This window comes from Conger conger, chromosome 2 (genome assembly GCF_963514075.1).
Source record: "Conger conger chromosome 2, fConCon1.1, whole genome shotgun sequence".
Taxonomy (NCBI): Eukaryota; Metazoa; Chordata; class Actinopteri; order Anguilliformes; family Congridae; genus Conger; species Conger conger.
Window position 1 is genome coordinate 26,950,171 of NC_083761.1, and position 68,007 is coordinate 27,018,177.

The 68,007-nt window shown below is 40.4% G+C and overlaps 1 protein-coding gene across 5 annotated transcripts; it reads right to left on the minus strand.

The window, feature by feature from the left end:
• Nucleotides 1–27,128: 27,128 nt before the first annotated feature.
• On the minus strand, nucleotides 27,129–60,035 carry LOC133122716 (uncharacterized). 5 transcript variants are annotated; one of them, XM_061232840.1, is made up of 13 exons: nucleotides 60,010–60,035; nucleotides 56,275–56,310; nucleotides 54,306–54,341; nucleotides 50,935–51,042; nucleotides 46,908–46,943; nucleotides 45,512–45,619; nucleotides 41,501–41,536; nucleotides 40,400–40,435; nucleotides 39,066–39,107; nucleotides 34,548–34,687; nucleotides 28,454–28,622; nucleotides 28,256–28,326; nucleotides 27,129–28,115 (listed from the first exon to the last, which is right to left on the minus strand). In XM_061232840.1, the coding sequence occupies exons 1-13, from the start codon at nucleotides 60,014–60,016 to the stop codon at nucleotides 27,888–27,890; spliced, it is 1,053 nt and encodes a 350-aa protein (XP_061088824.1). In that variant the 5' UTR covers nucleotides 60,017–60,035; the 3' UTR covers nucleotides 27,129–27,887. The 5 variants fall into 5 exon arrangements, with proteins under 5 accessions (XP_061088824.1, XP_061088823.1, XP_061088822.1 ...); XM_061232839.1 differs by lacking the exons at nucleotides 54,306–54,341; nucleotides 60,010–60,035 and adding exons at nucleotides 52,337–52,372; nucleotides 56,773–56,797; XM_061232838.1 differs by lacking the exons at nucleotides 56,275–56,310; nucleotides 60,010–60,035 and adding exons at nucleotides 52,337–52,372; nucleotides 54,804–54,939.
• Nucleotides 60,036–68,007: the final 7,972 nt, after the last annotated feature.

The following is a 68,007-nucleotide window of genomic DNA, read 5'->3' on the forward strand; positions in this document are numbered from 1 at the left end:
ATGTCAAAGGCCTACATAGCCTTATAAAGAGGAGGAAAATCTTTAGTCAGTTAAAAAGGGCCAATTGCCAGATAGCGTTTTTGCAGGAGACCCACTTGTCGGATATAGAACATGAGAAACTGAAAAACTCTTGGGCAGACAAAGCATTTTACTCATCACATCGGTCAGGCAGGAAGAGAGGAGTGTATTTTGATTCATAGACAGATAAATTTCGTCCCGACCACAGTTCATAAAGACTCTGAGGGGAGGTTTATTGTAGAGAGTGGGTCTATCGATGGAATATCAGTTTCCCTTATGAACGTATATGCCCCCAATGAAGATGAACCTGGATTCATTAATACAGTCATTAACACAGCGCTACTGCACAGCTCGGGCATCCTACTGCTAGGTGGGGACCTAAACTGTGTCATGTCCCAGTTTTTAGATAGACAGCCTACCTCAAAGTATCCTGCCTCTAGAATGAGTAAAGCACTCAGGCATCTAACAATAGAATCAGGCTTGGTGGACATCTGGAGATCTAGATTCCCTAAAGGTAGAGATTTTACTTTTTATTCACATAGGCATTCATCTTACTCTAGAATAGATTACTTTTTTACCCCCAAAGCAGAGCTGCATAGGATTGAAGACATAGAGATAATGCCAATTACCATATCTGATCATGCACCCCTCGCACTGTCATGGGACATAGGCCTCAGACCAACAACCAGACAGTGGAGGTTAAATGCGTCACTTTTAAATGACAAGGACTTCACTACGTTTATAACGACAGAGCTTCGTAATTACTTAGACACTAATGTATCGCCTGAAGTGTCACCGCTCATCCTTTGGGACTGTGCTAAGGCATACATTAGAGGTCACATTATTTAATTTGCGAGCAGGAAAAAGAAGACAAGGGAAGCAAAACAGCGTGAATTAGAAGACAAAACAAGGTTACTTGAACAACAACACAAGAGAACACCAACCCCCAACCTACTTAATGCTCTCAAACAAGCTTGCAGAGATTTAAATAGCATAGTTACCGAAAAGGTTGAGGGCAACTTAAGGTTTACTAACCAAAAATACTATGAAAATGGTAACAGGGCGAGCAGATTGTTAGCATTAAGACTTAAGAAACAGCAAGCGGCAAATATAGTACAGAAATTACAACTAGATCATTCAACACTCACTAAACCAGAAGAAATCTCAACGTCCTTTGCGGAATTTTATAAATCCCTTTACAAAAACACGGACGGATGCTAAAGAATTAGCCCAATATCAATGAATTCTATAAAAAGTTCAAAGAGGTAGTTTCACCTTTGCTTCTAGAAGCGTACCACCATGCATTGAAGTCTGGAACCATGGCCCCCTCTTGGAGGGATGCAACTATAGTAGTGATACATAAGGAAGGAAAGGACCCCACCAAATGCCAATCATATAGACCCATATCGCTGCTGAATACAGACATGCGTATATTAACAGCCATCCTTGCGAGACGCGTCAATAAGATCATCACAGAGGTTATTCATCCTGACCAGACCGGGTTCATAACAGGGAGATATTACGGGGACAATATTAGAAGATTACTAAATTTAATGACTCATCCAAAAGTCAAGGAGAAGGATGCAATGATACTATCCCTTGATGCCCAGAAGGCATTTGATCGAGTATCTTGGCAGTACTTGATCCAGACGCTGAAACGATTCCAATTCGGTCCCAATTTCATAAAGTGGATACAAACACTATATTCTAACCCACAAGCTGCTGTCAAAGTAAATGGATTCCTATCAGGCCGATTCGCTCTAGAACGCGGCTGCAGACAGGGATGTCCCTTATCGCCTCTTTTGTTCGATATCAGCATTGAACCACTAGCACAACTTATTAGAGATGATGATAAAATAAAGGGACTGACAATAAATGAGGAACAACATAAGTTGTCTATGTACGCTGATGATGTTCTTTTATATCTTGTAGAGCCCGCAACAACGATCCCATACTTAAAGGACGTCATCTCCAGTTATGGATACTTCTCGGGCTATAAGGTGAATGTGGATAAGACCATGGCTATGGATATTGGAGGCAGAATCCCACAATCGGTCAAACTCCAGAGTGGGTTTCAGTGGCCTGTAGATGGTATCACATATCTCGGTATCCAAATTCCCGCTTTACTAAAAGATTTATATGATGCAAATTACAAAACTATAATACAAAATATTAGTAAAGATTTAGACCGCTGGTCTGCGCTTCCCTTGTCTCTACTAGGCCGTATAGAGAGTGTGCGCATGAATGTCTTACCTAGACTCCTCTATCCATTTCAGATGTTGCCGATTGATATCCCCAAATCCACGTTTGATAAATTGGACAGGCTCATTTCACAATTCATATGGCAAGCTAAACGGCCAAGAATCAGACTAAAGACACTGCAACTACCCAAACCACGCGGGGGACTTGGACTCCCAAATTTAAAATATTATTTCTGGGCTGCACAGTTAAGGCCCGTAATAACTTGGATCCAGGATCCTCCTCATACACGCTGGCTTGACATTGAGAAAAGCTTATGTTAGAGGCCTCTACATACCTTACCTTTCTCGGGTGTCCCCATAAGAGATACTCAGTTGGGCGAATGGACTAGAATCACACTAAACATTTGGAGGAAAATAAAACTATCATTTGGGTTGCCAAAAGCGATTTCATACTACCATTGGATTCATACAGGATTTTATGCCCACCTGTATAGATGTAGGATTTAGAAAATGGTCGGATCGAGGACTCACTTTTCTCCATCAACTAAATAAGGGAGGCAGTCTCAAATCATTCGAACAATTAAGAGAGGAATTTATGCTTCAGAGCATTGACTTTTATAGATACCTTCAATTAAGGTCCTTTCTAACAAAGCATAAGGAATGGGATAAAGTCTTGCTGCCCACCCCCCTTGAAGAGTTTTTGATAAAGTTACAAGTAGGAAATGGGGATAGGAAACTCATATGTAAATTCTATCAAATGTTTTTAGGCATGACTTTGCATGACACATTACAGACGAAAGGGAGATGGGAGCCTGAGATGAACACAGACATACCAGAGGACACGTGGGAAGAAATATGTACTGGGGTACATTCAGTAACTAATTCCAACACGTGGAGAGAGTTCAGCTGGAAGGTGGTTATGAGGTTCTTCCGGACTCCACAGATAGTTGCCAAAATGGGCCCAGCACACTCAAGTGAATGCTGGAGAAAGTGTAGCTCACAACTCGGCAACCATACCCACATATTTTGGGCATGCCCCAAATTACGGATGTTTTGGGATGACATATTTGAGGCTCTTGGTGAGGTATTCCACCAAACCTGACCAAAGATCCAAAGGTGGCATTGCTGGGGGTGGTGCCGGAAGGCATAGAGGGAAGGCCCAAAAAATACCTGAGGCAAGTATTACTAGCAGCAGCACTCAAATGTATTACAATCAAGTGGCTAAAAACTGATCTCCCAACATATAATATGTGGGTTGAGAAAGTTTGGGAAATCTGTCTGATGGAACAAATAACGTACTCCTTGAGACTCCAGAAAGATATATGCACTAAAAGGTGGAGTCCTGTCATGGCTATATTAATACAGTAAATGCCTCTACACACTGTCTCCTGCATCTCTCCCCAAACCAGTTTCATTTGTGTGTACGCAGCACCCATATCACTCTGCAAGACTTTTTTTTTTCCTTTTTTTTTTGATTTAATTTAATTTAATTTTAGTTATTATTATTATTATTCTTTTTTTTTCCTCTCTCTTCTAAAGTCTTATTCATAAATCTGGTACAGCTGGTAATATAAGAAAAACAGTAGACATTGTGAATTGTGTACATGATTGTAAATTGTTGAAACTGAAATAAAATCTAAATTCAAAAAAACAAAAAAACATTGTAAATCCCTTCCTATCATTGAAAAAGCCTCACTGACATGTTGACTCACCCTCTGCCTGTGTTTATAGTCGTTAAATTTGGGTTTCAAAATATGCAGTTGACGGGCTGGCACTCTGTACCAAAACATTGTATAGCTGTATAATAATTTAAGCTCATTGGTTGAAAATTGGTTTTACTTGCCACAGCCAATGGCGTTTCGAACGTCAGCATGTTCACAAAGAAGGGGTTGGATAAACAGCCTGCAATTCCTCTCTTGAGCGTTAGAAGTCCAAAATGACCTATTGTACCTTTAATGTAATGATACCTACAGATTTGCAGCCATCAACATCTTCTCTGTCCATTCTCTTTCACTGCTCAACACTACATCAATTGCATGAATTGCTAGTCATAGCTAGTGTTAACAGTAAAGTTAGCCAAACTTTGGTTGGTCATGTGGTATATTTAGTTAACATGTGTAGTCAGTGGTATATTTAGTTAATAGCTTGTCATGTTTTTTTCTGTTGCTGCACTCCAGGGTGAATTTGCCCCATAGGATCAAGGATTAGACTTCCCTCCCTAAATCCTAACCTTAACCATTAATAGATAAATAAAACAATGGACCCTCAATCACAATGAAAAAAGTCTGAGTTTCTTGTGTTTATCCTCGTTTTTTTAACACCAGGTAATGTTGCTACGGCAAGCTGGAAAGAAAAAAACTTATTATGCTCATGCAACTCAACAGAACCACAGCATGTTGCCTACGTCATCAAGTATCTATGCAGATTCTGCGCATACTTGTTTATCTTTATGGTATTTTTTCCCCTATAACAAAACCTTTCAGGTGTTATTTCCTATGTGTTGCAGCTAACGTTATGACATTGAAGGTTTGAATACAGCTGATGACTACACCATGGCCGCAATAGGCTACATTGTCAGGGCACAGAGAGCGGGTTGGGGTGAGAGGATAGGCCAGGAGTGCACAGCAAGGGCCAATCCATTTCAGGATTTTGTACGAACATCAGCTCTTAATTATTTTCATTTTTACATTTTAGTCATTTGGCAGACGCTTTTAATCCGAAGCGATTTACAAGTGCATAGGTTCTTCCACAAGTTAAAGCATCACATCCATAACTAGTAAAATACACAAAGTGTTCTTCTAAACACTTAGTCATCATAAGTGCAATTCAATTTCTTCTTTTTTTGAATAAGCTAAATCATATGTTGTTCAGACATAAGAACCAGCTACTGCTGCACCTTTGAAGTGTATCCTAAAGATTATACTGTGCTCAAGTGCAGGAGTGGAATAGTCCAATATATAATGTCAGTATCTAGAGCACCGTGTAAAAGTGTTGCTTGCCTTATACTGTGTGTCTCACTCGAGCGGTCTGGGTGCTTCATCTGTGCACTGACAGGCGTAGCTCTGGCCCCGGAGCATACACACAGGGTGCAATTTAGCAGATGCTACGACAGACAGTGAACAGCACTGTGTAAATGTGGCGGGGACTTCTATCAGAACTATTCTCTTGCCGAGGATTCACTTGGCAAGAGAACAATGCAAGGAACTATGCATTTTTAAAGTTAATTACAACATATTACAAATGCAGCTGGCAATAAAATAGAATTGCGACAGAAGCAGCTACTGCATTTACTCAGTAATATTAAAAAATTTATGTAAAAAAGTAGGGGGGAGAAAAGAAACAAAAGATAGTAGGAAAGAGAAAATGGATAGAAAAAATAGGAAACAAGAAGTATTACTATTAAACCCTCTCTTTATTCTGCAACACTAAGATTGAACATTGCAACACAATACAGATTAAAAAAAAAAGATAAATAAAGAACCTTTTATATCAAAGTTAACATTCTGAATTTAAATCAAGGTTACTGTCAGTGTCACACCTTGGAAAAGGCAGCCCAATGATCTCTTACCAGTGGCAATTGCGGAAAGTGAATGCCACTTCATAAGATTGTCTGGAATAGGAGTTTGCTGCCCCCTGCTGGCTACAAATGGCTTGATGAGAATATGAGTCTTGTTCTGCAGTCTCAACCCCACAATCTCATAGCAGTGTAGGCCATCAGGCTGAAAGGTCAAGCTGGTTTCTCGGTCACATATTCACTTTTATGCTAAACATTTGACTTTGAAAGATGCTGAAGAGCTCATTGTGCAAATCTGTTTTGCTTCACTGAAACTACTTTCTCTAACCAATATACAGTGGGGTCCAAAGGTCCAAGACCACTAGTGAAAATGGTTCTATTTTGCATTCTTTTCTAATTAAAGATAAAATGTTTCATTACTAATTATATTATCAGCATAACAATTTTAATGAAAATGAGAAGTTAATTTCAGAATTTCTTAATATTTGGTATGTTCACCTTTTGGTTTAACCCTCCGTCGGCACGACACGATCAGATCAACTTTCCTTTCTATTTGGATGATTAACTTTGTGAGATTTTACCAAACAGATGCAACGGACATACTGACAGAAACCTTAGAATCTTGACTTTGCAATGGATCAATTGACATAGAGTACTGTGCAAAAGTTTTAGGCAGGTGTGAAAAAATTCTGTAAAATAAGAATTCTTTCGAAAATAGAAATGTTAATAGTTTTTTAGTAATTAGTAATTTTTTTATCAATTAACAAAATGCAAAGTGAGGGAACAGAAGAAAAATCTAAATAAAAAATTAAATTAATGAAAAATCTTCAGCGTAAAGAAGAACAAGGAGTCCTGGAAGTGATCGTATGGCCCCCCAGACCCCTGATCTCAACATCATTGAGTCTGTCTGGGATTACATGAAGAGACAAGCATTTGAGGCTGCCCAAATCCACAGAAGAACTGTGGCTAGTTCTCCAAGATGTTTGGAACAACCTACCTGCTGAGTTCCTTCAAAAACTGTGTGTAAGTATACCGAGAAGAATTGAAACATTAGATTAGATGAATAAGACCTCTGCAATTTATTAATCTTTACTCGTTAATATGCAAGTTTGCTCCATGCGAATTCCAGCCCATTTCATTCAAATTGAAATGAGGTGATAATTATTCTCTGGCAGGAGTGGGGCGATGCCATGTGTGAGAATGCCAACTGTAAAGCATGATACAATATGTTAAGGAGTAAAAACAGAACTTATTAGAATTACCATATATCAAATCGCCCCCATTAAGAAATATATCCCCTATAAACAGTTTAAGCGGCATAACGTCCTTTTGTTTAACTTTACAATTCAAAACATAGCAGTCCTTTTTGCAGGAAAACGTCCCCAAAACCTTTATGACCCACCTCCATATTTGGCAGTAGGTATGAAGTGCTTCTTCTTGTAGCCTTCCTATTTTTCTACCAAACATGTTGTTGATGTCTTTGACCAAAATTTTACATTTCTGTCTCACCTGACAATAGCACTCTCCCAGTCATAATTCCGATGAGGTTTGGCAAACTTCAGATGTTTGGTTTTCTTTATTGTACTCAGTAATAGATGTCTTTGTGCCACCCTTCCAAAGGTCTTACTGACCACAAGATGCCACCAATCTCTGCAATTCTTAAACTGTGATCATTGGGTTTTTTGTGGCTTCTCTCGCCATCTTCCTCTCCCTCCGCAGAGACAATGTGCACTTGTGTCCTCCTCCTGATAAGTTCCATTCCATATGTTTGCCTTTTTTTATTAATTCCCTTCCAGTGCTGTGTTTTATTTATTTTTTACCCATTACCAGACATGTGACAGGTGATAGTATAGACAGCGATGTATATGTTTATTGAAGGTGCAGACTGTAACTTTACTTAATAATTATTTGTCTCACCACATAAGTATCACCTCTATTGTTCGAAGCAGAAAGAAACTTTTTCTTTAGAGGTATTCAATAACTGAGTTTCTGTGCCTCCTACAGTATTCTTGTTTGGTCTCATTAAAAATAGACTCAAATCATTCATCTTTTGTGAACTATATCATAGTACTCAGTCCTGGTTCTAATATGTTAATTCCAAGTAATATAGTATGACAATAATATATTAAATTTGTTAACTTCATGTAGGGAGGGCATACATAAATTCCCAGTTGCAGGCAAGAGACAGTTTCTGTCTCTTTCACACCCTTCTGCAGCTTTCCCAATCAGCAGCTGTGCCCCTTTGAGGGCAATATTCACATCTTTTTGCCAGCAGATAAAATGCAGGCCTTCCTTTTACTAGGTACAGTGGTTTCATGTTCATTTGCTTTTGCAGTAAGAATTTTGCCAGCCCGGAAAAATATACTGAGGTTCCGACAGTAGGGGCAGTCACATTGCATTTCGGCCTGCAACACGTGGAGAAGTTATTTGTAGCAAAATTGCCCATAATCCATAGTCATTTAGTCACTTTTCTCACAACCACCACCAGGTGACAAGTGTGAGCAATCTATTCCACAGCTGTTGTGAGCACACCCTTGCCAGCATGATGGACTTAATTTGCCTCTGGTAAAACAACCTGTCCTTTAAAGTTTAAAAAAAGTGTGGATTTTATGATTTTGTATAATAATGTGATGCTATTGAACCTGGGCCATCTAAGGGAAATGCTATAGAGACATGGATGATGTTAACATTACCTCATCAGTACAAACCAGTGGCGGCTGCTGGCCAGAATTTTTGATGAAGCAAACCCACCATCACCCCTTGAGAAAATAAAACCCAATGCCATGCTTTACCTGTTGACCTAGGCCATTTTGAAGTGATAAACACTGACCACATCACACAGCCAGATATAGGCAGCCTGTTAAACGGGTTTAAATTCACAACCAATCGAGAGATAACGAGAGACTATGAACCAGGCAGGCTCATCAGGCTAAGCCAAAAGTGTTCCTTGTAAAATTGTTCACACACGTAACTTACACACATCGTAACCAGATAATAGAGGTGTTCCTGCATAACAGAGTGCAAAACTGTAGTAGTTGTGCTTTAGGTGCTGTGTTGTAACATCAGAAATAGGTGTTAAAATTCAAACAATTGCTATATTAAATCACTATTACTCACTATCTCTCTCTATCTCAATTCTCAATACAATACATGCAAGCCCTTTATAACCCAAAGAAAAATGGTGGAGCAAGTGCCGACTGTTGAACTGAGTTGAACTGTGATGTTCTGATTGGTTAGAATTTGTCCATCATCATGTCAAGAATGAGCACAAGAGCATGCATGATTAGAAGATATTAGTGAAGCATATTTCACGGGTGGGCTAATATAATACAATCATAAATCCACAAATATCGGGATGACTTCCGGCGGCATTCAGTGCTAGTGAGGAGTAGCACACACCGAACCTCCTGAATATCAAAACCACAACTTGCTTTAAAGGCAAAGGCGCACCAACTCACAAAACCGGTCTACCTCCAGCCACACGCAAACAAACAAAGCTGAAACAATCTAAACCTACAATGACTCAACCCGTGGACAAGGAAGAATACAGCTCAAGTGAGTTAATGAAAGCTATCATGTAGCCGACTTGGACAATAAAATCGCGGCCTTGACAACTCGAGTTGAACGTGGAACGAGTCAGTGACGGAGAGGATAAAACCAATACTCACGAACGTCAGCTAAAATCCATGGAGAAAGAAATCAAAAACCTCCGTGAGAAAAACACAGAGATGGAAACAAGAAGTCGGAAATTCAACTTAAAGATTGTAGGATTAAAAGAAGGAAGTTTATTTTTCACACTTTTTGGATCAAGCGTCCCAGGACGCATCGAACTTCAAATCGCTCACCGCTCCCCAGGACTCCAGCAAGCAGCAGCCCATTCACCCACAGGCAAACCAGCCGCACGAACGGTGTGGGTCAGATTCCTTCGACTGCAGGACAAAATCAAGGTGCAAAGGCTGGCACAGGAAAAGGGATCCCTTACTTTTGAAAACACACGCATCAGAATCTATTCGGATTATGCGCAAGAAATACAGAAGAAGAGGAATTAATACAATGATGTTAAAGCCGCCCTGAGGGAACACAACATCAGATATGGAATTATCCACCCCTCGAAATTACAGATAGGCTACAAGGGGGAGCGCATGAAATTCCAATCCAATGAAGAGACCGAAAAGTTTCTGGTGCAGAATAATATCACACGTCGATGAAACGCTGGCCTGCTCCATCCCTTTTGAACCGAGACCCCTATCAGCGGGGAAGTGTAATGCGAATGGAGAAGACCAGCACACTTGGACGGTAGTAAACTCTCAGTAGATTATGGATTTTAGCCCAACTTTTCGACTTAAATAACCTATTGAAGTGAAAGCGGTTAGTATCAGTAGGCTACTATTATTAATACCATTATAACTGCCACTGCTATTGTCATCATTATTAGGCCTACTACTATGATTATCTTTATTATTAGCCACGTCTATCGTGAGCATGGTGGCTATCATTATTGTTTTGGAACATACTTAAAATAATTGAAATAAGCAGTATAAAGAAATCTTTGATACCCCGTTTAGTAATAGCCTAATATGTAAAGAAAACGAAAGCCTATTGTGAAGATTAATCAAAATTGAACTAGGCCTAACTCAGTGATCCTGACCCAGAATGGCCAGTTTCTGTTTATATAATGTACCCGTGCTATCTTTATGCTTACAAAGGAAAGGCAGACAAGATGGTGGTAAAGATCTGTAGCCTGGACTACTATCACAAGGCCTACTGCTGTCCACATTATTTTATTATTATTACTTTATTAAAGCAAATGTTATAATTATCACTGGTGCTAATCTCAATTCTGGTTGTGTCTAATTATATGAATTGGGTTTTGGAGGTTCGGAGGCGCTAAACACTCTATCGGTGTCCCAAGAAGCACCGTTATGCTCCATCCTGCCAGTACCCTTACAGGGGCTCCTTTGGTTTGTCCCCTGGCATGCTGGCTTTTATGTTACATCCTTTCAAAACTATATGGTTCTATAACTGTACTTAGTTTATCCCTTTTTTCCTTTTGTGTCTTTTTGTCTGTATTTCTGTTTTGTGGTGTATGTATGTCTTTTTGTGGTGTTCATTTCCAGTCTTGGCTCTATGTAATGCTTTTTGAATATGGCCTCATGTGTATGCAGCATCAATAATAGTTCACTCTCTCTTACCTCATGATTAATCTCAATATCATGACTTTGAATGTACGAGGCTTGAATTCACCAGTGAAAAGGGTAAAGTGTCTAGAATTTTTAAAACTCAAGAATGTAGATCTTGGCTTCATACAAGAAACTAATTTTAAAGATTTAGACATTTGCAGATTTAATAATAGGTTCTATAAGGTTATAGGTTTCTCATGTGCTTCTAATAAATCTAAGGGTGTATTAATTGTAATTAAAAGGAAACTCAATGCAAAAATTATAAAAACCGGTGGAGATGCTGAGGGTAGGTTCTGTTATGCAACCATTATCCTCAATGGTACACAATTCTGTATGTCTTCAATTTATGTCCCCAATGTATTCAACTCTCTCTTTTTTGACAATGTGAAGCTGAAGTTGTTGGATTTCGCAGACTCTAAGCTGATTCTTGGAGGCGATTTTAATTTGTTGGTGGACCCTTCCATGGATTCAACCAACCCTAATATATCTGTCCGTAGAACTTCATCCATCTATTTTAAATTATTTCTACAGGACTTAAATATTGTAGATGTCTGGCGCCTGCGGAATCCGACCACTAAAGATTTTACCTTTTATTCTTCCCGCCATTATTCTTTTTCAAGAATAGATTATTTCTTTATCTCCCCAGCTCTCTTAAAAGATGTACAGTACGCATTTTTTCTCCCAATGCTTCTTTCAGATCACTCCCCTGTTCTAATCTCTATAAATTTCATACCTGGACCCATTGGGTTTAAAAGGTGGCGTTTTAACACATCTCTATTGCAGAACGACAAGTTTTTGACTAGAATCAACAGGGAAGTTAGAGAAGTTAGAGAACTTTAATGTACAACCATGGATTGACCCACATACCCTTCGGGAAACAACAAAAAGCTGTATAAGAGGTATTTGTCTCTCCTCCTCCCATTTGAATAGAGTGCGCAACCTTGAACTAAAAACCTTGGAGAGGGAAATCTTGGGTCTTGAATCCCTTCAGAAATCCTTCTTCTCTGAAGGAAGACAAAATGAATTGTCTGCTGTCAAAGCAAAATATAAAATGTTATCTACCTCCAGAGCTGAATTTCTACATCTAAGAACCCGACAACATATTTATGAAAATGCTGAAAAGCCCAGTAAACTTTTGGCGTGGAAACTTAAGCAATCAGAACACCTAGCATCCATAGATGTAATAAAAAATGCTGTTGGTGATACATGCACACTTCCTTCTGAAATTAATGAAGCATTCACTTCCTTCTATTCCAAACTATACTCTTCGGAATCACAGAAGGACAACACTAAACTACAGCTCTTCCGAAATTCTCTGAACCTCCCTACACTTTCAGTGGACAAGCTTCGATCCTGGACGCACCCATCAGTCTGTCTGAACTGAAAGATGCCTTAGATTCTATGCCAAAAGCAAAATCCCCAGGTTTGGATGCCATTCCTCCTGAGCTCATAACCGTTCTATGGGATGCAGTTGGCCCAGCTATTTTAAATTCATTAAACCATTCACTGACGACCGGAACCTTTCATCGTGACCAAAAAACTGCTCTTATCACTCTTCTCTTAAAGAAAGGGAAAGATCCTCTGGAATGTGCCAGCTATAGACCTCTTTCAATTCTAAACTGCGATCTAAAACTATATGCCAAAGTTTTATCAGGACGACTGGACAGTGTTATTTCACATCTAGTACATCTAGACCAGGCCGGATTTATTAAGGGTCGTTTAGCTTCGGATAACATTCGCAGACTATTACATATTTATTGAATTCTCCTCAACTCAAAAGCAGCCTTGTGCAGTCCTTTCACTGGATGCCGAGAAGGCCTTTGACCGCGTGGAGTGGGATTATTTATGGGCAATCTTGGCTTCAGACCCTCATTTATTAAAATGATTTGTATCCTCTACACTGACCCCACTGCACGCGTCCAAACTGGACACCCTGGTGCACCTGAGTTCATGCTACATAGATCTACTAGGCAAGGCAGTCCTCTATCACCTGGTCTATTTGCTTGGTCTATCTTTAGAGCCTCTAGCACAGGCTGTCAGACAACATCAAAATATATCAAACATCTCTATCAAAGGAACCACTTACTCCATCTCTCTTTATGCAGATGACATTCTGATGTATTTGTCTGATTTAGATAACTCTATCCCACATGTCCTCAACCTCTTTGAGGAATTTGGGTCCTTTTCTGGTTTTAAAATCAACCGGTCAAAATCCCTTCTAATGCCGTTAAATCTTGCTGCAAAAAAGCTCACTTTCTCTTCACTCCCAATTACCGTGGAGCACAATGGCTTCACTTATTTGGGGATTCAAATTAGACCTAGCCTCTCTTCCATGGTTAAAGACAACTTTAATTCAGCACTGGTTAAAGTCAAAACTGATTTAGCCAAATGGTCTCCTCTCCATGTGTCTGTTCGTGGACGCATTTCTGTTATTAAAATGAACATCTTACCTCGTCTTAACTTCCTTTTCTCAATGCTCCCTCTTTCACCCCCTCCCAATATGTTTGCAGAGCTGGACGCCGGAACTTTCTTTGGAAAGGGAAACGCCCCTCTATTAGTCTCTCTACCTTATCACGTCCCTAAATGTTAGGCGGCATTGCCCTCCCTAACTTTAAATGCTATTACTGGGCCTTCCAGCTTAGATCCCTGAAGGTCTGGCTGGATGCCTCCTCTGGGGTACCATGGCGTCAGCTAGAAAATGCCTTATGCTACCCTACTAGAATCCAAGACCTACCCTTTTGTGGCACTAAAATTCGGTCCACACGGTTGGGTATGGGATCTATCATTTCAAATACCTTGTCCATTTGGTACCAAATTGAAAAAAAAACGACATTCCGTCTGTAAATTTCATGACAGGACCCCTATTTCCAAGAATCTCGCTCATCAACTGTTTAATTTTAAATTTGCACACAGAGTGTATTTCACACCAGCGCACAGATATAAAATAAAACTTATTAGCAGCGATCTTTGTGACCGATGTTCAAACTCGGAGGTGGGAAACTTTCTACATATGTTCTGGCATTGTCCCTCTGTTAAATATCTCTGGGAACACATAGTTGATACACTTGCCAACATCCTTATTAAACATGTGCCACCATGCCCTGCCCTTCTACTCTTTGGTTACAACCTGATTGTCAATCCATCATACATTGAGAAGCGAATCATTCTCGCGGCCTCAACAGCTGCTAAAAAAACAATTTTAAAGAGCTGGTTTGAACCCATTGTTTTGAACAGAATCTGGGCCGCGATTTTCTATGACATTTGTATTCTGGAAAAATCTACAGCTAAGGTCAATGGAGCGAAAGCAGAAACTTTAGGTATTTGGTCACAAGCTATTTCTTATATACATAGGCTGTTCTGAAACATTACTTTTGCCATCTCTCTTCATCTTTTGATATCTTACTCATACAATTTGAACATTTTTAATTTCTTTATTTTTATTTTTCTCTCTTGTCCTTGTCTGCTCTCTTACATGTAAAGTTTTTGTTTTTTGTATTGTTTGTTTTCTCTTATGTGTACTGTTTCTGTTCTCCTATGTGTATTGTGTTCTTTCTTATGCGTACTATTTGGGTTCACCTACTGTATGTGTATTCTCTTATGTGTACTGTTGTGAGATCCCTTTTTGTTGTTGGTTTTGTATGTTAAAACCAAACAAACAAAAAAAAAGAAATATTGATAACAAAAAAAATAATATTTTAATCCACAAATATCCAATCAATGCCTTTTATGCCTTATTAGGTATCTCATTGAAATATATAGGCTTAGTGAAGCAAAAATGTGTTTGCCTCATGAGTGGGGGCGCTGTTTTTTTGAGGTAAAATCAAAAAGGGAACAGTCCTTGTTGTGATAATTTAACATTGTTAATATTAGTGTTGATATACACATCCCGCAACGATTATTGACTTTTTTCTGATCACTAGTGTTGTACGAGTAATTGGATCATTATCCGTGATCAGAGAATTGGCCTGCTTTATTTATTTATTTATTTATTTTACATTGGCTGCAGTAGCTGTACATCAGTGACAAATAGGGCTGCAACTAACAACTATTTTAATAGTTGAATAATCTATCGATTATTGAAATGAATAATCGACTATTCGGATTATGAATCGCAAAATTACTCAGTGGCTCGTATTTAACCATCAGCTTTGAAATTTAGCTTGAGGTTGTTTTAAGCATGTGCTAACTAGTAATAAAGACAATAAAGATGAATAGTTCATTCAAAAAAATGTTTTCCTGCTGATGCAAAATATAAATAAAAATAAATACAAAATCATTGTGAATAATAGGTTATTATAGGGGTGTGCATTGTTTCTCAGTAAATGCAGGTTAATAATGAATGGCTAGGAAATTGAGGATTCCACAATTGAGGATTCCATTCGCAACTGAACATAACAGCATCAATTCGAGCAACAAGAACATTATGGGTTACCTGTCGACAAAAACGATATTGCCATCTAAAAAGAAAGGATTCTGTAAAAACTTTTGTCTTTTTAGCATGTATGGATACTATAATTATTATGACAGATAACCTGCCGGACAATCCAGTAAAATGTGATCTGTCTCCACGAGACCAAGCGCTATGACTGGATAATATTTTACCTTTAAAGAAATTCTCACCTACCACAACAAGAACAAACATTGAAACGGCCGGTCTCCCATATCCCTGGTTTAAGATGCCGTTTTCAATCATTTCTTTCCATACAGCTATAGAAACGGTTTGCTTTCAACAAATGAATATAATGTGGCCTAGTCATAGTGCAGCTAACATTGATGTTAACATTTGGTAAATTAACATTAACTAAGATGGACACTGCATGGTTAAGATCAGCTAAACTCTATTTAGTGAGAGGGACTTAAGTTGAAGCAGTGTAAGTGGATTTTTATTGTTAGTAAATCCTCAAATTGTGTCCGGGATTCTATTTGAAGCCGGGCCTCGGATAATAGCCGGGGGCGAGGTCAATTCAGATAATTAAAGGCCGCCCCCCAAATACAAGCTGGGGTAATATTGCCTACCAGTAGGGCTATCAGTCCATGAGCACTAGAAGACATTGTTTAAAAATTTACTCAATTTAGGCTACTTGGCTACGCAATATGGTATTTACAGCACAGTTCAATGAATGAATGAAAGCGGCTGCCTTGGCTCGCAATAAACAGATGGGTGGAAATCCCGACACTCTTTCAACGACATAAAACTTAACAGTGAACCATCAAATACCCCCCAGATTTCAGTGCCCATCAGTCCCAACATTAACAATAGAATCAAACAGTCCAAAAGTAAATTAAATCCCAAACCAAAGCGAAAATCTTTTGATAGCCTACCGGTATGCTGCTCCAAACGAAACGTATGTCTCACAATAAAACGCTCTTTAGGAAAAAAAGATCCTTAACTTGCTGTTATCTATGCTAATTTGTTATTGTTCATGAAGACGTGTCTGGCAAGTTGTTATTTTATGGATTCTGGACTTGCATGTGATTTATTGTGTTTGAGAATATTTGCAATAAACTAAGTCTGTTAACACTATGACTTACCAAACAGTGTTCCTGATTAGCCGACACTAATTGATTAACTGAACGGTTACAGGAAGTGTTGGCCCACTTTAAGTCTGGACTTTTACTTTATTTCTAAGAATAAAATTCTACAACAGAAGCCTAATAAGATATAAAGGCCTGCCCCGAATACAAGCCTGCCCCAAATAAAGGCCTGTGCTTTGTGCAGCCTAAGTAAATAAAAGACCCCAGCCACAATTTGAGGATTTATGGTAGCTACGTTTCTTTAATAATGGGCAATATTTTAAAAATGCGTTATTTTAAGGATTTATGATGCGCAAATAGTGATCGCTAAACACATTGCTAATTGCTATTAACTAAATTACATTTAGTTAGAAAGGGTCTAGCTATATTCTGTGGATGTGTACATACTCTAAAACTCTTTCCTCAAAATAATAAAATAGGGATTTAAAATAAGCACATTTATTCATTTGGTGAATAGCCATGTTATAAGTGGAATAAACCACTACAAGGTGGTTAACGGACCCTCTTTGCCGCATCACACCACTCAAGTCATTGCTCAAGAGAAAATGTATTTCAAAATAGAAAATATTACAGCTTATAACGTGAAGTAACATGGCTTTTAAGATAAACGTTAGCTAGCTAACTAGCTAATTTACAGAGCCGAGTCTGCATCATCCAGAGAGCCAATGTCCCTCCTCTTCAGATGCTCCAGCATAGGCTAACTGATGTGCTATCATGTCCGGCAAGGTCAGCTTTGCAAATGTTGCAGTTCACAACCTTTTTGGCCGAGTTTAGAGTGAAATACACACTTCAGAGGTGAATGTGTTGCCATCGCGCTATACACTTCACTCCAGTAAGCGGTAATGCCTACATGTCAGAGCATTCCAAGTCAGCGCAAAAAACATTTGATGACGTCACCAACCAATTGACAATTACATTTGTCAATTAAGTTGATTATTTGTTGCACCCCAAGTGACGAATGCGTAACATAAATGTAACACTGTTTTGTGATTGGCCAGTTCCTCCCTGGTTCCTCCCCCTTAGATTACACTGTTGTAAGAACGTGTCCCGATCATAGATTAAGGATATAACTTCTTAACTAGTATCTTGTCATAGTGTGACCAGATGTGCGTTCAAGATCGCAAACGTGAGTGAACATTCTTTTTTATGTTCGCATGGACTTTAGCTAATAATTTGAAATGGTTGTGCGCCACGAACAGAAATGGCTGCCGATGGGGAAGATGCGGAGAGAACAAACAGTATTTACCTGTTATAATACACTTTAATCAATGTAATATTTGTTTTTATCTTAATAAATTAATAAAATAAATCACTGATGAGCAACAAATCAGCTTGCTAAATGGAATGTTCATTTCAAATCATTCAACAGTAACTATTTGCTGCAAACATCCGTTTGGAACGCACCTCCTGTAGGCACTGTAGTTACTGGGTGTTCCTGACCAAACCATATCAGGTGTATGTTCTGGTTCGCTACCGAGACGTGTATGATATGGACACACCCCAAACATTTCAAAGTATGAATGGTGGCATTTTGTATGGAGTGAGCTTTCTGCCTGGGTCAGATGTACTGCATTCTCTGGTTGAGGTTGGAAATCAATCGTACTTGTAACTACAGTGTTTTAATGATCATGTCTATGAATACATTTTTAGCTCCAAAAATGGTGAAGTAGCTGAATAGAAATAAGCCATTTTATTGTAAAATTTATTGTAACCCAATAGCAAGGTATGGGGCAGTTTTGTTGTAACGTTACTTATTTTGACACGTACCGATAATTCACGTGAGCCCAGTGTATTGAATTAGGTGTATTGCCTCTGTCAGTATGGTCGCTGGTGTTTGTGTGTGATTTACAGTATGTTATCTGCATTATTTTATTCATGTAACAAAATGTGACAGATGTGTTGCTTAAGAGTTTACTGTTTTAGGATAACGTAGGTGTCTGTTTAAAGGGCAAGTGTGACGGCAACGTGGAAAGCGGTGCTGATATGAACAGGCAGGCAGCTCAGCCTAAAGTGTTCCCTGTTCACGCACATACACACATCGTTTCATATGACAGTTTCGGTTTTTCATTTATGTTAATGTAGCGCTCCTTTGCTGTCCGGCAAATTAATAGGGGTAGCTAACCCCTTTAAGTTCTTTAACTAAAGTGTTATCTCTAACAATAAGTGTGTGTATATTTTGTCTTTTCACTGTGTATTAATTACTGTATAGCAAGACTGTTATGACCAAAAGTGAATAAATACCTTGTAAATTATTAGCTTTCAACTTCATTTGTATTTTAACTTATAGTGTAGGCTACTAAAAGGCTCACTCTAAAGAAACTATAGCTCTATGTTCCCAAGCTTAACTGCAAATAACCATTCACAGGCACTGACATGTTTGTAAAGTAATGAACTATTTACTTATGTACACAATATAATTCCTTTAGTACAGTATTCATTCAATTCAGTTTTCAATCACGCTTAAACTAGTTTGCAAGTGCACATTCAAGTATCAAAAACAAACCGATATCGGGCGCTAAGCCTCAATGAAATGAAATACCTCAATGACATGAAATACCCTATAGCCGGCAGTATCACTAAAATACCCCAATTCAAAGTGGTTGTTGCAGGCCTGGCGCATAGCTTGTGTGCGGTGTAGCACACCAAATGGCGGCTCCTTCACTCTAAATGAGCTAGCGGACAACGACAACTCACAGTTCCTGGAACAGGCAGCGTGCGCTAAGCTCCTCTCCGGAAAGTATGTTTATTTGGTTGGAATCACAGAAATCGCTGTGTTACTATCGCCACTGACTTGTCGAGCTCTCCGGGTTGGCGAACACACAGTCCGTGAGCAATCCAGAACAGCTAGCTATCTCACCGTAGAGTTAAGCTAGGCAAAATGGCGGACCGCCCGAATGTTGAACTTCTCTTCCGAATAAATTGTTCAAAACAGTTCGTCCGTCGAATATAACAACTCGTAAAGTTCACGAGTTGTCTACTCACGTTATTACACTCAAACGCTAATGGACTACGTATTTCCACTGTTAACTTTTCAAAACAACAGCTTAGCAACACATTCCTCGCGATCTTTTTTAATCTTCCCTCCTCTACTCCCACGTCTCTCTCCCGTTTTTTCCACTTCCCCCTCAACCCTGACCTTCAACTCACTTTTCATTGGCTAATGACAATAAACAAAAAGCAAAACTTTACAGTTGAATCTTTTCAAAATAAAACATATTTACGATATGTCCAGCTTTGTGAACATAGTATTTTGGAAAACAAAATACATTTGTAATACATCATGTAATTAACACAATACATGAACTTAACCATGAAATCCTATGACAATTGCAGGTTAAAGGTCAGGTTAAAGTCTTGGTTTCAATGTACTACAAATCGCAATGTAGTACGGGGGACTGTTTAAACGACACCACTTCAGGTTAATGTTATGCCCACTTCCGAGAATGAGTAACCTGGATAGTAATGCAGTACTTTTTCACGCCTAGTCCAGACACATGAATGATCAGAAAAGCATATGATCAGCAACAATACTTAAATAGGCTGTAGCATTCATGCGATGATCGATTTCTATTAACGGGCAATGTTGCCGCCAAATTCTGACCCTACCTAATTGAGATTCATCAGACCAGGCTACATTTTTCCAGTCTTCAACTGTCCAGTTTGGACAAGCGTGTGCCCACTGCAGCCTCAGCTTTCTGTTCTTGGCTGACAGAAGTGGAACCCAACATTGTCTTCTGCTGTTATAGTCCATCCACCTCAATGTTCGACATGTTGTGCATTCTGATATGCTTTTCTTCTCACCACAATTGTACAGAGTGGTTATTTGAATTACCGTAGCCTTTCTGTCAGCTCAAACCAATCTGGCCATTCTTCATTGACCTCTCTCATAAAGAGGTGTTTCCATCTGCAGAACTGCTGCTCACTGGATGTTTTTTGTTTTCCAAACCATTAAAGTCTAGAGACTGTTGTGCATGAAAATCTCAGGTGATCAGCAATTATAGAAATACTCAAACCAGCCCATCTGGCACCAGCAATCATGCTAAGGTCAAAATCACTGAGATCACATTTTTCCCCCCATTCTGATGGTTGATGTGAACATTAACTGAAGCTCCTGACCCGTATCTGCATGATCTTAAGCATTTCACTGCTGCTACACAATTGGCTGATTAGATAATGACAAATCAGGTGTACAGGTGTTCTGAATAAAGTGCTCAGTATATGTGAGTACGTTTTCATAAAGCATGCCCAAATTGTCCAAAAAGCTCTCCAAACAGGAACTGCTGGGACTTTCACACGCAACAGAGTTTGGCTCTTCTCCTCTGACCTCTCCCATTAACAAAACTTGTTTTGCATGCAGAATGTCTGCTCACTGGATGTTTTTTGTTTTTCGCACCATTCTCTGCAAACTCTAGTGACTGTTGCGCCAGAAAGATCAGCAGTTTCTGAGATACTCAAACCACCCGGTTTGGCACCAACAATCATTCCACAGTCAAACTCCCTTAGATCATATTTCTTCCCAATTCGGACATTTGGTCTGAAAAACAGCTGAACCTCTTGACCATGCATGCTTGTATGCATTTAGTTGTTGCTACATGATTCATTTGAATATTTCACACCAATAGTGTGAGTTGACACAACCCTGATGAGTAGATAGCTGGTTGCTCCACAATAAACTTACACTGTAAAAACAAATTCTGTAAAATGTATTACAGTACTCTACAGTTGTTCTAGTGTACTTACTGTAATTTAACAATTGAGTACTGTAAAATATATGTTCTGTGTATAAGCTTTGCAATACAGTGTACCTACTGTAAACTAACAGGTTATTGCTGTAAATATACAGTAATGTGCTGTATATACGATTTGCATTACAGTGTACCTACTGTAAACTAACAGTAATATTGTTTAAGCTTTACAGTAGGATACGGTCAGCTATTTGGTTTCCATTATACTGTGTGTTACTGTAAAATTAAAGTACAGCAGGATAATATGATTTTCTTCAAGAAGTCAATGATTTTAAAAAGAGACATTTCAAATGAAAAACTCCTGAAAATTGCTAGCATAGAAATGGATCAGACAAGAGATGGCCTTACAACATTTATTAAAGCCAATGCATATTACTCACCAACATTTTTTTAGTAATGAAATGTAGTTCAACAGTTTAAACACAAAGAGAAAGATTGTTTCCTGAAGGAAAAAAAAGTATTTAAATGACAATACATGGTTGACAAACAGTTCAGTAGTCTGCAGTTACATTTTAAGCCTTTACATTCGAACATATGGCCTTAGTGTGGTACATAAAAAAAAAAAAAGTTGTATCACACTTGATACCATGTTTTTAAAGATGAAAATCGAATCGTGACCCTAAAATTTGAAGTCAAATCAAATTGTGAATAAGGAGAATCGTAACACCCCTAACCGGAGTAACAAGATATTTTGCGACCAGCTATAAGGCTGCGACTTTCTGCATATACAGGTGCATCCCATATAATTAGAATATCATGAAAAAGTTCAATATTCTTTGTCAGTGACTTAAGAAAGTGAATATGTAATATAATCTAGACTCATTGCACGTAAAGTAAAATGTTTCAAGCAATTTTTCAGTAATTACAGCCTACAGCTAAAAAAAAAAACATAAAAAGGGCAGATCAAAATATTAGAATGTTTCATATAATGTATAATAAAGTAATATTTTTTAATACTTGGTCACACAACCTTTATATGCCATGACTTCCTGATGTCTGTGGCCTATCAACATCTTCAGAGTCTAGATATCTTATTTTCAGGTTGTCCTACAAGCGATACAAAAACTCTTTGCTTTTGAATGGATCTCTATGGGAATTGGGGGGTGGGACTAGATTCAGCTGTAAATTATGCTGATACAGTATAGAACACATTTGGTAAATTAATGGGTTTAAGCCATCAAGGGTCCAAGGTATCAAACCAGCCTCAAACCAACATGCTTCTGCCTGATATGCAGTAGATACTACAAGAATTGTTTCTCCTAAAAACCTTTCCTATTTAACTCAATGGACAAAATATTCAGGAGAAATATTCTACTGCATATCTACATTACATTACATTATTGGCATTTGGCAGACGCTCTTATCCAGAGCGACGTACAGTTCATTAGACTAAGCAGGAGACAATCCTCCCCTGGAGCAATGCAGGGTTAAGGGCCTTGCTCAAGGGCCCAACGGCTGTGCGGATCTTATTGTGGCTACACCGGGATTAGAACCACCGACCTTGTGTGTCCCAGTCATTTACCTTAATCACTATGCTACAGGCCACCGCTGTACAGTGCTTACAGACACACAACCATTCTATGGCCACTTGCCGTACAGTAATCTACAAATTGTTGTTAAAACCTACAAGTCCATGAATAGATATCAATTGCCCACTAAGTGCCTAAACTTTAATTTAACTTAATTTACTGTCATAAAATTTACATGATGTCTTTCAACCATGATCAAATCATGTTATGTGCCACGACAATTTAAGCAAAATTTGGACGAAGAACCTGGCGTTCTGGTCTTACTATACTTACTATATCTAGAGGCATCTACTGCATATCAGGCAGAAGCATGTTGGTTTCAGGCAGGGTTGAAACCTTGGACCCTTGCTGGCTAAAACCCATTCAATCAACAAATGTGTTCTATACTGTATCAGCATAATTTACTGCTGGATCTAGTAATTACACAGGAATTGACAGGAATTCATGGGAATTAACCAGAATAAATTGGAAATTTTCAAAATGGCAAGTTAGCAGGCAGCTTAAATGAAGTTAGATGATATTGATTATAACAACCAGATTTTAATGCAAATTCAGTTGAATTTCAACCCTGCATTGTGCATTCCTCAATCACATGCACAGCACACTACTTACTGCAGGGCCATTGAGGCCATACCCCCTGCAATCAGTGTGCATTCCTCCATCACATACACAAAATACTGCACACTACAGCAGTACTATTGATGCCACTGTACAGTATTTGTGCCCAAGGACTACACCCATTCAGGATTATTTTCATATTACTGAGGTAAATATAGGCTATTTGATCTATGGTATTAAAGTTTACCAAGCAAATACTAAATCAAAATGTGAATACAATAGCTAGCTAGCCAGTAAATCAGATACCTGTATGCTAGATAAGCTAGCTTTTCAATGAAAAAATGAAAAAAATCAATGAAGTTCTAATCCAAAAATGTCCAAAATGTCCTTTACATGTGTATTAGAAATGTTTGCATGCGTGTCTGCTTATGACAAAAGAAAATGTTTATGTTTGTGTACGATAGTATAAATTACCCCAAATTTCCAGTTTATTCCTGTTAAATCCCACTGGAAAGTTTCCATCTTGGAATATTACAAATTGATCAAAAAACATTTTTTTTTAATCCTGAGCTTAACTTAGTCCATTGCAACCCTAAATGGAAATAGAGAAACATTAAAAACAAATTACAAAAAAATAAATAAATAAACACATCCTGCTTGGGGAGATTTAAGAAAAATTACTATATGATCCATGGAAGACTGGACTGTAACAAAAACAAAATGGCAGTGCTAACTTTGCACTTGACTGGCACATCCCCAACAGGGGCACTCCTCCCATTTTAACATGGCGAGAGTCCAAAGTACCTACATGAACCCCCACTTGAAGTCCATCAATTTTGTTTATTAGGGTGGCCAAATGGGGATTCACCGTTGCTGCTTTCTTTTGCACCATCTTCCCCATCTTTTTGGCGATCACCTTGCCCTGATTCGCCTTTGTTCCCCTCTCGGGGTTGATTCCAATAAAACATCTATAAAAGTAATAAGAGAAAGCAAACAAAACATTAGGTGTGGTAAGTAAAGACTATTTACAGAACCCCACATTCATCAAATAAACATTTTAAAATGTTTTTGACAGTACAGTTGTACATGTTCTCCGTGTCTCAATTATGAGAGAATGTTCTTATTTTGAGAAGCAATTTTATCATTATCAGAAACAAAACCAGCTCCCAACAGACCACAATTGTGACGGTAATGGAGTTGTCCATTTCAATTTCGAGGAATTAGGAGAAATAGTTATCTTTGAGTAATGCAGACAGCATGACTGTAAATGTTTTGGCAAGTAACTTCAGTAATATGACTTCTCATATGTAAGAGAAGACCCCGGATATTCTCACACTTCCTGCTACAGAAGTCAATAGGACATGATAAATCCCCTGTACAATGAAGTTTAGTCCTATAGTTTCCATATTTATGCCGATACATATGAGATGGCAAAGCTGAAAACTTAGAAAAGGCTCTGCTGCATTCAGGGAAACCACACTTGAAAGATGCATTTGGCATAAAACTATGAGTGCGCATGTGCCTGATATATGCAAATATATTGCTGCAGGTCTTAGCACATATGCTGCAAGTTATCATGTTTATACAACTTACCTTATTTACAACAGAATGTTTCCGCAGGTTGATCAAAGCTCCAAAGAAGGTCACGGTGCTGCACGAGAAAAACAAAGGCGATAAAGATTTTTACAGTTCTGGAGTGATCATATATTTGTGATGTACTCTCACAGGATAATAACATAAAACTGAGGGAACAGATTACCAGTCAAATATTTAGATTTTGCTCTATTATGCTAGCTAACAATAGCACTGTGCTTCAACAGATGACCGGAAAAGCTAACGCTGGTAAACCAGACTGGAAGTCAGAAATTGCGGGTAACGTTAGTTAGCTGAAGTAACGGTACTTGGCTATCCAGCAGTTTTATTGTAGCCTAGATCTGCAATATACAATATTTGCCAAACATTCTAACTGAACCTGAATCGTATTCCAAAGGTAAAAGCAAGCAGCATATGCATGTGATTTTCCTCCAGAAGATGAACGGAAATATACAGTTAACGTTACTGCTAACTGCATACAATAAACAGTGTGAGCTAGCCAGCTGCGTTACCTGTTGGGTTTTTCGTTCGGTCTAACGTTACTCAGTGAAGTGCAGTCTCCAGAAATAATATTTTAGTTACTCACCGAACTAAAGAGGGGTTTCCAACGATGAAAGCCTTTTCTCCATCGTGGCTGCAGTTTCTACTCTTCACATTTTGTATAAATAGCAAAACAAATCACTGAACTTCACCGAAGTTGGTGAAAAAAACTCTATGGGAAAAATACAGGTGTGAGTCCACAGTTATGGGCGCATTTGGGCGGGCTCAAAATCAACCGTCTTCTGGTTAAAAAAAAACAAAAAAAAACTATTGTACTGTATAGTTGTAAAATTTCACAGTAGCATGCTGTTCACGGCAAGTCATGCTTTTGGTGCCAAAAAAAAGCGCTGCATTTTGCAGTATTGTACTGTACTTAAGAAAAACTGTACATTACTGTTAGAATTTGGCCATATTTTTACAGTAATTTTTTACAGTGTAGGCTGAGATAAGGTTAAACACAACTTTTTTGTTTCTTTTGATATTGTTGAGTTGAGGAATTTCTCTCTGTACGGTACTGAGGACCCAGACGCAGACCAGGGGGTAATCCAAAAACGTAGTTATTTATTCCGAATTCATAGCCAGGAGATCCAAGACAAAGACAAAAACAGCAAGCCAAAGAATGGTAGAGAAAACAAGCAAAAGGTCAAAAATAGTAAGTCAATAGGCGAAAGTACAAAAGGGTGAAGGCAAAAACCGAAGTCACTAAAACAAAGCAGATAATCAAAAACCAGGAAAGCAGAATGGCAAACAAAACAAGACGGTAAGGCAGGGTCGAAAAACAAGGTCAAAGGGGTGTCTTTATGAATCTCAAGAAATAGGCGTACTGGTAACTCGGCACTATAACTGATCAACGTTCTGACAATGGTAGAAACGGAGACTGAGGTTTAAATGCATGAGGGAAGGTGACAATCTAGGCAGGGCTGGGCAAAAGGTGGGCTAAACAAATAGACAACAGGTGGAGAAACATAATAGGGTAATAACATCATAACAGGAGGGAGACGAAAACGTGGACTGGATGCACGTAACCAACATGTAAAACATATGGCTCCGGATTAGGGAGTAGACATTTGCATAGATTGAAGACGTAGTGTTAGTCAGAGACAGGTGCGAACACTTCGCTGAAACTAAGCGCGTAATCAGGGATAGCATAGGGAGGCGGAGTTATAGAACAGTGCAAAAACACTAAGAGATTGTGTTAGTGAATTAGTTAAGTGAATACTTCTAAACTACCCAATAAAAGTGACTGTTAGTTAGTTAGACAGACAGTAAGTGTATTAATCGGGTTAGTACTGTACAATATCTAGATTAGTAGTAGTTAGTAAGAATAGTGCTTTACAACATTTAACTACCAAGAGACGCAGGAAGTAAGAATCGCGAGTTTGGAAGGAATGTTTAAAAACCCGAAGCTACCGTAAACACCCGAATAGTGGGACATGTAGACAGGGGGGTGACTAGGCTGGTAAACATTCAGACGCAGACCTAACAGGGGAAGACAAATGAGAACTGTAATGGAAAACAATAACCAAGGATGTATGAAAAATGAATAAATAACAAGAATAAACATAAATACACACAGGACAGATACAGAAACATTACACTCTCCTTATAATGACCATGCACGACCAGGTATGTCCAAAAAGATATTTATTTCTCTGCAGAAAGAGTCCAATACTTACACACACAAAGTGGTCAAGCATGAACTGAAGACACAGAGGCAGTCTCCGCCACATTTAATCAAAAAGTGTCTTGCTAATACATAGATTATCCTACCTCTGCTTGGCGCATGGTTAATATGTAAGCATATAGTTGAATATAATAACATACATAATTCTACCTCTGATTGGTTTGTGATTAATAACAACATACCACGATTGGTTCATGTTGCTTGCATATTGGATGAGTACACAGTGACTCCTAGCCCCTAACATTACACAAACAGTTCCAAATCAGAAATAACTATTTGGTCTCCCAGTGGATTCAAGATGAAGTGTCTCTACTAGCTTTCTAGTGAATAGATGGGCCTGGGATACAAGTGGGTCAAAGGCCACAGGCCTGCAGTGTTATAGAGAGAAGATAGATAGAAGGGAGGAACAGGTAGAAAGATACATGTACACACCCTCATACAGATGCAAGCTATATTTTGTCTCCTGGTTGGCATTGGGCAACTGAGAGAGAGATAGAGAGGCCCCCACATTCCTGGTGTGTCTATAAGTTTCAATTGGTATGATTATACAATGAGTATATATATATATATATATATATATATATATATATATATGCTGTGATTTGCTAGCAGTGGCTAGCTCCACTACCACCACCAAGTTAAGGTAAAGCTACCCCCACATGCCACTACCTGACTTTGCTGCAACTGAAGTTCACCCCTAATATATACCAAGTTGCATTATGAATATCGCTCTAAGTCCTATTTCATCAGCCTGAGCCTTAATAACAAAGGGTGATTCAGAATAGAGTGTTTATGGTCCCCACAGCATGTCTAACCCCTTTAATATGATGTAAAGGGCCAGTAGGGCTTCATTAGGAGCACCTGGGGAACCCAGGGTGGGGTCCAGGCTATCCTCAGCCAATCTCAGCCCGCAGGACGTCAGTAGCTGAGTGGCCATCGTCATGTTTTCTGAAAACTGTCCGCTCCATTGAGGGACCCCAGCATCTGTGCTGCACACCTGCTCCAGCAATCCCTCCACCTGCACAAATGGGTAATCAAGCAGAGATGCAGCAGATATATATTTTCCAGCTTTACCCTTTTGTATACTTAAGCAAAGAACTGTCAGAATTGTCCATGCGTAGCTGGTCAAACCTATGTCATACAATTTGAAAGGCTCACCAGTTTCAGCACCTGACATCTGTCCTCATCATCGAGATCCAAAATAAGAGTCACTGTCTCGTCATCCAACTCTAAAAGACACGGTGTGCAGCCAGTGATGGGGGTGCTGTCACAACTGCTTAGTGAATGTATTTCACAGATAGTCACCATATTTAACTGGTGACCAGAAGAAACAGAGAAAAACAGCTAATGACTCACCAGACAGAGCATTGACCAGCACACCAACTGGTTTGAGAAGGTTGTGGGGATCACATGAATCAACACTATCCAGCTCCATCTTCTTCAGCAGATCCGTGACACTCAGCCTGACATTCTCAGGCAATTCCAGAAGGAAGGGGCTACCTGAGAAGATGCAGCCATCCTCCAGCTGTGCAGACACATGTGGAGTAATCCTCAGAACCAAACATTTTCTTGATAATATGTTACTACAAAAACCTAATTCATAAGCACTGGATTGTATGAACATAGAATAAATAAAACAGAACCAGTAATAACAGTATCAGCAACACTGGAGGCCAATAGCAGAATACTAAGGTTCAATCTAGTCACATACATACCTTACCAGTAATAATAAAGCATCATAACATTTTTTACCTTTACTTGACCTTTATTTTCAATTTTCTTTTTTTCCTTTTCACATAACTATCATTAATTTCTTACTTTTATTGACCTGTTTTATTTTACTTGTTTGATCTGTTCATCATACTCTGTGGCATGTATAAAAATGGCCCAGTTGACCTTGATTTTGGATCAAGGTGGGAAAAATATCTAAGTCACTTTAAAAGAGAATTCATTATTTGGGCACGGACGGCTGGAGCTTCAGTCAAAAAAGACTGCTCAACTGGCTAGTGTTTCAATAGGAAAAGTGAATAAAGTGACATCTGTATTTAGATATATGGGGAAGACATAAATAAATAGGGTCAGAAATTGATCGTTGAGCCTTCCCATTCATTCCTGCAATATGAAAGGAAAAACAGAAGAGCAACTCTTGCTCAGGTGACTGAGAATGTCAATGCAGGACATGATCAGACTGTGTTAGCAGTTAACAGTCCATTGACGACTACAGGAAGAGGGATATTACAGTACGGTCGCAATGCATCAGCCGCTCATTACAAAGATGAATGCACATTTGAGAGATTTCAGTGGTGAAACCATAGGCACTGGTCAGGGCATCCGTCTAAACTGGATGACCGGGAGAGAAGACAACTAGCCAGAGAGGCTACCAAGAATCCAATGGCAACATTGAAAGAGCTCCAGGATTTTATGGCCAACAGAGGGAAACTTGTGCATCATACAACTATATCAAAGATATTGCACACATCTGGCCTGTATGGAAGGGTGGCATCCCGAATGTGAATGCTAGCATGGTGGTGGCAGCATAATGTTATGGGGATATTTCTCATCTAAAGGGACTGGGGAACTTGTCAACATTGAAGGGAGGATGGATGGGGCCAAATACAGGGATATTCTGGAGAAGAACCTGAAGAAGTCTGCAAGAAGACTGAGAATGGGTCCAAAATTAATATTCCAGCACGACAATGACCCAAAGCACAAGGCCAAAGCCACCACTGAGTGGCTTGTAAAGAACAAGGTGGATGTGCTGGAATGGCCAAGCCAAAGCCCTGACCTAAATCCAATTAAAAACTTGTGGAATGACTTGAAGGTTGTTGTCCATTTTCTATCCACTGTATATATATATATATATACATACATACATATACATATATATATATATATATATATACATATATATATACACTCACCGAGCACTTTATTAGAAACATTTTTACTGTATTACACCTACTTATTCATGCAATTATCTAACATTACAACACTGGTATGCAGAAGAGCATCTGTGAACACACAAGTGGACAGGCTACAGCAGCTTCTGGCTCTTGAATGGCATATCATTGTTCTAGAATGATGCAGAAGAATACGCAGAATCTCCTTCAGCTGTTCAGACGCAGCTTTGTCAGGGTCCAGATAAGCGACCACTGAAACTCTGTATACTATTGCTTATCTACTTAAAAAAACAATACCAGCTATTAGCTATTACTAGTTAGCAATGCTTGTGCACTCGCGACTATGTTCGTACTGCCTATATTTATCGTAAGTGGATATTTGTAAAACTACAGCTAATTTGCATGTTACTGGTATGGTTTTAGAATTAGACATGTAGTCTTCACTTGGATAATAAGCTATAGTACGCAGAGTATCAGTGATCGCTTGTCTGGAGTGCGATTTGGCCAGCTACACGAGAATTAGCCCCCATGCCATTGGCTGTGGCAGTTAGAACCAATTTTCAACCAATGAGCTTGAATTGTTGTACAGCTGTACAATGTTTTGATACAGACTGACAGCCTGACAAATGTACACTTTGAAACCTGAATTTAAGGACGATAAACACAGGCAGAGGGTGAGTCAACATGTCAGTGAGCCTTTTTCAGTGAGAGGAAGGGTTTTAAAATGGTCTTGTAACAATGTTTTAACACCAAAATCTTACCTATTGTACCTTTAAGTGAGCACTTCAGCTAGAATGGCTGCCAAAACATAACAGTTGTACATGCAGAGAAGAAAACTTTTAACAGTAGAGGTAGTTTTTTTAAATCTAATGGTAGAACCAGATGACTAGATCAGAATCAAGATCAGCCATTAGTTATGAAGACAACGTATACAATTTCCATGACCAAGACATTGTCCTTTACCATAGCTAATCCTATTCTTTTGGTTTGATCCAGCTAACGGAAAACACAGGCGCTGTATAAATTAATGAATGAAGATTACATATACAGTACATACAATATATTATACAGTATACCCACAGTCAGCAATTTATTATGTATACATATCTAGTATCTGGTAGAGTACCAGAACAGCCTGAATTTTTTGTAGCATGGATTCAAAAATGTGCTTGATAGCATCATGCAGTTCCTTAAGTTTTGGCCACACATTCATGCTCTAAACCTCCTATTCCAGCTCAACTCAAAGATCTTCGCTGAGATACAAGCCATTGGAGTTCATGGAACTATCTTGAGATGATACATACTTTGTAACATTGTGCATTACCATTGTGCTTTCAGCAAGAGAACATTAATCGGGCTAGATGGACTTCCTGGATTTCAAGTCCCTTTCCAAACCATACATTCAACATGAAGAAAGATGTGGAGAGACAATAAATACTTGTTTATTTATTTGCAGAACCATACCAGTAAACTCTTTGGAAGGGTGGCACAAAGACAGCCCTTACTGAGCACACTAAACAAAACAAAGCATTTTGAGTTGGCCAAATAAACTGGAAGAGAGTGCTATGGTCAGATGAGACCAAAATTGAATGTTTTGGCCATACACACCATGGACATGTCCCTGCGGAGCAAGGAGATGTTGAACAGCAGAATCTGCTGGTTGAAAATTACATTGCGCAGTTTGTCATTCAATCATTGTGAAATGAGGCCAACTTCGAGGTGACTCTCACCTCTTAACTCCATAAGATACCAGCTTAACCTGTCTAATATTTTGCTAGTTAGTAAGATAATAGTTTTGTCATGCTATTATGAAACCAAAAGTTTTGCACGTCTGTTTCTCTACATTTATCGGTAGACTAGTGGCTAGTTAGACGAGGCAAATTCAACTTTTCAAATCAGTTAATTTTTCTCACATTGTAAGGAGAGATGGCAGAATATTAGGCTTTTTCCAGCCATGAACACACCGAACAAGCAGACTTCCCCATCTTTCCTCCACCCTTGTGCAAACCAAAATACTCTGGCTGGCTTTAAAAAATGGAATATGATAAGTAGAACGTTATTTCTTTTCAGCAATATGATCGTGAATGAGAATTAATAGGCTACATTATAAATCACCCACAAAGACCCATTCAAATAACCACACCTGTATGTATACTGGATATATTTTATATTAAAAAAAACAATGTGAATTGCTGCTATGATATATTTAGTAATATACTGTATAGGCTATTTTAAATGTTAAGTCATTGTGTTATTCCTAGGGATGTTTTGCAGAATATGCAGGAGCAAGTGGTTAAACATGGCCCATGTGAAATATATGGTCCATATATTACATTACATTATTGGCATTTGGCAGACGCTCTTATCCAGAGCGACGTACAACAAAGTGCATACCCATAACCAGGGATAAGTTCGCTGAAAGACCCTAGAGGTAAGTAGAATTTCAACTGCTACCTGTACAACAAAGATAAGGACAAGGGCCATTTTTTTTTTTTTTTTTTTTTTTTTTTTTGAAACAAACAAACAAACAGAGCAAAAGTCACCAAAGTTAACTATCCAAACACTGCTTACCTAGCCAACTAAAATACTGATACACAAGTCACAGAGACAACAATTAAGGTTCACAGGGAGGTAGGGAGGGATGGGGAGAGGTGCTGTTTGAAGAGGTGTGTCTTCAGCTTGCGCTTGAAGGTGGGGAGGGATTCTATAGTTCTGACCTCAACGGGGAGTTCGTTCCACCACCGTGGAGCCAGAACAGACAGTAGTCGTGAGCGTGAGGTGGAGGTTCTGAGAGGGGGAGGTGCCAAGCGGCCTGTGGAGGCTGAACGAAGAGGTCTGGCAGGGGTGTAGGGTCTGATGATTTTTTGCAGATAAGCTGGGGAAGACCCTTTAACTGCTTGGAAGGCTAGCACCAATGTTTTGAATTTGATGCGAGCCATGACAGGCAGCCAGTGGAGGGAAGTAAGCAGGGGGGTGACGTGTGAGTATTTGGGAAGGTTGAAGACCAGACGAGCTGCTGCATTCTGGATGAGTTGGAGGGGTCTGATGGCAGACGCTGGGAGGCCAGCCAAGAGGGAATTGCAGTAGTCCAGGCGGGACAGAACCATCGCTTGGACCAGGAGCTGGGTCGAGTAGGGGGTGAGAAAGGGGCGGATTCTCCGTATGTTGTATAGGAAGAACCTGCAAGACCGGGTCACCGCCGCAATGTTCTCGGAAAGGGACAGTCTGCTGTCCATCACCACGCCGAGGTTCCTTGCACTGGGTGACGGCGTGAGTGTGGTATCCCCGAGGGAAATGGAGAGATCCAGATGGGGAGAGGTATTAGCAGGGATGAATATCATTTCAGTTTTACCTGGGTTGAGCTTTAGATGGTGGTTGTCCATCCAGCTCTGGATGTCCCTCAGGCAAGCAGAGATACGGGCTGAAACCTGCGTATCAGACGGCGGGAACGAGACGAAGAGTTGGGTATCGTCCGCATAGCAGTGGTAGGATAGCCCATGTGCAGTGATCACAGGGCCAAGGGAGCGAGTGTAGAGAGAAAAAAGAAGCGGGCCAAGGACTGAGCCCTGGGGAACTCCTGTGGCGAGGGGCCGAGGTGTCGATACCGAACCAGCCCAGGCAACCTGGAAGTCAACTACTTCACATAGAAAATAAAGCTCATGTTAATAACTGTATTATTTATTGTTTATATTTATCAAGGTTGCCGATAATTCTGGAGCCCACTGTTCAGGGAAATAACCATGACAGAGCATGACACAATCACGAAGGCAGGGCAACAGACAGCCTATGTACAGTGGCAATGAGACACGATGGGGTCCAGGTGAGGATGATTCCACATTCTATTTCCCTGTCCCTGTCCCTGTCCCCTCTTCTCTCACTTGCCCTCTCCTCGCTCCTTCGCACTGAACCTGTCCCGTAGCCCAGCCCATGGTCCTCCGCCCTTCTCCTCCTCCAAGCCCCATCTTCCTGACTTCCCTTTCAGATTACTGCCGAATGACCCTAGACTGTCTGACATTGAAAAAAAAATTTTTTCTACCAGTTCTGTGTCTGCCCTTGGTTCCAGAGATTCTGTATGTGACATATAGTTTGTCTAATGTTACAAACAAACCTCTGCCAATGAATTATTTACAAAAGCTTGGTACATCCCACTTCCTGGTATTTGTTTTTTAACAGAACCACCCAAGATTCACTTTCATATGAATCACAATTCATATGATACCATTTTAGAGATACTGTTATCCTGAGCTAAATTTAAAGCAGATGATATTTCTATTTTAAATACAAGTGTGGTGTGACTTACAGTAAATTTTTATTCACAGATTTGAATAGAACTAAAATTCATTATAATTAAAATATTACATTGAATGTCCATAGTGAATATAATACCATATTTTAGAATTACTTCATTGGTACTATAATGGTAAGGTTCTTATTTATGGTAAGGTACCCCTAGAACATTCAGAATCGATAAGAATGCTGGAGGAAGACAGGATGTCTCAGAGGAGATTGACCATCAATTATACTTATGAGCAGGTTCACAACACACATACCATGCAATCCAAGGCATTCAGGGCCTGAGGGCACTTCAGTGTGTTATACAGGGGGTCCCTGATGACTTTCTTTACGCATTGATCCACTTCTTGAAAATCCTGAAGCTCTGCTTCCAACTGCCTCTTCAGGCTTGGGAAATCTAAGGGTACAAAAGAAAAGTTTCCAACATTAAAACAAGGGCTAATTAGAGCCTGGAAATTGGAATGCATTTAATTTTGGCTTAGAATTTACAAATCTAACTAGACAGTCCCTATCAAGATCAACAATGGGACAAAACAAGATTTCTGACTGATATATGGTGGACAGCATTCCTATCTTTGAGAATACATGGTATTATCTCCTCCAACTTTTGCTGAAGGGCTCGCTGAGATGCAACACAACTGTCTCTCAAAATTTTAGAACATTAGAGCTGTGGTGACGCAACAGGCTAAGATGCACCAGACTTGCGGTTGCAGTTCGTTGCAGTTGCCCACCAAGGAACGATTCCCGGGTTTGATTCCCAGTCCTGCCAAAAAGCCAAGTTTGGCCGGCTCTCGTGGAGCAGTATAATTGGCTCGCTGCTCCAGAGGGAGGGACTTGGCAGGGTTAGTGGATCGGCAAAAGCACAACAGCACAATGTCACAAGCATGAGATGAGACGGCTTGAAGAAGGCGTGTTGTTCTCAGATCCTCAGAACTCTTCGGGCCGCTGAGGGTGTGGGCGGTCTATCCCCCAGCTAACACTAATTGTATTAGATAGGGTACAACTGGCTACCAAATTGGGAGAAAAAGGGAAAAATCTGAAATAAATGTATATATAAAAAATATAAGAATATTACATAAGCCGATCTTTTTAAATCAAAAAAAGAATTTATAACACAGAAATGTCGACCTTCTGAAAAGTACTTTCATTTATGTTCATTATGTATGTTCATTTATGCACTCAATACTTGCTTAATCGGGCAATCATGGGGAAGACTGCTGACTTGATAGTTGTCCAGAGGACACATTGACACCCGCCACAAGGAGGGTAAGCCACAGAAGGTCATTGCTGAAAGGGCTGGCTGTTCGCGGAGTGCTGTATCAAAGCATATTCATGGGAAGTTGAATGGAAGGTATCTCAATCAACCGTTCAAAGAAGACTTATGTGCTTCGCCGATGAGCTTGTATGTTTTGCATCATGAGCAGATCCCTTCTTTCTCCACACTTTGGCCTTTCCATCACTTTGGTAGAGGTTAATCTTGGTCACATCAGTCCATAATAGTTTGTTCCAGAACTTTTGTGGCTCATCTCTGTACTTCTTTGCAAATTGTAATCTCACCTTCTGATTCTTACAACTGATGAGTGCTTGGATCTATATTGTGGTATAGCATCTATATTTCTGCTCTCTAAGTCTTTTTCCAACAGTTGATTGAGATACCTTCACCCCTGCCCTGTGGATATTGTTTGTCATGTCACTGACTGATGTTTTGAGGATTTTCTTCACAGCTCACAATGTTTTTGTCATCAGCTGCTATTGTTTTCCTTGGTTGAATTGTTTGATGTCTTTTGCTCAGTACGCCAGTGGTTTATTTTTTTTTCAGGACATTCCAAGTTGTTGTACAAGTGATTTCCCCTCTTTTCTAAGCGTAAAAAAAAGTGTCAGAATAGATCAGACAGCAGGGGTCGATATCCAGCGAACAGTTGACAACAAAGGGTCGGTACACAAGTACACAAGCAAACAGGTTCAGCAGGGATAATCCAATACGTAGCCAATGTCACAAGCAAAGGGTTGATAACACACGGGCAGTCCAAACAAAAGGAGAATCCAAAATCCAAAACCAAATAGCCAAACAGAGTCCAAACACAACGGGTCAAATCAGAACAAAAGGGTAAATCGAGAGACAGAGGTCTAAAACAAAACAGGTCGAAACAGAAGTCAATCAGAAAATAATACTGAAGCATATGGTCAGGATACATAACAATCTGGCAACAAAAGACAGAAACAAAGGGGTTTAAATACCCAGACATAAACATAACAATGAGGAACAGGTGAGTGGAATGACAGGAGACAAGAAAAAAGAACATGTAAGGACTGGGAAGGCGGAGACAGAAAACAAGACACAGATTAAATGAATTAATGAATGGAACAACCAGGAAACAGACGATGGTGAGTACAGAGGGAACAAAGACATGTAAACGCTCACAACTTAAACAAAAAATTGATGACGAAAAACACAGAACCTGACAATGTACCTCTTTTGACCTGAAACTCAATTGTCAGTGTATCGGAAAAAAAAGAGAGAAGGAATTTACCTTCCTGCAATACTTTTAGATGGGACTGTACTTGGGTTTACTTGGAATTATATTTGAAATTCTTTAATTAAAGAAATTGACGAAGTAAAGAAATAGAGGCAGTTTGCTGCTTAGAGGGTTGCCGGTTCGATCCCCTGTGTCGAAGTGTCCCTGAGCAAGACACCTAACCCCCAAATGCTCCTGACGAGCTGGTCGGCACCTTGCATGGCGGCCAATCGCCGTTGGTGAGTGAGTGTGTGTCTGAATGGGTGAATGAGAAGCATCAATTGTACAGCGCTTTGGATAAAGGCACTATATAAATGCCAACTATGACGACCATGAAAGTCACTTAGATCACATTTTTTCCCCATTCTGATGGTTGATGTGAACATTAACTGAAGCTCCTGATCCATATCTATATGATTGTATGCAGTGCACTGCAAACCCTGGGCTTTATCGCTCTGAATTAACACACAGGGCACAATTTTAAGGCTCGTACTTTAGTGTGCTGTGTTCTAAAACAGGCAGTGTGGCAAAAATGAGGCATGGCATAAGGAATGGAATGCTCTGAGTCAACTGTATTTATAGTCAGAGCATTCCATTCCATATTCCATGCCAAACTGCCTGTTTGAGCACTGTTGAAGTTTGAGAATTTTAGAATAATGATGAAGTTTGATTTAAATGCTGTTTAGTACTACAATGATAATATAAACAAGTCATAATGTTTAAAGGATCATTTTAATGCTGTTAAAATTAATAAGTCAGCATAAGTTATTAAAACTGTGTCTCTGTTCAAACATATTGAGCTGTACAGGAGCTCTTTGTGTACAAGAGCACACAAAGTACAAGGAGTACACTTAATCATGTGTTTTAAAAGTCTTGACATTAGTTCCAAAATGTTTTCATTTAGTGAGTGCAGGCCAAGCAGTGTGCGTATTCGCAGGGAAATGTTTTCATTTGGTGATTGCAGGCCAGGCGGCCTGACTCATTGCAGAGATGAGGGGTTAAGACAGCTCAGCTATCATATAGTGACAGAAAATATTAAGATGGGTTAAGAGAGACAATGTGATGTTTGTACGACAAATGATTGGTTAGCTATATTGTATAAAGACTAGGATACTTCCGACTGTTACTTTGGAATTCTCTGGTCTCTGGAAGCTTCTTGCACGGAGCATACAGATTCCCCAGATGAATCTGTTTCACTATTGACTCTGAGTGCAGCAACATAATTGCTGCCAATGCAAGAAAGAAGAGGAAGGGTGACATAAATATTTCCTCTACAGCACACAGTGCACTGAATAGCCTGATAATTGCACCAATTATGACGAATCTCAATTACATAGTATATTATACATTACATCATATATAGTTATCATAAGACAATTAGATGTTTATGGATCAAGAAAAAATACATTTTGACCATAATTAAGGCCATTAAAGTCATGGACTGCAAAACAAACTACAAAGTGTAGAGCAATCCCTGCCATGGTACACCAACATAATACCAATTTACAGGCTTGTTTCAATCTGAGAAAAAGAATAACATCCATTATCTTAACCCCCTTATCCTGAACTGGGTCGCAGGGGGGCAGGAGCCTATCCCAGCATACTTTTGCGAAAGGCAGGAAAACACCCTGGACAGGTCCCAGTCCATCGCAGGGCACACACACCATTCACTCACACCCACGGGCAATTTAGACTCTCCAATCAGCCTAACCTGTATGTCTTTGGACTGTGGAAGGAAACCGGAGAACCTGGAGGAAACCCACACAAACACGGGGAGAACATGCAAACTCCACACAGAGAGGCCCCGGCCAACCAGGATGCGAACCCAGGACCTCCTTGCTGTGAGGCGGCAGTGCTACCCACTGCACCATCCTTTCCGCCAGATAAGAAGAATGTTTACATGAAACATTTAAAGAGTTTTTGGAAACTATATGAATTAAATATTGAGTACTTAAAGGAGATTAATGCTTTCCGGTCAATCATAGTCATATGTCAGATTCAGTGAAAGGCAGCTAGCTAACATTTGCTAGCTACGTAGTTATCATTATCGGACTATCTAGCAAGCTAGGAAATTTAACACTAACATTACGCCAGTAAACTAACTAGATTTTTTGGTTAGTAAGTTAGTCATACAGAATGGGGCCATATTATATTAAGCAAACACAGTAGATTTCTTTAATGTGTTGGTGCCGAGGACTAAAAATAAACAGGAAATGAAAATGGTGCTGTATGGAGAGTTAGTAGTGCTGACGATTTTACCTGAGGTCTTGTCGTCGTCGTCTTTCAGTATGAGACTTTCTCCTTAGAGAGACAGACAAAATAATTTTAAAATTATTTCGGCAAACTCTCTCATTGCCCATGTGTTTAAGTACCCTGCTCTCTTAAACCATGTTTATGGAATGTTATCTGAATGTCCTCTATTCTACTCCCCCAATGCTGAAAATTTTAGTACCTTATAGCTTGGAAGGAAGAACAGCACACACCATCCATGAATTTTATGATGGCAATAGCATACTGCTCAGTCCTGCTTCTAACAATATTAGGGAACTTTAATATGTAGATTGCCAGATTCAGCTAAGACTCAGCTAACTTCTGCCTCTCCCACACCTTCCAATTCCCAGCTGTGCCTCTCTTATCCCTTTCCTTCAAACGCATAAAATGCAGGCCTTACTTTACTTGGTGGTTAAGGTACATGACTGGGACGCGCAAGGTCAGTGGTTCGATCCCCGGTGTAGTCACAATATTATCCGCACAGACGTTAGGCCCTTGAGCAAGGCCCTTCACCCAGCATTGCTCCAGGGGAGGATTGTCTCCAGCTTAGTCTAATCAACTGTACATAGCTCTAGATAAGAGCATCTGCCAAATGGCATTAATGTAATGGGGGATTGTTCACACTGACACTTCCAGGGCCTCAAGATAGTGGACATTTTGGGGGTTGATATCTGTTGGTGCTCAGTCATGGAATTCTGTTGTCCAGCTGTTCTGCCGATTTCTAATGTTCATCAGTGATTTTACGAAGTGTCTTTGTCTTTGGACTTTCATTTCAGTCTTGTGGGACTGATTTGGGAGACATGCTGACGTTTGCCAATTTCTTTTGTTACTGTTCATGTCTGTTACTTATTTGTTTCAGGCACTTAACCTGCATCTTTACATTTATACTTCGATTATTCTGTAACTTAATGAAGCTCTTAACTTTATTCCTTGTGAGTGAATCTGATTAACTTTGATCCAACAGTTTGCTCTGCCTATCAACACATTTGGAAATTGGTATTTGATCATTGATATCTTCTGGTGATAATTAATGCATTAAATTGGATACATTTAATTTACATGTTGGTTAAGTGAAGTGTTTTAACAGTTGATGTGCTTGTGCTCAGTATTCAGAGTGCCAAGCCTTAAATTAGGGTGTTAATTGTTAAAACTGCTGGATTCAGAAATTCACCTTATTCCAATTTATATTTAACTGCTTACTTCTTCTTTCTGTCAAACAAATGCCTTTCAGTTCAAGATGGTGAGAAATGATTTATGTGGGTTAGGTTTCCATAGCACTGTTATGGGTTTAAGTGTATATGAAGTAATGGCTTGACACTGACCTGCACTTGTCGTTGCGTAACAACGGTTCTCCGAGCCTGGCAAGAAAAAAAAAAGACTGAATGGCAAAAGCCTGGCGAAAACCTTAAGAAATAGCCATTAGCCACAATAAATGAAATGCATAAATTACATTTTTTAATGATTTCAGCAAACTCTCTCATTGCTCATTCTCATAGCAGCACACACCATCCATGAATCTTATGATGACAATATCGTACTGTTCAGTCCTGCTTCTACCAAAATTAGGGAACTTTAATACATAGATTTCCAGATTCAGCTAAGACAGTTCTGCCTCTCCCACACCTTCCAGTTTACAGCTGTGCCCCTCTGAGGGAAAGATTCCCGCCCTTTCTTTCAAGCACATAAAATGCAGGCCTTCCTTTACTTGGTGGGCTTTTTCACACTCACACTTCCAGGGAGTCAAGATAGTGGACATTTTGGAGGTTGATATCTGTTGGTGCTCAGTCATGGAATTCTGTTGTCCAGCTGTTCTGCCGATTTCTAATGTTCGTCAGTGATTTTACGAAGTGTCTTTGTCTTTGGACTTTCATTTCAGTCTTGTGGGACTGTTTTGGGAGACATGCTGACGTTTGCCAATTTCTTTTGTTACTGTTCATGTCTGTTACTTATTTGTTTCAGGCACTTAACCTGCATCTTTACATTTATACTTTGATTATTCTGTAACTTAATGAAGCTCTTAACTTTATTCCTTGTGAGTGAATCTGATTAACTTTGATCCAACAGTTTGCTCTGCCTATCAACACATTTGGAAATTGGTATTTGATAATTGATATCTTCTGGTGATAATTAATGCATTAAATTGGACACATTTAATTTACATGTTGGTTAAGTGAAGTGTTTTAACAGTTGATGTGCTTGTGCTCAGTATTCAGAGTGCCAAGCCTTAAATTAGGGTGTTAATTGTTAAAACTGCTGGATTCAGAAATTCACCTTATTCCAATTTATATTTAACTGCTTACTTCTTCTTTCTGTCAAACAAATGCCTTTCAGTTCAAGATGGTGAGAAATGATTTATGTGGGTTAGGTTTCCATAGCACTGTTATGGGTTTAAGTGTATATGAAGTAAAGGGCTTGACACTGACCTGCACTTGTCATTGCGTAACAACGGTTCTCCGAGCCTGGCAAGAAAAAAAAAACAATGAATGGCAAAAACCTGGCGAAAACCTTAGCAAATGGCCATTTGCCACAATAAATGAAATACATAAATACAATTTTTAAATGATTTCAGCAAACTCTCTCATTGCTCATTCTCATAGCAGCACACACCATCCATGAATCTTATGATGACAATATCATACTGTTCAGTCCTGCTTCTAACAACATTAGTAAACTTTAATACATAGATTTCCAGATTCAGCTAAGACAGTTCTGCCTCTCCCACACCTTCCAGTTTCCAGCTGTGCCCCTCTGAGGGCAAGGTTCCCACCCTTTCTTTCAAGCACATAAAATGCAGGCCTTCCTTTACTTGGTGGGCTTTTTCACACTCACACTTCCAGGGAGTCAAGATAGTGGATATTTGGAGGGTTGTCTTACCATTGCTCTGGCAATTTACAATGTTCATTAGTGATTTTAGGAAGATTCAGCTGCCTTCATGTCTTTGGACTTTCATTTCAGTCTGTTTTGGGAGACACATGCTGGGGTTTGGCAATTCATTTTGTGACTGTCCATGTCTGTTACTTCTTTGTTTCAGGTACTTGACCCCCATCTTTACATTTATATGTTGATTATTCTGTAACTTAATAAAGCTCTTAACTTTATTTCCGGTGAGTCCATTTTGATAAGTGCTGATATATTAAATTGCTCTGCCTATCAACAAATTTTGCAATTTATTTGACAATTGCAGAACTCTTCAGTGTCAGACTTTGCCATTGAGTTCCGCACCCTGGCTGCTTCTATGGCAGGAACAGCTTGGTGCTTTATGACGTCTTTCTGTATGGACTTTCCGAACCCATTAAGGATGAACTCACCACCTGGGATCTTCCGCAAGACCTGGGCGGGTTAATTGACCGAACCATCCGGGTGGATTCTTGCCTGCGGGAGAGACGGGCGGACAGGCGGACATTTCGCACACCAACCCACTTCCTATAGAGCTTTGCTCCCCACACCAGTTAACTGCTAATCTCCACACCCGAGCCGATGCAAGTCAACCTGACTGGATTATCGGCACAGGAATGACAATGATGGATTACCCAACAACTGTGCATGTACTGTGGAGGCCCCAGGCACAGCGTAATGAACTGCCCAGTAAAAGAGAACGCCCGTTAGTTATTAAGGGGATTCTAATGGGTGCTTCCTTGAACTCTCCCCCTTCAAACACTCATTCTATTCTCCACGCCGTACTCTCCTGGAAGGGAGCCCAGCAGTCCACACAGGCGCTGATTGACTCTGGGGCGGACGCTAACTTTATGTGTCCAAGTTTGGTCAGCAGATTAAAGATTCCCACGTCCTGGCTCACCACCACCCTTCACACCAATGCACTCACTGGTGCACCCTTGGCCGAAGTCAGTCGCGTCACAGCTCCAGTGGGAACCACCGTGAAGAAATCTCCTTTTTACGTGATGAAATCCCCTCACGTTCCAGTGGTTGTGGGCCGTCCCTGGCTCCTACGGCACAACCCAGTAATGGACCAAGGGACCATCAGTGGCTGGAGCCCAAACTGTCACCTCTCCTGCCTCCACTCTGCCTCCGGTCCATCCATCCCTGTCCTGCCTTCCAAGCAGGCGCCCACTGACCTGGCGTTCCCTCCATTCACCACAACCTCCACCAGGTTTTCAGAAAGTCCTGCACCTGCTCCCTGCCACCTCATCGCGCCTACGATCTGTACTCCTTCGCCTTTGTGTATCTGGATGATATCCTTATCTTCTCCCGCACCTTCAAGGAACACGTAGAACATGTCCGGCAAGTGTTGCAGCATCTACTGAAGAACCAGCTTTTCGTAAAGGCGGAAAAGTGTGAATTCCACAAGCCAGTTCTTGGGATTCGTGGTCTCTCGGGGCCAACTAGAAATGGACCCTGCCAAAACCCGGGCTGTAAGGGATTGGCCCACCCCCACCACCCGTAAGGAACTACAGTGATTCCTGGGGTTTGCAAACTTCTATAGACGGTTCATATGAACCTACAGCACCTTAGCTGCAAGCCCTCATGTCAATCAAGAAACCCTTCTACTGGTCACACGAAGCCACAAGGGCATTTCAGGACCTCAAATGGTGCTGTTCTGACTATGCCTGATACGGAGAAGCAGTTCATTCTGGAGGTGGACGCTTCAGACACCGGAGTCGGGGCTGTGCTATCACAACTCTCAGTTGACGACAAGACACACCCCTGCGCCTTCTTCTCACGCCGCCTGTCCCCTACGGAGAAGAATTACTGCATCGGGGACCGCAAACTGTTGGCAGTTAAACTGGCCTTCGAAGACTGGCGCCACCAGCTAGAGGGCTCCTCATTTCCGTTTATTGTGTGGACAGATCACCGTAACCTGGAGTACTTGCAGTCCACCAAGAGACTCAATCCCCACCAAGCACGCTGGTCACTGTTCTTTAACCGGTTCAACTTCACACTCACCTACCACCCCGGGTCTAAGAATATCAAGCCTGACGCCCTCTCCTGGCTGCACTCTCCTGCCCACCCCTTTGAAAGGCCTAACTCCATTCTGCCTGCCAAGACCTTGGTGGCTGCTACCCAGCTGAAGATCATGGACACGGTGGAAAAGGCGTTGAGAAGGCACCCTGCCCCCCGAGTGGCACTCCTGCTAATCGCATGTTCGTTCCTGACCCGGTCTGTTCCAATGTCCTCTCATGGGCACACTCCTCCTCCCTCGCCTGCCAGCCAGGGGTTGCCCATATGTTGGCCCTGCTGTCCCGGCGCTTTTGGTGGCCATCAGTGAAGAGGAACGTTGCCGAGTTTGTCGCCGCCTGCCCCGAATGTACCGGAGGCAAGTCCAGTAACCAGCGACCTCAGGGACTGCTATAACCCCTTGCCATTCCACACCGCCCATGGTCCCACATGGCACTCCATTTTGTGACTGGACTGCCAGCCTCCAAGGGAATGACTGTTATCTTAACCATCACTGACCGGTTCTCCAAGTCCGCTCACTTTGTCGCCCTCCCTAAATTAGCCTCCTCCAAAGAAACGGCGGAACTTTTGGTCACGCACGTTTTTCGACAACATGGCCTCCCTCTCGAGGTGCATGGTGGAGAAGTCACCCACCCTTTGGGCTCCCTGCCTTGGATTGAATATGTGCATAACTCTCTACCCGCAACTCTCTACTCTCTACTGCCATTGACCAGTCGCATGGGCTACGAACCTCCTCTATTCCCGAAGAAGGAGAGAGAGGTAGAGGTTCTTGCAGCCCAATTCATTGTGCAATGCATACAACGCATCTGGAGGATGGCGTGCGACACGCTGCTATGACACGTCAGCGACATGAAGAAGTTTGCGGACCATCGGCAATGCCCTGACCCCCAGTACAGAGTAGGGCAAAGGGTCTGGCTATCTTCCCGGGACATTCCCCTCAGCACCCTCTCCCCCAAATTAGCCCCCCACCTTATTGGCCCCTATCCCGTTACAATAATAATCAGTCCCTGAGCAGTTCAACTTAACCTCCCACCTCCCCTACGCTGCATCCATTCCACATTTCATGCCTATCATATCAAGCCTTTTGTTCCCTCCTGACTCACTCCCCCGGCCAGACCTCCACCTCCCCCCCGACTCATTGACGGCGACCCAGGATTCACAGTCCGCCGACTGCTCAAGCAGGTACAGTGGGAGTGATATAGTCCTGAAGAGAACTTGTGGATTCCTGAGCACACCCAGGGTTGGACTCTAGGGTGCTGGGTGTCGCCCATGGGGGTGGGGGGTGGGGGGGCTACTGTCACATCCTGTGTTTAATTAGTCCTTAATTAGTGTTCTCTGTTTCAGGTCACACACTTCCACGTTATTGTCTGTACCGTAGTTGTCGTCTCATTCATTCATCTCTCCTGTGTTTCATTACTGTTGTCACACCCCGTGTTACGTTCTATTTTGCGTTATCAGTTTCATCTTATGTTTTGGCCTAACTCCCGCTCCATACCGCTCACTCCATTCATTAATTTCACCTGTTTGCAATGGGCATATCTCCATTCTCCGCGGCTGGGTTCTCTGTTCGCCACCGCTGTACAAAGAGTTCTTGTCGTTGTCCTCATCATTCAGTTTGAAACTTTGTCCTTTAAGAGACAGAATTAATTAATTCATTCATTCATTCATTATCCTAACCCGCTTATCCTGAACAGGGTCGCAGGGGGGCTAGAGCCTATCCCAGCATACATTTGGCGAAAGGCAGGAATACACCCTGAACAGGTTGCCAGTCCATCACAGGGCACACACACCATTCACTCACACACTCATACCTATGGGCAATTTAGACTCTCCAATCAGCCTAACCTGTCTTTGTCTTTGGATTGTGGGAGGAAACCGGAGTACCGGGAGGAAACCCACGCAGACACGGGGAGAACATGCAAACTCTGCACAGAGAGGCCCCGGCCGACGGGGATTTCAACCCAGGACCTCCTTGCTGTGAGGCGGCAGTGCTACCCACTGCACCATCCGTGCCACCACAGAATTTTTTATTGATTATTATTTTTATTATTTTATCAAACTCTCTCATTGCTCATGTGTTTAAGTACCCTGCTCTCTTGAACCATGTTTAAGGAATGTTATATGGATGTCCTCTCTCCTGCTCCCTGGATGTTGACAATTTTATTACTTTATGGCTTGGGAGGAAGAGCAGCACACACCATCCATGAATCTTATGATAACAATATCATACTGTTCAGTCCTGCTTCTAACAACATTAGGGAACTTTAATAAATAGATTTCCAAATTCAGCTAAGACAGTTCTGCCTCTCCCACACCTTCCAGTTTCCAGCTGTGCCCCTCTGAGGGAAAGATTCCCGCCCTTTCTTTCAAGCACATAAAATGCAGGCCTTCCTTTACTTGGTGGGCTTTTTCACAGTGACACTCCCAGGGAGTCAGTGGACAGTGGATATTTTAGGGGTTGATATCTGTTGTTGCTGAATGTTTAAATTTAAACATTCTGTAACTTAATGAAGCTCTTAACTTTATTCCTTGTGAGTGCATTTGATTAACTTTGATCGGAACAGTCTGCCTATCAACGAAATTGGAAATGTATTTGATAATTGATATCTTCTGGTGATAATTAGTACATTAAATTGGATACATTTACTTGACATGTTGGTTAAGTGAAGTGTTTTAACAGTTGATGTGCTTGTGCTCAGTATTCAGAGTGCCGAACCTTAAATTAGGGTGTTAATTGTTAAAACTGCTGGATTCAGAAATGAACCTTATTCCAATTTATATTTAACTGCTTTCTTCTTCTTTCTGTCAAACAAATGCCTTTCAGTTCAAGATGGTGAGAAATGATTTATGTGGGTTAGGTTTCCATAGCACTGTTATGGGTTTAAGTGTATATGAAGTAAAGGGCTTGACACTGACCTGCACTTGTCGTTGCGTAACAACGGTTCTCCGAGCCTGGCAAGAAAAAAAGAACAATGAATGGCAAAAACCTGGCGAAAACCTTAACAAATGGCCATTTGCCACAATAAATGAAATACATAAATACAATTTTTAAATGATTTCAGCAAACTCTCTCATTGCTCATTCTCATAGCAGCACACACCATCCATGAATCTTATGATGACAATATCATACTGTTCAGTCCTGCTTCTAACAACATTAGTAAACTTTAATACATAGATTTCCAGATTCAGCTAAGACAGTTCTGCCTCTCCCACACCTTCCAGTTTCCAGCTGTGCCCCTCTGAGGGCAAGGTTCCCACCCTTTCTTTCAAGCACATAAAATGCAGGCCTTCCTTTACTTGGTGGGCTTTTTCACACTCACACTTCCAGGGAGTCAAGATAGTGGATATTTGGAGGGTTGATATCATGGGATTCTGTCTTACCATTGCTCTGGCAATTTACAATGTTCATTAGTGATTTTAGGAAGATTCAGCTGCCTTCATGTCTTTGGACTTTCATTTCAGTCTGTTTTGGGAGACACATGCTGGGGTTTGGCAATTCATTTTGTGACTGTCCATGTCTGTTACTTCTTTGTTTCAGGTACTTGACCCCCATCTTTACATTTATATGTTGATTATTCTGTAACTTAATAAAGCTCTTAACTTTATTTCCGGTGAGTCCATTTTGATAAGTGCTGATATATTAAATTGCTCTGCCTATCAACAAATTTTGCAATTTATTTGACAATTGCAGAACTCTTCAGTGTCAGACTTTGCCATTGAGTTCCGCACCCTGGCTGCTTCTATGGCAGGAACAGCTTGGTGCTTTATGACGTCTTTCTGTATGGACTTTCCGAACCCATTAAGGATGAACTCACCACCTGGGATCTTCCGCAAGACCTGGGCGGGTTAATTGACCGAACCATCCGGGTGGATTCTTGCCTGCGGGAGAGACGGGCGGACAGGCGGACATTTCGCACACCAACCCACTTCCTATAGAGCTTTGCTCCCCACACCAGTTAACTGCTAATCTCCACACCCGAGCCGATGCAAGTCAACCTGACTGGATTATCGGCACAGGAATGACAATGATGGATTACCCAACAACTGTGCATGTACTGTGGAGGCCCCAGGCACAGCGTAATGAACTGCCCAGTAAAAGAGAACGCCCGTTAGTTATTAAGGGGATTCTAATGGGTGCTTCCTTGAACTCTCCCCCTTCAAACACTCATTCTATTCTCCACGCCGTACTCTCCTGGAAGGGAGCCCAGCAGTCCACACAGGCGCTGATTGACTCTGGGGCGGACGCTAACTTTATGTGTCCAAGTTTGGTCAGCAGATTAAAGATTCCCACGTCCTGGCTCACCACCACCCTTCACACCAATGCACTCACTGGTGCACCCTTGGCCGAAGTCAGTCGCGTCACAGCTCCAGTGGGAACCACCGTGAAGAAATCTCCTTTTTACGTGATGAAATCCCCTCACGTTCCAGTGGTTGTGGGCCGTCCCTGGCTCCTACGGCACAACCCAGTAATGGACCAAGGGACCATCAGTGGCTGGAGCCCAAACTGTCACCTCTCCTGCCTCCACTCTGCCTCCGGTCCATCCATCCCTGTCCTGCCTTCCAAGCAGGCGCCCACTGACCTGGCGTTCCCTCCATTCACCACAACCTCCACCAGGTTTTCAGAAAGTCCTGCACCTGCTCCCTGCCACCTCATCGCGCCTACGATCTGTACTCCTTCGCCTTTGTGTATCTGGATGATATCCTTATCTTCTCCCGCACCTTCAAGGAACACGTAGAACATGTCCGGCAAGTGTTGCAGCATCTACTGAAGAACCAGCTTTTCGTAAAGGCGGAAAAGTGTGAATTCCACAAGCCAGTTCTTGGGATTCGTGGTCTCTCGGGGCCAACTAGAAATGGACCCTGCCAAAACCCGGGCTGTAAGGGATTGGCCCACCCCCACCACCCGTAAGGAACTACAGTGATTCCTGGGGTTTGCAAACTTCTATAGACGGTTCATATGAACCTACAGCACCTTAGCTGCAAGCCCTCATGTCAATCAAGAAACCCTTCTACTGGTCACACGAAGCCACAAGGGCATTTCAGGACCTCAAATGGTGCTGTTCTGACTATGCCTGATACGGAGAAGCAGTTCATTCTGGAGGTGGACGCTTCAGACACCGGAGTCGGGGCTGTGCTATCACAACTCTCAGTTGACGACAAGACACACCCCTGCGCCTTCTTCTCACGCCGCCTGTCCCCTACGGAGAAGAATTACTGCATCGGGGACCGCAAACTGTTGGCAGTTAAACTGGCCTTCGAAGACTGGCGCCACCAGCTAGAGGGCTCCTCATTTCCGTTTATTGTGTGGACAGATCACCGTAACCTGGAGTACTTGCAGTCCACCAAGAGACTCAATCCCCACCAAGCACGCTGGTCACTGTTCTTTAACCGGTTCAACTTCACACTCACCTACCACCCCGGGTCTAAGAATATCAAGCCTGACGCCCTCTCCTGGCTGCACTCTCCTGCCCACCCCTTTGAAAGGCCTAACTCCATTCTGCCTGCCAAGACCTTGGTGGCTGCTACCCAGCTGAAGATCATGGACACGGTGGAAAAGGCGTTGAGAAGGCACCCTGCCCCCCGAGTGGCACTCCTGCTAATCGCATGTTCGTTCCTGACCCGGTCTGTTCCAATGTCCTCTCATGGGCACACTCCTCCTCCCTCGCCTGCCAGCCAGGGGTTGCCCATATGTTGGCCCTGCTGTCCCGGCGCTTTTGGTGGCCATCAGTGAAGAGGAACGTTGCCGAGTTTGTCGCCGCCTGCCCCGAATGTACCGGAGGCAAGTCCAGTAACCAGCGACCTCAGGGACTGCTATAACCCCTTGCCATTCCACACCGCCCATGGTCCCACATGGCACTCCATTTTGTGACTGGACTGCCAGCCTCCAAGGGAATGACTGTTATCTTAACCATCACTGACCGGTTCTCCAAGTCCGCTCACTTTGTCGCCCTCCCTAAATTAGCCTCCTCCAAAGAAACGGCGGAACTTTTGGTCACGCACGTTTTTCGACAACATGGCCTCCCTCTCGAGGTGCATGGTGGAGAAGTCACCCACCCTTTGGGCTCCCTGCCTTGGATTGAATATGTGCATAACTCTCTACCCGCAACTCTCTACTCTCTACTGCCATTGACCAGTCGCATGGGCTACGAACCTCCTCTATTCCCGAAGAAGGAGAGAGAGGTAGAGGTTCTTGCAGCCCAATTCATTGTGCAATGCATACAACGCATCTGGAGGATGGCGTGCGACACGCTGCTATGACACGTCAGCGACATGAAGAAGTTTGCGGACCATCGGCAATGCCCTGACCCCCAGTACAGAGTAGGGCAAAGGGTCTGGCTATCTTCCCGGGACATTCCCCTCAGCACCCTCTCCCCCAAATTAGCCCCCCACCTTATTGGCCCCTATCCCGTTACAATAATAATCAGTCCCTGAGCAGTTCAACTTAACCTCCCACCTCCCCTACGCTGCATCCATTCCACATTTCATGCCTATCATATCAAGCCTTTTGTTCCCTCCTGACTCACTCCCCCGGCCAGACCTCCACCTCCCCCCCGACTCATTGACGGCGACCCAGGATTCACAGTCCGCCGACTGCTCAAGCAGGTACAGTGGGAGTGATATAGTCCTGAAGAGAACTTGTGGATTCCTGAGCACACCCAGGGTTGGACTCTAGGGTGCTGGGTGTCGCCCATGGGGGTGGGGGGTGGGGGGGCTACTGTCACATCCTGTGTTTAATTAGTCCTTAATTAGTGTTCTCTGTTTCAGGTCACACACTTCCACGTTATTGTCTGTACCGTAGTTGTCGTCTCATTCATTCATCTCTCCTGTGTTTCATTACTGTTGTCACACCCCGTGTTACGTTCTATTTTGCGTTATCAGTTTCATCTTATGTTTTGGCCTAACTCCCGCTCCATACCGCTCACTCCATTCATTAATTTCACCTGTTTGCAATGGGCATATCTCCATTCTCCGCGGCTGGGTTCTCTGTTCGCCACCGCTGTACAAAGAGTTCTTGTCGTTGTCCTCATCATTCAGTTTGAAACTTTGTCCTTTAAGAGACAGAATTAATTAATTCATTCATTCATTCATTATCCTAACCCGCTTATCCTGAACAGGGTCGCAGGGGGGCTAGAGCCTATCCCAGCATACATTTGGCGAAAGGCAGGAATACACCCTGAACAGGTTGCCAGTCCATCACAGGGCACACACACCATTCACTCACACACTCATACCTATGGGCAATTTAGACTCTCCAATCAGCCTAACCTGTCTTTGTCTTTGGATTGTGGGAGGAAACCGGAGTACCGGGAGGAAACCCACGCAGACACGGGGAGAACATGCAAACTCTGCACAGAGAGGCCCCGGCCGACGGGGATTTCAACCCAGGACCTCCTTGCTGTGAGGCGGCAGTGCTACCCACTGCACCATCCGTGCCACCACAGAATTTTTTATTGATTATTATTTTTATTATTTTATCAAACTCTCTCATTGCTCATGTGTTTAAGTACCCTGCTCTCTTGAACCATGTTTAAGGAATGTTATATGGATGTCCTCTATCCTGCTCCCTGGATGTTGACAATTTTATTACTTTATGGCTTGGGAGGAAGAGCAGCACACACCATCCATGAATCTTATGATAACAATATCATACTGTTCAGTCCTGCTTCTAACAACATTAGGGAACTTTAATAAATAGATTTCCAAATTCAGCTAAGACAGTTCTGCCTCTCCCACACCTTCCAGTTTCCAGCTGTGCCCCTCTGAGGGAAAGATTCCCGCCCTTTCTTTCAAGCACATAAAATGCAGGCCTTCCTTTACTTGGTGGGCTTTTTCACAGTGACACTCCCAGGGAGTCAGTGGACAGTGGACATTTTAGGGGTTGATATCTGTTGTTGCTGAATGTTTAAATTTAAACATTCTGTAACTTAATGAAGCTCTTAACTTTATTCCTTGTGAGTGCATTTGATTAACTTTGATCGGAACAGTCTGCCTATCAACGAAATTGGAAATGTATTTGATAATTGATATCTTCTGGTGATAATTAATACATTAAATTGTCTACATTTACTTTACATGTTGGTTAAGTGAAGTGTTTTAACAGTTGATGTGCTTGTGTTTGGTATTCAGAGTGCCGAACGTTAAATTAGGGTGTTAATTGATAAAACTGCTGGATTCAGAAATTAACCTAATTTCAATTTATATTTAATTGCTTTCTTTAATTGCTTCTTTCTGTCAAACCAAGGCCTTTCAGTTCAAGATGGTGAGAAATGATTTCTGTGGATTAGACTTCCATAGCACTGTTATGGAGTTAACTGCATATTAATTAAAGGGCTTGACACTGACCAAAACTTGGCTTCACATAAGGAGGGTTCCCGAAGCCTGCCAAGAAAAAAAGAAGAAAAAAAAGACTGAATGGCAAAAACCTGGGGAAAACCTTAACAAATTGCTATTTGCCACAATAAATGAAATACATAAATAACATTTTTAAATGATTTCAGCAAACTCTCTCAACGCTCATTCTCATAGCAGCACACACCATCCATGAATCTTATGATGACAATATCATACTGTTCAGTCCTGCTTCTAACAACATTAGGGAACTTTAATACATAGATTTCCAGATTCAGCTAAGAGACTTCTGCCTCTCCCACGCCTTCCAGTTTCCAGCTGTGCCCCTCTGAGGGCACAGCCATTGTTGAAGCAATTTATATTTAACCGGTTACCTCTCCTTTCTTTCAAACAGAGGTCTTTTAGTTCAAGATGGTTAGATATGATTTATGTGGGTTACATTTCCATAGCACTGTTCTGGGTTTAACAGCATAAGAAGTAAAGGACAGTAACCTTGCGTGGGGTAACGGCACACCTCCATGCCTGGCACAAAAAACAAAAAACCTAACAAATGTCCATTTGCCACAATACATGAAATACATGAATTACTAGAACTAAAAATACAGCAAAACAACTGCTGGGATTAGTTGGCTACAGTTTCAAATACATGAGGACAGGTTGGCGGGAAGTTTGATTTGTTAGATTTTTAAAAAATCTGTCCCACAGTTGAACAGTTTGACCTTTGTCGTGAGGACAATTTACTTCTATACGCAGATTTCTTGTTGATACGGGTTGAAAATTGTTGCTGAGCAGTAAAAATAAAGAGGAAATGAAAATGGTGCTGTACAAAAAGTAGCACAGAGGATTTCAGTTTGATACTTTATCCTGAGAGAGACAAACAAAATCATTTTTTTTTATTATTTTAGCATAGTCTCTCATTGCCCATGTGTTTGAGTACCAGGGTCTCTTAAACCATGTTCCTGGAATGTTATCTGGATATCCTCTATCCTGCTCCCCCTATGATGACAATTTTATTACTTTATGGCTTGGGAGGAAGAGCAGCACCCACCATCCATGAATCTTATGATGACAATATCATACTGTTCAGTCCTGCTTCTAACAACATTCATGAACTTTAATACATAGATTTCCAGATTCAGCTAAGATATTTATGCCTCTCCCACACCTTCCAGTTTCCAGCTGTGCCCCTCTGAGGGCAAGATTCCCACCCTTTCTTTCAAGCACATAAAATGCAGGCCTTCCTTTACTTGGTGGGCTTTTTCACACTCACACTTCCTGGGAGTCAAGATAGTGAACATTTTGGGGGTTGATATCATGGGATTCTGTCATGCCGTTGCTCTGGCGATTTCCAATGTTCATCAGTGATTTTAGGAAGATTCAGCTGTCTTTGTGCCTTTGGACTTTCATTTCAGTCTTGTGGGACTGTTTCGGGAGACATGCTGGTATTTGGCAGTTTCTTTTGTGACTGTTTATGTCTGTTACTTCTTTGTTTCAGGCACTTAACCCGTATCTTTACATTTATACGTTGATTATTCTGTAACTTAATGAAGCTCTTAACTTTATTTCTAGTGAGTGCATTTGATTAACTTTGATCCAACAGTTTGCTCTGCCTATCAATGAATTTGGAAATGTATTTGATAATTGATATCTTCTGGTGATAATTAATACATTTAATTGTATACATTTATTTTACATGTTGGTTAAGTGAAGTATTTTAACAGTTGATGTGCTTGTGTTTGGTATTCAGAGTGCCGAACGTTAAATTAGGGTGTTAATTGATAAAACTGCTGGATTCAGAAATTAACCTAATTTCAATTTATATTTAATTGCTTTCTTTAATTGCTTCTTTCTGTCAAACCAAGGCCTTTCAGTTCAAGATGGTGAGAAATGATTTCTGTGGACTAGACTTCCATAGCACTGTTATGGAGTTAACTGCATATTAATTAAAGGGCTTGACACTGACCAAAACTTGGCTTCACATAAGGAGGGTTCCCGAAGCCTGCCAAGAAAAAAAGAAGAAAAAAAAGACTGAATGGCAAAAACCTGGGGAAAACCTTAACAAATTGCTATTTGCCACAATAAATGAAATACATAAATAACATTTTTAAATGATTTCAGCAAACTCTCTCAACGCTCATTCTCATAGCAGCACACACCATCCATGAATCTTATGATGACAATATCATACTGTTCAGTCCTGCTTCTAACAACATTAGGGAACTTTAATACATAGATTTCCAGATTCAGCTAAGAGACTTCTGCCTCTCCCACGCCTTCCAGTTTCCAGCTGTGCCCCTCTGAGGGCACAGCCATTGTTGAAGCAATTTATATTTAACCGGTTACCTCTCCTTTCTTTCAAACAGAGGTCTTTTAGTTCAAGATGGTTAGATATGATTTATGTGGGTTACATTTCCATAGCACTGTTCTGGGTTTAACAGCATAAGAAATAAATGACACTAACCTTGCATGGGGTAACGGCGCTCCTCCATGCCTGGCACAAAAAAAACAAAAACTTAACAAATGTCCATTTGCCACAATACATGAAATACATGAATTACTAGAACTAAAAATACAGTAAAACAACTGCTGGGATTCGTTGGCTACAGTTTCAAATACATGAGGACAGGTTGGCGGGAAGTTTGATTTGTTAGATTTTTAAAAAATCTGTCCCACAGTTGAACAGTTTGACCTTTGTCGTGAGGACAATTTACTTCTATACGCAGATTTCTTGTTGATGCGGGTTGAAAATTGTTGCTGAGCAGTAAAAATGAAGAGGAAATGAAAATGGTGCTGTACAAAAAGTAGCACAGAGGATTTCAGTTTGATACTTTATCCTGAGAGAGACAAACAAAATCATTTTTTTTATTATTTTAGCATAGTCTCTCATTGCCCATGTATTTGAGTACCAGGGTCTCTTAAACCATGTTCATGGAATGTTATCTGGATATCCTCTATCCTGCTCCCCCTATGATGACAATTTTATTACTTTATGGCTTGGGAGGAAGAGCAGCACCCACCATCCATGAATCTTATGATGACAATATCATACTGTTCAGTCCTGCTTCTAACAACATTCATGAACTTTAATACATAGATTTCCAGATTCAGCTAAGATATTTATGCCTCTCCCACACCTTCCAGTTTCCAGCTGTGCCCCTCTGAGGGCAAGATTCCTGCCCTTTCTTTCAAGCACATAAAATGCAGGCCTTCCTTTACTTGGTGGGCTTTTTCACACTCACACTTCCTGGGAGTCAAGATAGTGAACATTTTGGGGGTTGATATCATGGGATTCTGTCATGCCGTTGCTCTGGCGATTTCCAATGTTCATCAGTGATTTTAGGAAGATTCAGCTGTCTTTGTGCCTTTGGACTTTCATTTCAGTCTTGTGGGACTGTTTCGGGAGACATGCTGGTATTTGGCAGTTTCTTTTGTGACTGTTTATGTCTGTTACTTCTTTGTTTCAGGCACTTAACCCGTATCTTTACATTTATACGTTGATTATTCTGTAACTTAATGAAGCTCTTAACTTTATTTCTTGTGAGTGCATTTGATTAACTTTGATCCAACAGTTTGCTCTGCCTATCAATGAATTTGGAAATGTATTTGATAATTGATATCTTCTGGTGATAATTAATACATTTAATTGTATACATTTATTTTACATGTTGGTTAAGTGAAGTATTTTAACAGTTGATGTGCTTGTGTTTGGTATTCAGAGTGCCGAACGTTAAATTAGGGTGTTAATTGATAAAACTGCTGGATTCAGAAATTAACCTAATTTCAATTTATATTTAATTGCTTTCTTTAATTGCTTCTTTCTGTCAAACCAAGGCCTTTCAGTTCAAGATGGTGAGAAATGATTTCTGTGGACTAGACTTCCATAGCACTGTTATGGAGTTAACTGCATATTAATTAAAGGGCTTGACACTGACCAAAACTTGGCTTCACATAAGGAGGGTTCCCGAAGCCTGCCAAGAAAAAAAGAAGAAAAAAAAGACTGAATGGCAAAAACCTGGGGAAAACCTTAACAAATAGCTATTTGCCACAATAAATGAAATACATAAATAACATTTTTAAATGATTTCAGCAAACTCTCTCAACGCTCATTCTCATAGCAGCACACACCATCCATGAATCTTATGATGACAATATCATACTGTTCAGTCCTGCTTCTAACAACATTAGGGAACTTTAATACATAGATTTCCAGATTCAGCTAAGAGACTTCTGCCTCTCCCACGCCTTCCAGTTTCCAGCTGTGCCCCTCTGAGGGCACAGCCATTGTTGAAGCAATTTATATTTAACCGGTTACCTCTCCTTTCTTTCAAACAGAGGTCTTTTAGTTCAAGATGGTTAGATATGATTTATGTGGGTTACATTTCCATAGCACTGTTCTGGGTTTAACAGCATAAGAAATAAATGACACTAACCTTGCATGGGGTAACGGCGCTCCTCCATGCCTGGCACAAAAAAAACAAAAACTTAACAAATGTCCATTTGCCACAATACATGAAATACATGAATTACTAGAACTAAAAATACAGTAAAACAACTGCTGGGATTAGTTGGCTACAGTTTCAAATACATGAGGACAGGTTGGCGGGAAGTTTGATTTGTTAGATTTTTAAAAAATCTGTCCCACAGTTGAACAGTTTGACCTTTGTCGTGAGGACAATTTACTTCTATACGCAGATTTCTTGTTGATGCGGGTTGAAAATTGTTGCTGAGCAGTAAAAATAAAGAGGAAATGAAAATGGTGCTGTACAAAAAGTAGCACAGAGGATTTCAGTTTGATACTTTATCCTGAGAGAGACAAACAAAATCATTTTTTTTATTATTTTAGCATAGTCTCTCATTGCCCATGTGTTTGAGTACCAGGGTCTCTTAAACCATGTTCATGGAATGTTATCTGGATATCCTCTATCCTGCTCCCCCTATGATGACAATTTTATTACTTTATGGCTTGGGAGGAAGAGCAGCACCCACCATCCATGAATCTTATGATGACAATATCATACTGTTCAGTCCTGCTTCTAACAACATTCATGAACTTTAATACATAGATTTCCAGATTCAGCTAAGATATTTATGCCTCTCCCACACCTTCCAGTTTCCAGCTGTGCCCCTCTGAGGGCAAGATTCCCGCCCTTTCTTTCAAGCACATAAAATGCAGGCCTTCCTTTACTTGGTGGGCTTTTTCACACTCACACTTCCTGGGAGTCAAGATAGTGAACATTTTGGGGGTTGATATCATGGGATTCTGTCATGCCGTTGCTCTGGCGATTTCCAATGTTCATCAGTGATTTTAGGAAGATTCAGCTGTCTTTGTGCCTTTGGACTTTCATTTCAGTCTTGTGGGACTGTTTTGGGAGACATGCTGGTATTTGGCAGTTTCTTTTGTGACTGTTTATGTCTGTTACTTCTTTGTTTCAGGCACTTAACCCGTATCTTTACATTTATACGTTGATTATTCTGTAACTTAATGAAGCTCTTAACTTTATTTCTTGTGAGTGCATTTGATTAACTTTGATCCAACAGTTTGCTCTGCCTATCAATGAATTTGGAAATGTATTTGATAATTGATATCTTCTGGTGATAATTAATACATTTAATTGTATACATTTATTTTACATGTTGGTTAAGTGAAGTATTTTAACAGTTGATGTGCTTGTGTTTGGTATTCAGAGTGCCGAACGTTAAATTAGGGTGTTAATTGATAAAACTGCTGGATTCAGAAATTAACCTAATTTCAATTTATATTTAATTGCTTTCTTTAATTGCTTCTTTCTGTCAAACCAAGGCCTTTCAGTTCAAGATGGTGAGAAATGATTTCTGTGGACTAGACTTCCATAGCACTGTTATGGAGTTAACTGCATATTAATTAAAGGGCTTGACACTGACCAAAACTTGGCTTCACAGAAGGAGGGTTCCCGAAGCCTGGCAAGAAAAAAAAAAAAAAAAAAAAAAAGACTGAATGGCAAAAACCTGGGGAAAACCTTAACAAATTGCTATTTGCCACAATAAATGAAATACATAAATTACATTTTTAAATGATTTCAGCAAACTCTCATTGCTCATTCTCATAGCAGCACACACCATCCATGAATCTTATGATGACAATATCATACTGTTCAGTCCTGCTTCTAACAACATTCATGAACTTTAATACATAGATTTCCAGATTCAGCTAAGAGACTTCTGCCTCTCCCACGCCTTCCAGTTTCCAGCTGTGCCCCTCTGAGGGCAAGATTCCCGCCCTGTCTTTCAAGCACATAAAATGCAGGCCTTCCTTTACTTAGAGGGCTTTTTCACACTGACACTTCCAGGGAGCCAAGATAGTGAACATTTTGGGGGTTGATATCTGCTGTTGCTGAGTCACGGAATTCTGAGGTTTTCAAAGTTTTTATTCCCTAATGTCTTATTGAAATAACTGCATAGAAAACCATTGTTGAAGCAATTTATATTTAACCGGTTACCTCTCCTTTCTTTCAAACAGAGTTCTTTCAGTTCAAGATGGTTAGATATGATTTATGTGGGTTACATTTCCATAGCACTGTTCTGGGTTCAACAGCATGAGAAGTAAAGGACACTAACCTTGCATGGGGTAACGGCGCTCCTCCATGCCTGGCACAAAAAAAACAAAAACTTAACAAATGTCCATTTGCCACAATACATGAATTACTAGAACTAAAAATACAATAAAACAACTGCTGGGATTAGTTGGCTACAGTTTCAAATGCATGAGGACAGGTTGGCGGGAAGTTTGATTCGTTAGATTTTTTAAAAATCTGTCCCACTGTTGAACAGTTTGACCTTTGTCGTAAGGACAATTTACTTCTATACGCAGATTTCTTGTTGTTGCTGGTTGAAAATTGTTGCTGAGCAGTAAATATGAAGAGGAAATGAAAATTGTGCTGTACAAAAAGTAGCACAGAGGATTTTAACTGAGGTCTTGTCATCGTTGTCTTTCAGTTTGATACTTTATCCTGAGAGAGACAAACAAAATCATATATTTTTTTATTTTAGCATACTCTCTCATTGCCCATGTGTTTGAGTATCAGGCTCTCTTAAACCATGTTCTTGGAATGTTATCTGGATGTCCTCTATCCTGCTCCCCCTATGATGACAATTTTATTACTTTATAGCTTGGGAGGAAGAGCAGCACACACCATCCATGAATCTTATGATGACAATATCATACTGTTCAGTCCTGCTTCTAACAACATTCATGAACTTTAATACATAGATTTCCAGATTCAGCTAAGACAGTTCTGCCTCTCCCACACCTTCCAGTTTCCAGCTATGCCTTTCTGAGGGAAAGATTCCCGCCCTTTCTTTCAATCACATAAAATGCAGGCCTTCCTTTAGTTGGTGGGCTTTTTCACACTCACACTTGGAGGGAGCCAAGATAGTGAACATTTTGGCAGTTGATATCTGCTGTTGCTGAGTCATGGAATTTTGAGGTTTTCAAAGTTTTTATTCCCTAATGTCTTATTGAAATAACTGCATAGAAAACCATTGTTTAAGCAATTTATATTTAACCGGTTACCTCTCCTTTCTTTCAAACAGAGGTCTTTTAGTTCAAGATGGTTAGATATGATTTATGTGGGTTACATTTCCATAGCACTGTTCTGGGTATAACAGCATAAGAAGTAAAGGACACTAACCTTGCATGGGGTAACGGCGGTCCTCCATGCCTGGCACAAAAAAAACAAAAACTTAACAAATGTCCATTTGCCACAATACATGAAATATATGAATTACTAGAACTAAAAATACAATAAAACAACTGCTGGGATTAGTTGGCTACAGTTTCAAATGCATGAGGACAGGTTGGTGGGAAGTTTGATTCGTTAGACTTTTTAAAAATCTGTCCCACTGTTGAACAGTTTGACCTTTGTCGTAAGGACAATTTACTTCTATACGCAGATTTCTTGTTGATGCGGGTTGACAATTGTTGCTGAGCAATAAAAATAAAGAGGAAATGAAAATTGTGCTGTACAAAAAGTAGCACAGAGGATTTTAACTGAGGTCTTGTCGTCGTCGTCTTTCAATTTGATACGTTATCCTGAGAGAGAAAACCAAAATCTTTTTTTATTTTATTTTAGCATACTCTCTCATTGCCCATGTGTTTGAGTATCAGGCTCTCTTAAACCATGTTCTTGGAATGTTATCTGGATGTCCTCTATCCTGCTCCCCCTATGATGACAATTTTATTACTTTATGGCTTGGGAGGAAGAGCAGCACACACCATCCATGAATCTTATGATGACAATATCATACTGTTCAGTCCTGCTTCTAACAACATTCATGAACTTTAATACATAGATTTCCAGATTCAGCTAAGACAGTTCTGCCTCTCCCACACTTTCCAGTTTCCAGCTATGCCTTTCTGAGGGAAAGATTCCCGCCCTTTCTTTCAAGCACATAAAATGCAGGCCTTCCTTTACTTGGTGGGCTTTTTCACACTCACACTTGCAGGGAGCCAAGATAGTGAACATTTTGGCAGTTGATATCTGCTGTTGCTGAGTCATGGAATTTTGAGGTTTTCAAAGTTTTTATTCCCTAATGTCTTATTGAAATAACTGCATAGAAAACCATTGTTGAAGCAATTTATATTTAACCGGTTACCTCTCCTTTCTTTCAAACAGAGGTCTTTTAGTTCAAGATGGTTAGATATGATTTATGTGGGTTACATTTCCATAGCACTCTTCTGGGTATAACAGCATAAGAAATAAATGACACTAACCTTGCATGGGGTAACGGCGCTCCTCCATGCCTGGCACAAAAAAAACAAAAACTTAACAAATGTCCATTTGCCACAATACATGAAATACATGAATTACTAGAACTAAAAATACAATAAAACAACTGCTGGGATTAGTTGGCTACAGTTTCAAATGCATGAGGACAGGTTGGCGGGAAGTTTGATTCGTTAGATTTTTTAAAAATCTGTCCCATTGTTGAACAGTTTGACCTTTGTCGTAAGGACAATTTACTTCTATACGCAGATTTCTTGTTGTTGCTGGTTGAAAATTGTTGCTGAGCAGTAAATATAAAGAGGAAATGAAAATTGTGCTGTACAAAAAGTAGCACAGAGGATTTTAACTGAGGTCTTGTCGTCGTCGTCTTTCAGTTTGATACTTTATCCTGAGAGAGAAAACCAAAATCTTTTTTTATTTTATTTTAGCATACTCTCTCATTGCCCATGTGTTTGAGTATCAGGCTCTCTTAAACCATGTTCTTGGAATGTTATCTGGATGTCCTCTATCCTGCTCCCCCTATGATGACAATTTTATTACTTTATTGCTTGGGAGGAAGAGCAGCACACACCATCCATGAATCTTATGATATTTAATACTAAAACTACTAATACAGTATGTTAAGAACATGTGTTGACGTGTGTCAACATATGAGAGTATAAAACTCTAAAAGTGCAAGGTGTCCATCATAATAAATGACAATAAGTAATTAACAAATTAAATGTAATACATTTATATTACAAATTGGTCAAGTGAAGGGTTTTAACAGTTGATGTGCTTGTATTCAGTAGTCAGAGTGCCGAACATTAAATTAGGGTGTTAATTGTTACAACTGCTGAATTAAGAAATGAACCTTATTTCAATTTATATTGAACTGCTTTCCTCTTCTTTCTGTCAAACAAAGGCCTTTAAGTTCAAAATGGTGAGAAATTATTTCCTTGGGTAAGATTTCCATAGCACTGTTATGGGTTTAATGGTATATTAAGTAAAGGGCTTGACACTGACCTGCAATTGGCATCCCGAAACAGGGGTACCCCATGCCTGGCAAATGAAATACATAATTTACATTTTAAAATGATTTCAGCAAACTCTCTCATTGCCCATGTGTTTAAATACCCTGCTCTCTTAAACCATGTTAATGGAATGTTATCTGGATGTCCTCTATCCTGCTCCCCCGATGATGACAATTTTATTACTTTATGGCTTGGGAGGAAGAGCAGCACACACCATCCATGAATCTTATGATGACAATATCATACTGTTCAGTCCTGCTTCTAACAACATTAGGGAACTTTAATACATAGATTTCCAGATTCAGCTAACACAGTTCTGCCTCTCCCACACCTTCCAGTTTCCAGCTGTGCCTCTCTGAGGGCAAGATTCCCATTTCTTTGAAGCACATAAAATGCGGGTCTGCCTTTGCTTGGTGGGCTTTTTCACACAGACACTTCCAGAAAGTCAAGATAGTGGAAATTTTTACGGGGTTGATGTGTGTTGCTGCTGCATCATGAGATGCTGTCTTACAGCTGCTCTGGCGATTTCCAATGTTCATCAGTGATTTTTGGAAAATTCAGCAGACTCTGGATCTTTGGACTTTCATTTGAGTTCGGGAGACACACCCTGGGGTTTGGTAATTTCTATTGTGACTGTCCATGGCTGTTACTTCTTTGTTTCCGGTACTTAACTCACATCTTCAGACTTATATATTAATTCTTCTGTAACTTAATAAAGCTCTTAACTTTATTGCTTGTGAGTGTATTTTGATAAGCACTGATCTCACAAGTTGCCCTGCCAATCAACAAATTTTGCAATTCATTTGACAATTGAGATCTTTAAATTTCATTAAATTCATTTTACATGTTAAATTAGGGTGTTAATTGTTGACTGTTAACTGCTTTTCTGTTCTTTCTGTCAAACAGAGGCCTTTCAGTTCAAGATGGTGAGAAATTATTTCTGTGGGTTAGATTTCCATAGCACTGTTATGGGTTTAACGGTATATTAAGTAAAGGGCTTCACACTAACCTGCACTTGGAATTCCCAAACAGGGGTACCCCATGCCTGGCAAAAAAGAAAAAAGAAAAAAAAGGAATTAAACCTTAACAAATGCCCATTTACCACAATAAATGAAATACAAAAATTACATTTTAAAATGATTTTAAAAAAATCTCTCATTGCCCAAGTGTTTATTTGACAATTGATATCTTTTGGTAACAATGAACAAATTCAATTCAATACATTTATTTTATATGTTGGTTTAGTGAAGGGTTTTAACAGTTTTAACTTGTGTTCGGTGTTGGAGTGCCAAATATTAAATTAGGCAAAGGCCTTTACGTTCAAGATGGTGAGAAATTATTTCTGTGGGTAAGATTTCCATAGCACTGTTATGGGTTTAATGGTATATTAAGTAAAGGGCTTGACACTGACCTGCAATTGGCATCCCGAAACAGGGGTACCACATGCCTGGCAAAAAAAAAAAGACTGAATTATATGAAATACATGAATTACATGCCTGGCAAAAAAATATTCAGAGTGCCGAACATTAAATTAGGGTGTTAATTGTTAAAACTGCTGAAGTGAGAAATTAACCTCATTGAAATTAATATTTAATTGGTTTCCTCTTCTTTCTGTCAAACCAAGGCCTTTAAGTTCAAGATTGTGAGAAATGATTTCTGTGGGTTAGATTTCCATAGCAATGTTACGGGCTTAACGGTATATTAAGTAAATGGCTTGACACTGACCTGCACTTGCCATCCCGAAACAGGGGTACCCCATGCCTAAATGAAATACATGAATTACATTTTAAAATGATTTCAGGAAACTCTCTCATTGCCCACGTGTTTAAATACCGTGCTCTCTTAAACCCTGTTCATGGAATGTTATCTTGATGTCCTCTATCCTGCTCACCCTATCCATGAATCTTAGGTTGACAATATCATACTGCTCAATCCTGCTTCTACCAACATTAGGGAACTTCAATACCTAGATTTCCAGATTCAGCTAAGACAGTTCTGCCTCTCCCACACCTTCCAGTTTCCAGCTGAGGGCAAGGTTCCCGCCATTTCTTTCTTTTTTTTAATTCTTTAAAAAAAATATATATATATATGCATGATTATGGATGGGTTGGATTGGGATATGGTATTGCATGGATAGTGTTTCTGGAGTATTTGAGTATATGTTGGTTAGGGTGGGGGTTGTGGGGATTAGTCCACAGGCAAATTGAATGATTTCATGAAAGGACCCCAAATGTTTGCCAAGTGTGAGCTTTGGTGCTGGTGTGAGATTAGTTCCATGGATATGTATTCTTTGAGTAGATTTAGCCATTGTGTTATGTTTATTTTGTGTCTTGTTTTCCAGTTTAAGGGGATGCTTTTCTTGGCGATAGCTAGGGCAATGAGTATAGGTTTGGTACTTTGATTTGGTGGGTTGATTGTTGAGAGGTCTCCTAGTAGACAGAGGGATGGGCAGAGTGGAATGCTACAGCTCATAATGAGAGATATTTGGTCTGTGACTTGTTTCCAGAAATGGTGAGTTGGCGGGCAGAGCCAGGTCGAGTGGAAGTAATTATCTGGAATATTCAAAGAGCAGTGAGTGCAAGTGTCCACAAATCCCATTTTGTACATCTTTTGGTGGGTGATATGAGTTCTGTGAATTACCTTGTATTGTATTCATTGCAGGTTAGTATTGGTGGTCATCGTGAAGGAGTTCCTACAGATTTGAGTCCAGAAGTCTGAATTGTAGCAGAGAGATAAGTCTTTTTCTCCAAATTATACAAACTAATATCAACCACAGACCTAACAATATCCCTCCCCATGTAAGCCTGGGAATTTCTTTTTGGTGTTGATTATTTTATTAATTTCATCCATTCGCGGAGGTGGTTGTAAGTTGTTGTTCATTATTTTCATTTAATATTTTAAAACAGATTTTAATTGAAAGTACTGGAGGTATTGCTCTTTCCCAATACTATACTTATGGAACAAATCCTGGAAGGTGATGAAGGTGCCATCCTGAAAGAAGATGTGTGATACCTTTTTGTTTCCATGAGGTGAAGGAGAGTGGTGTTAATCAAGAAGTCAGGATTGTGCCATATTGGAGTGTATTTGCATGGGGTCATTGTGAATTTAAAGATTTTGTTAATTTTCCACCAGGCATTCAGAGTTGTTGAAATGACAGTGTTTTTGAAGCAGTTGTGGCATTTATAGAGGCACTGAGGAATGGTAGATCGGAGATGGAAATTTCTTTACATTCTGATTGTTCTATTTCTATCCATGGGTTGGGATGTCCTGTTGGTTGGGATGAATCCAATTTGTGATGTAGTTTAGCTGGTTTGCCAAATAGTATTGATAAAAGTTTGGGGCTTCCAGTCCTCCTTGAGTTTTGAGTTTCTGTAAGGTAGAAAGTTTGATCCGGGGCGTTTTATTTTTCCAATAGAATTTAGTTGTAATGGTGTTTAATGAACTAAACCATTTTGTGGTGGGCTGGGTTGGAACCATTCTGAAGAGGTAGTTTATTTTTGGTAGTATGGTCATTTTTACAGTTGCTATTCTGCCAATTAGAGACAGTGGTAAGTTTGTCCAATGGTTTAAATCATCTTCAATTGTATTTATTAACGGAATGAAATGAAGGAGGGACAACTCTGACAGCTTGATGGAAATATTTATACCCAGGTATGTAATTTCGAGTGGAGGTGAGGGGTTAGTGGTTAGCTAGTGGAGTTCTGAGATGTAGCATTCCAGTCTGCACTATTTATGGGTAAAATGGTTGATTTTGTCCAATTTATAGCAAAGACAGATATCTGAGAGAATGAATTAATGAGACTGATGACCTCATGCAGGGAGTTTGATGGGTCTTGTAGGTACAGCAATGTGTCGTCTGCATAAAGAATGTCCAATTTACTCGCCGGGGGAACTGATCATTTTGACCGAACTTTTTGCCTCTTAGTTCTCGTCCTTTCCTTTCATTTATGGTGTTAGAATTGAGCAACAATCGCTTGGGTACCGCGGTCTTTGAAAAGTTATCTTGTTGATGATGGAGTTTAAGTTCTCGCTGCATGAAGTCTTTAATTAATGCTTCAGGATTGTTTGGTGTAGTTTCTGGAATCCCTGAGAATATTAAATTATCACGCATGCTTCTGCTTTGTATGTCGATGATGTCACACGTTGATTATTCTGGAACGTAATGAAGCTCTGACCTTCACTCCTTGTGCATTTTGAGAAACTATGACCCAACAGTTTGCTCTGCCTATAAACGAAATGTATTTGATAATTGATATCTTTTGGTAATAATTAATACATTACATTTAATATATTTATTCTACATGTTGGCTAATTGATGTTGATGTGTTTGTGTTCAGTATTCAGAGCGCCGAACATTAAAAGATGTTGTTAATTGTTAAAACTGCTGGATTCAGAAATTAACCTGATTTCACCTTAAACTTCACTTCCCCGACAATCTTGAGAGTTAAAAGAGTTAGAGTTGCAAGCTAATGAATGGAGGCCCAATGCCCCAAAAAAGTCTGGCAGGTTCACCCACTGTCTACTCCAGTAGCTGTTCATGGATCAGGGCCTGTCCCACCTCCCCGACTGATTTCAAAAAATCAAAAAAGAATCAAAAAAGTCACCCAAAAACTGAAATTATCTTATTGTGGTAGCTAAATAACTATAGCTACCGAAAACACGTCGTATCCACTAACAAGTATCGGCATGCAATAAGTAGTATCAGTGGCCGATATGGGCCCACTTCGTGCACTGGGAAGTGTCATTCTGTGGAATGATACATCAGAGAGGGAATTAGAGGTTTTCAATTTTTTTGTTCCTTAATGTCTTATTGAAATAACTGCAAAGAAAACCATTGTTTAAGAAATTTATATTCCACCTTTTAGTTCAAGATGGTTAGATATGATTTCTGTGGGTTACATTTCCATAGCACTATTCTCGGTTTAACAGCATATGTAGTAAAGGACACTAACCTTGCATGGGGTAACGGCGGTCCTCCATGCCTGGCACAAAAAAAAATGAATTTAACAAATGTCCATTTGCCACAATACATGAATTACTAGAACTAAAAATTTGGCTACAGTTTGAAATGCATGAGGACAGGTTGGCGGGAAGTTTGATTCATTAGATTTTAAAAAAATCTGTCCCACTGTTGAACAGTTTGACCTTTGTCGTAAGGACAATTTACTTCTATACGCAGATTTCTTGTTGATGCTGGTTGATGTTGTTGCTGAGCAGTAAAAATGAAGAGGAAATGAAAATGGTGCTGTACAAAAAGAAGCATTTTAACCGAGGTCTTGTCATCGTTGTCATTCAGTTTGATACTTTGTCGTTTGAGAAACAGACAAAATTATTTTAAAATTATTTTAGCAAACTCTCACATTGCCCATGTGTTTAAGTACCCTGCTCTCTTAAACCATGTTTATTGAATGTCATCTGGATGTCCTCTATCCTGCTCCCCCTATGATGACAATTTTATTACTTTATGGCTTGGAAGGAAGAACAGCATACACCATCCATGAATCTTATGATGACAATATCATACTGCTCAGTCCTGCTTCTAACAACAGTAGGGAACTTTAGTCCGTACAGTACTGTGCAAAAGTTTTAGGTAGGTGTGAAAAAATGCTGTAAAGTCAGAATGCTTTGAAAATAGAAATGTTAATAGTTTATTTTTATCAATAAACAAAATGCAAAGTGAAAGTGAGTGGACAGAAGAAAAAACTAAATCAAATCATTATTTGGTGTGACCACACTTTGCCTTCAACCCAGCATCAATTCTTCTAGGTGCACTTGCACAAAGTCAGGGATTTTATAGGCATATACTCAGGTGTGTGATTAACCAGTTATACCAAACAGGAGCTAATCAGTTTAATATGTAGGTTGAAACACAATCATTAACTGGAACAGA

Coding starts and splice junctions, on each gene's coding strand:
- LOC133122716 (XM_061232838.1), bottom strand. CDS start 54,831: ATGGAGGAGCGCCGTTACCCCATGCAAG. Junction 45,620..46,907: donor TTACGCAACGACAAGTGCAG/GTCAGTGTCAAG, acceptor TGTCTCTTAAAG/GACAAAGTTTCAAACTGAAT. Junction 28,623..34,547: donor TGAATGCCTTGGATTGCATG/GTATGTGTGTTG, acceptor GTGTCTGCACAG/CTGGAGGATGGCTGCATCTT.